This window comes from Gossypium raimondii, chromosome 10 (genome assembly GCF_025698545.1).
Source record: "Gossypium raimondii isolate GPD5lz chromosome 10, ASM2569854v1, whole genome shotgun sequence".
NCBI lineage: Eukaryota > Viridiplantae > Streptophyta > Magnoliopsida > Malvales > Malvaceae > Gossypium > Gossypium raimondii.
In genome coordinates this window covers 26,237,565-26,309,653 of record NC_068574.1, presented here as the reverse complement: position 1 = coordinate 26,309,653, position 72,089 = coordinate 26,237,565, and the positions used below count along the sequence as shown (strand labels likewise).

At 31.0% G+C, this 72,089-nt stretch overlaps 2 protein-coding genes across 3 annotated transcripts; both read right to left on the bottom strand.

The window, feature by feature from the left end:
* Positions 1 to 4,599: 4,599 nt before the first annotated feature.
* Positions 4,600 to 10,663, bottom strand: LOC105777786 (uncharacterized). 2 transcript variants are annotated; one of them, XM_052621592.1, is made up of 6 exons: positions 9,810 to 10,663; positions 8,906 to 9,346; positions 8,283 to 8,796; positions 6,706 to 7,796; positions 6,431 to 6,592; positions 4,600 to 6,315 (listed from the first exon to the last, which is right to left on the bottom strand). In XM_052621592.1, exons 1-6 carry the CDS (start codon positions 10,339 to 10,341, stop codon positions 6,278 to 6,280), a joined length of 2,778 nt encoding a protein of 925 aa, XP_052477552.1. In that variant the 5' UTR covers positions 10,342 to 10,663; the 3' UTR covers positions 4,600 to 6,277. The 2 variants fall into 2 exon arrangements, with proteins under 2 accessions (XP_052477552.1, XP_012456700.1); XM_012601246.2 differs by having other exon boundaries at positions 6,706 to 7,820; positions 9,810 to 10,662.
* A 36,365-nt stretch (positions 10,664 to 47,028) lies between these two features.
* On the bottom strand, positions 47,029 to 59,461 carry LOC128033920 (uncharacterized). Its single transcript, XM_052622421.1, has 3 exons — positions 59,319 to 59,461; positions 58,990 to 59,244; positions 47,029 to 47,052 (listed from the first exon to the last, which is right to left on the bottom strand). The coding sequence occupies exons 1-3, from the start codon at positions 59,409 to 59,411 to the stop codon at positions 47,029 to 47,031; spliced, it is 372 nt and encodes a 123-aa protein (XP_052478381.1). The 5' UTR covers positions 59,412 to 59,461.
* Between the last annotated feature and the right edge of the window lie 12,628 nt (positions 59,462 to 72,089).

Genomic DNA, 72,089 nt, shown 5'->3' with positions numbered 1-72,089 from the left:
GGTTTTTTGTTCTAGGTGTTGTGATTTGGAACCATTTGGATACTTTGAAAACAGTAGGTGACGTCGTGACGTGATACCCTCAACATCGTGACACCAACCTAAAAATTTTAAAAATGTTGCATTTTGCTCCTCATTCGACCTCGAGATATCGAAAGAGTTTTCGTAAGCTCGTTTAAATCCTGAATTTGATTAGATGTCATATTATAAATAAGTATTAGTCCTAATGAAATGTACAAACTGTGTATTTGATTTTCGAATGTTATTGTAGTTGCTCCGATAACGAATGTGACATTCCGTAGCTCAAACCTAACGATCAGGTTGGATATGGGGTGTTATAATCACATTGTGTACCAAACATCAAAATTAACATGGAGTACAAAGCATCTGAAATAAACTAAACTCATAACCAAAAAGAGAGAAAATAACCACCATAAAAATTGAAAATGGTAATAAAAGTCTAGAATTTTAATAGTAGTTCAAACTAGCATCAACCATTTATCAGTAGCGATAAGAATTTGTTGCACATCTCTTCCCCTTTTCCCAGTGGTCCTTTCACTAACAGCTTAACAACCTTTATTTCTTAGCCTTCAATCTCTAAAACTTAATATTGATGAATTCATTTCAACCCTCAAGATATCCAAATCTCTGCCTCTTGTTCAATTGCAACAAGTTGAGTTAAGGTTGTTCTATATGTTGTTATTATAGGGTTTAAAACATCCTTATCTTTCTTTAGTTTGATTCCACAATTTTCACTGATTACATAAAGCCTTTTCTTCAATTATACTTAAAAAAAGCTTCTATATTTTCATTTAGAGTCACCATGAAGCACAATTAAAACAACCCTAATTAACATAACAAAAAAGAAACAAATAACCAATAACACCTAATCAGCATCAATTCAGAGTATAGAAGCATTGGAATCAACCATAAGTAAAATCAACAGTATTGCTCCCCCTTACTCTATTAATTCCCAATTAGTTTGCATCATGTTGTTTAAAGGGAATGAGATCGAATATTACATCAATAATAGGGATTATATCTCATGGAACAACAAGGATATTTTTCATGAAATCTAGATGGAGTATGTCTGATCCTCGATAGATATTAAATTTATCAACAGAAATTGTAATCACATACTTCACACAAGCATTGATAAATTGTTAATCTTCATAACTCAAATGTGGCTTATCTTTTCTCACCCAAATAAGCTTTTTTATGGTCTCCTTGTTGTATTTATTGTTATAACAAGTTTTGCAACAACCTTGAATTTTTTCCAATCACATATCATCTTGTAACAGTGGTGCTTGATGTGTCCTTATATTCCACAATAATTACAAATAAATCTTTTTTTCCTCTTAAAAAGAACTTCTTTTGCTTTAACTAAAATTGTATGAATCATAAGTTCCTTACCTTTATTGATGTAACTAAATCCTCTATGGTCTAGTTCAAATCTCTTTGAAACTAAAATTTCATCAAGCTTCTCACTTTGGTCTCCAAATTTCTTTAAAACAACATTGGCATCAGCTAACTCCTTTTTAGTTTTTTTAGAACAACCCCTTTTTTGAACTTTACATTTTCCCTTTTAAGAATGATGACTTCTTCTCTCAATAAGTCATTCATCTGACACAATATTTCCATCTTCTTTATTATATGTTGATAGGAATATTGAATCATATGGCTCAACATCGTGATATAAAAAATCTTTTGTTCCACAATTATTGGAACAAGAGTTGGAACTTGTGGAACAAATGTAGTAAAAGCAACATAGTTGTTTAAATCTTTATTTGAATTATTAAGATCACTAAACTTTTCATCACTCCTAGCAAGTGAATTTTGCTTCTTCTTGATGGTGTTAGCACATTCAGATTGAATGTGACCAAAGCTCTTGCATTCATAGCATTGAATTTACCTTTTCCTGGGCTCAAAATTATCATAAATTACATGGATCTTCTTCTATGGTTGTTCTTTTCAACATCTAAATTCATTCTATTCTTAGAAAAAATTTTAAACGCTATGGTAAGTGAAGTCAATTGCTCCTTAATCACATTAATAGATTCCATAGTTGCAAATTGAACACAGGATCATCTTCATGTACGTCTGTAGCCAGCTCTAATACCAATTGAAGAAGGCCTAGTTTGCACTTCGTACCAAATTTTATGATCGAAATACTGTTAGAACAAATAACTTGGTTTGCAACTAAAAACCAATTTCATTCTAACTTTTATTAGAACAAAGGTTGGAACAGAACTGAATAGAATAGATTAAAAGACAAAGTAAAGCAAAGATGAAAGTAAGGAGAGATAACAAATAATATTCGTTAATGTAGTTTGGATTCTCTAATCCTACTTTACAGGAACCTCACTAAAAGAATAATTTATTCCACAGTTCGTCCAAATCAACTATCAACTAATGCCCAAACTACCCTTACACCAACAAATGTTTGCAACCGTAATATTAAACCCAAATTGTTACAAATCACTCTCCCAAAAATATCCACACATACAAACAATAAAACTTTCTCCAACAAATAATAAAAGAGTGTCACTAATTTACCCAATAAAATAGAAAAATACAAATGCTGAAGACACTAAAAAAATTATCCACCACTATCGTTATTAAGCTGCTAATATATAGGCCATGAATATAGCATGATCTCCAACCCCAAGATAAAGCTTTATCACTTTATTTAAATATTGAAATTATCTACACGAATTCTCTAATAAATAATACCATTAATTCTATCATTATCAGGTTTTACTCAACAACCTCTGATCACTTAATATAAGGATAAGCCTAGCCTCTACAAGCATTTCAATCTTCTCCACTTCGTCTCCAAGTTACATGAGTTGATGATCATGATTATTCCAAAATGTTGGCTATGAAATATCTCCTCATTTCTTGCTTTAATGAGATTTAATCAAAAGTCAAACATGTCAATACAAATACTTTGATTGTTTTGACTTTGCTTGTTCTAATTGTTATTCGAACATAAAATGGGGCAAGCAGTCAATTTCTAACAAACACCATTTTTATTTTTATTTATATTTTATAAATTTTATGCATTTTATAAAAGTTTAGAATTTGCATCAATTTTTTTGTAAATCTCTATTTCTAAAAGTTTTTGAATTTTTTATAATTTAGTTTAAAATAATAGAATGTATAAATATTAAAGAGCTATTTGTCATTATGCTAATAAAAAAGGTCACATCTGTCACCGGTTAAAACTATTTAATGACATTAAACTATTTTATGAAAAATGACATATTTATAATTGAGAGAGTAAAATAGAAATATTATTAAAATGTTGTTTATCCAAAATAATATAGAGCAATGTTGTTTGGATGCGCAAATTATTTCTGAATCAAAGTAACCGTTATTATTATCGCAAATTTTGGTGGCTTTTCTCACATGCTTTTTAGGTGTTTAAAGGATCTAACTAGATTGACTCAAGATATCTTTACCTTTTCGTTCGAGTCTGCCTCGGTCCCAAAAATTCTATTCTACTATTTCATTATTTTATAAATATTAGGATATTTTACATTAATATTTATATTTTAAGTTAGATAAAAAGAATTATTTAATGAACTATAATTCAGTATGCAACATTTTTTTTATGTGTAAATAAGAAACCATATTTTAAAATAAATATATTTCATTATAGAAAGTTGTAGATTTTAATAGCAGTAGCTCTTCAAGAGAATTTTTGTATGTTTATCTTTTTCCAAGATGTCACCAAATAAATAAATCTCGAATTTGTTTTTTTAGTTTTGTGATCTCATTTTAAGCACACTTTTCAGAGTGAATTTAGTCTGTGATCCTTAATTGTGTTAAACAGGAGGTGCATGAGCCATGATGCATAATTCCATAAAATAAATTCCATCTTAAAAACTCATTCATTATTATTAGTTTAATATCTTCTCAATGCATCCAATCAGTTGATAATTTTCATCCTGCACTTATGAAAGAAAAATAAGTAAAATAAAAACATCATTTTTTAAAACTCTACTTGCATTTCTAAACATATAATATGAGGTGAACCATGAATTCAAAATTGGCGCACCTCTTTTTGCTTAGCTTAATAGTTGAAATAAAATAAATAAATAGAATGAGAGGGCAGGCTAGGTTTCTTGGGAAGTATGAATTTTATAATTAATCAATAAATAAAGCCTACACAAGTAAATATGGTAATGATAATGAACCGAATCCTACTCCCTTGCTGAGGGAGGGTACACTATTTAGGAACTACAGCTTCACAAATCAAAATGTCCTGAACTCATCACCTATCATTAACTTGTCAGACCACTCGGGCATGGCCAACGACTGAAGATGTGCATAAAATGAGAGGATAAAAATACAGGATCAACATTACATAAACGGGAAAGCAGCATGAGAGAGACAGGGTGGATTTCTATAGGAGGGAATTGGGAATTATTAATAGATTTTGTCAAATGCAACAAGATGCTTGAGACCAAGGCTGAGTTCAGCTCTTAATCACCATATCCTGATATCCATGCTTCAACCCTAGAAAAGAAACCAAAGGAAAAAAAAAGGGGGGGGGGGGGGAAGACTTTGAAAAAAGAGAAAAAAAGAAGACAGGACGGTGGAAAAGATGAGCGAGTTATGCCTTTTCTCCTTGAGTGCAAAAAGCATATGCAATCTTCAACCAAAACAAAGTATCTTAAGAGTTTAAATTCTAAATGATTAAACTAGCACAGACCTAGCTCCAATGAGATGACCAAATAATGTCTCAAATCCCAAATAGGAACCTGATAGTGGTTAGATGAAGTTTTCCCAGTGTGACCATGAGATAAAGCAGAGTGCTAAAGGTTACAAATTGCTTCAGTTGATCAACAGAATTTTGATTGACCAGAAGCAAGTTTAAGTTACCATAGCAAAAGAATTAATATCTATCTATCTAGGAGACAAAGTGCAAGCAATTTTAACTTGCTATTTAGTAGTATTATAAAACAGAACTAGCCTAACACTGGCATAGAAGATTACCTGTGACAAACCATGAACTTAAGTGATTAACCAATCTGTCATGGGGATCAAACAGAGACATTCATCCCAAAGGAATCTGGTTACACAGGACCTTAAAGTAGCTTTCGCCAACAACTTTCCTTGGAAAGGAGGAAAAACAACAAAATGAAAACAAAACAAAACAAAACGAGGAAAGTAAAAAAGTGGGACTAGATAAAGAACCAGGTTGGTAACACAATTAAAATAAAAATAAAAAGGAAAGTTACAAAGAATTGCAGACAGCAGCAGAGAAATGCATTCATTCATATTTCTATCAATCAACGCTAAACAAATTTCAAAATTATCAATAGAAATTTAATAGCATTAGCTCTCTACCACAAAGCAACTGCATACCTTCACATAGATTAATTAAAAACCAACCCTCCAAAAATTATCATTGAACAGCTTCAGCAAGAACACCATTTATAAAACCTGCATGAGTAGGGATATAACAGGCCATCCAGACCATCTAAGGCAAAAAAGAAAAATGGAACCTATGATCAAGTTCATCAAAGAAAGGACAATAGTTGTAGAACATAAAGACTGCTAGAAGGCAGAGGTGGCTGTAAGAAAATAAGAATCAGTAACCAAAAAGGCAGATCAAAGAGGCCTACAGTAAGATCTAGCTTCCCAACATGGATCACTTATTTTCTAGACTGACAGTAACAAGCCCCTATTCTACAATCAACAGATTGGAGGACATATGACTTCAGGTACATGCACACCTGCTAGTACATGAGTTTCTAAATAATTCAATACAGAGGCAAAGTTAATGGAAACAAGGAATCGAACTTTCAAATAAACAAAAATTAAATTCACAGTTCAGAAATGGAGATAATGGTCCAACATGCATCTAGCAGTAAAAGAAGCTTGCTACAAACATTGCATGGTTGATTCCAGAAGAAAGCAGAACACAGCTTGGAATACTTTATCCATAGTAAATGACATCTCAGAGACTTCAATTACAACCTGTTCCACATTCCTGCAAAGGATCAAAAAAGAGCACAAAGGGCATACACATATGAAGAACCAAAAAATGGCTAAAAACCTGAGCACCAAAATAAACACTAAGCAATCTCTTAGAGCTGCCATTCATATAAGAGCCAAAAGCTCATTAAACTCTAAATAAGTTGATCATATCTGAACAAGCTTGGCTTGAGCTGAAACACGCCTAAACTAGAGACTCAGAAGTCAAACAGCTTGGAAAAGATTTGATCACAGAAATCCCCAAATTCCAGTTCCACATAAAGCCCACAACTCATTTCGGCTGAGGAGAAATTGAATGATTTTCTAATTCTGCAAAGGAAATCATATAGAAGTTACTATTAGTCATTTACTATACAACTCTATTGATGTTAAGTTATTTTTTGGTGAACAGTGACATTAGCATTAATTTCAAGCCACTGCTTACCACTTGATCTTTCAAGTTTGTTTGCTTCTTCTGCATCCGACCTTTTATTTGGTGAGAGTCCTTCAGCATTACCAAAGTGCAGAAAACATTTTCTCTTTGATTCCTGACCATCATTTACAGAAACCTTGGAGCCCTCTTTTGAAACCAACATTCCTTCATCCCCTGCATTTTTATATCATTCACAATGGAAGTAAGCAGCTTGATACAATCTCCAGTCTTTCCTGCTTTTATGCCAAAAAGTGAACATTTATTCACACTATCCAAATAATATCAACCTTCAGCAGACTTTGACCTAGAGCGCCTTCTTGGTCTTGAATCATTGTCTTCAGAACTTCTTGGAGAAGATCTTCTTCCTCTAGGAGGCCTATCTTCAGCAGATAAAAAATGTTTTTCCGCACAGCATTCTGATCTTTCATCCGTTTTATCAATGGAAAGTTGCTTGAATTCAGTAGACTTTGACCTAGAGCGCCTTTGGTGTTTTGATTTTTTCTCATCTGAATTTCTGGGGGACAGCTTGCTTCCTTTGGGATGCTTGCGGTCAGCAGATCTTGACCTCGATTGCCTTCTATCCCGATGGTTAGACTTCTTATCTCTACTTCTACCACTCCTCTCTTTGGCGTACTGCCTACCTACAGTAGATATAGACCGAGATCGCCTTTTATGACTATGTTTCAACTCATCATTTTTTGTTTCATCAATTTTACTGTGGGGGCGAACCTTGCCTTCCGGAGAAACTGACCAGGTCTGCCGTCTGTATTTTGATTTGTTATCATCTGAACTTGCAGAAGACCTGCTTCTTCGATGCTTACCTTCTGAAGATAATGACCTGGAGCGCCTTCTGCTGTGGTGCTTTGATTTTTCATCCTTTTTGTTATCAGAATCGACAGATTTTGACCTAGAGCGCTTTCTGCATTTTGATTTTCTTTCATCATCCTTTGGAGATGACCTTCTTCTACGATGCCTTGGCGATCTCGAACCAGGACGGGATGATCTCCTCACCTTTGGTGAACTTTCTCGGCTATGTTTTGGGGAGTCTGAATCTACAGCAAGTGATTTTCTTATTTGAGGACTCCTACTCCTATTTCTCCTCAAAATAGAAGAACGAGGATCATGTGATCTGTCCAGATCTCTTCTCCTACTCCTATCATTGTCATTTCGATCTCTATATGACAGTCTTTCACTATCATACCTTGAACGATGATGAGACTGCTCAGGTGATCTGGACCTACGGTCTCGCTGGAAACGAGGTGGAGGTGAATAAGAGTGAGACCTCCTCCTTTGCCTATAGCTGATTGGTGATCTTGACTTTGACCTTGACCGTCTTCGATAACTGAGGGGTGACTTTGATTTGGATCTTGATCTTGACCTTGCACGGGAAGTAGATGGTGACCTGTAAGTAATGATTTAGAAGAACTTCAATTTACTTTTAAGCAAAATTGAAGCCTTTAACATAGAGACAAAAAAGGGAAACACAGTGATCTCCTTTGGTTCCTATAAGTAAAAGCATCTTCTGGAAAGACATAATCAAAGATCTAACAACAAAAAGAGAATCATTACAAAAAGATACCTCTTCTACTGTTCTGCTCCTAATTAAATAGTGAATCATAAACATTATTTGTTGAAAAAAGTGCTGCTGCTGCAGTCCATCATACCACAATAAACCTAAAGGAGCAAACATAGGTGTTCTACGTATCATAACAAATAGCGAAACTCTGCTTGCATTCCTTATGTAGCTCAATAAGTAACTTCATTCTTTAACAATATTGAAGCATACGGACCTAACCAAAAAGTAAGCCTTAAGTAACAAGACATGTATGTAAGGAAGCACATTTGTCCTGATGAGGACACATACCTAGATTCACTCTTGATTTCCTTCTCTTCATTAACAAGTCCATCAGCTTTTAGCTTCTTACTTATTTCGGCAGCTCTTGCCGCAGCTAACTCTGTTGCAGACTTCATGCTTGCGGCTCGATTAGCTGCCTGCTGAGCAGTCAAGGTTTGTTGCATAAGCAAAGCCTGTTGGAATTGCATCTGTTGCATGGCAACAGCTTGCTGCATCATCATAGGCAGAGACGATGATGTCAATGATGAAATAGCTGGTTTCTGAGGAAGCGTTTTAGCCATCTCCACATTTAATGGTCGACCACCAATATCCATATTGTTTAATGCCAAAGCGGCCATTGCTTCCTCAGGTTTTGAGTATTCTATATAAGCAAAATGTTTTGAATCAGTGATTGTACACTCGACAACAGAACCACAGAAGCTAAAAAGCTGTTTCAACTGCTCAGCTGTGAGAAGTGGGCTAAGATTGCTAACTTGTAGGGTTTTCTTCAATGCATCAGCCTTCCCAGCTTTGTCAGGAGAATCTGACACGCAGCGGACAACCATTAGCTTGAGCCCAACAAAATAAATAGAACTTGGGAAATAAATTAACAAAGAAACAGACAGTTCAAAATAAGATAGTGCAAAAAGTACCAGATGAATCTTTAATTGACTGAGCTTGTGCTTGCACCTGAGCTGAATGAGCTTGAAGGGCCTGAGCAGCAACAATAGTCTGAGCTGCAGCCATTGCAGCTGCTGAAGGTGCCATAGGTACCTGACTAAGAGTTCCCATGCTGGTTGTTGCAGCCAAAGCAGTCATCAGCAAATTGTGAGGAGGATGGTTCAATTTGCAATCAGTTTTAGGACAATGGCCATTGAGGTATTCTCGACAAACTTCCCCAAGAGATGCCCCCATTCCTGGCAATATAGCACCACCTGAAGCGCCAGAAACAATGCCTGGGATCATTCCCAACAAGCCTGGGAAAGCTCCAGAAACAGAACCTGTATAGTTTGGCATGTTGGGCATGGTTTGGTTTACTAGATTTGGATATGTGGATGCAGGAGCCACCCCTAGTAGTCCTCCGGTAGACGTACCTGCATAACAAAAATTCAACATCTATGCCCTGAGCACTACAGACTGCAACCAAGAACCACGCTTAAAAGTGAAGCCAAAAGTAAGAACAGAGACTCAACAACAATTTTATATGGACAGTGAGTGAAAAGTAATGAGAAGGTGAATATCATTGGGAACTTTTCAAATTCCTAATCGTGAGCCTTCTTCACCTAGAATAACAAAACTAATATACAAAAGACTGCATTTCATATTAGAAGCAAAAAATACTCCAAAGGTTTGAATATTAAAAGATCCACGTATTATATAGACAATAAAATAGGGACAAGAAACATGCAAAGTCATGCATGGCAAGGTTTGAATATTAAAAGATCCACGTATTATATAGACAATCAAATAGGGACAAGAAACATGCAAAGTCATGCATGGCAAGTGACAGCTAAACATGCAGTTAAAACCGAATAAACATAGTTTCAACGATGTTACCTGCACTGAAGAACACCGGGAATGGGCTACCCATGATGGGTTTCCCATTGCATTCAATGTTTACCATATAGTTCCCTCTCTTAGGCACCACATAAGTTACAGAGTAAGTCCCATCTCCCATATCCTTCACAATGCCATCCTGTTCTGAGCCCCCAACACCCACACCGGGCGAAACCCTCACCTTAATCTGCGCACCCCCACTCTGTACTTTCCTTTCATCTGCATCTCTCGTTACCACCATAAACGTGGAGGCAGCACAGGCAGTGCCACCCGCTATTCCTGGCCCCGCTGCCATGCAATTAACGGGATCCACGGGACCAATTGGCTTGTTCACCAAGTCACCGGTGTCCTCGGATTCACTATCCGATGAAGCAGCCACCACATCCTTGTTACGGTTCTTATCAACATCCTTGAATGTGGCTTCGAAAGCTGCTTTAGCAGCAGCAGCTTTTTCAGCCTCAGTTTTTTGCTTGGCTTCCTCGGCTTGTTTCATCCATATAGGCTTTGAAGCGGCCGTGTTTCTATCCGCCATCAATTCAAAAACACCTAAATTGCTAGAACAATCGAATAAGCAATAATGCAAATGTCAACAACAAATAAAACAACATATTTGAGGAAAAAATCCATCAAATGTGCGCCGGTAAACCTAGCTGAAATTTCAGAACTAGAATACTATTAAAGTCCCAATTTACTAATGCAAATGAAACAAAACCTAACCAATTAGCCACGCAAAACCTCAAAATCAAAGCTAAAGGTTTTTTATTTTTTTTAGAAAAAGGAAAAGTAGGTTTGATATAACGCTTTTTCGATTTGACTGTTCATAACTTCTGGGGTCCGTTAGACTTTGTTTGGTTACCAGGAAATGGAAAGAATTTTCTTAAAAAGGAAAAACAAAAAATAGAAACGCCTAACCGGGTAATTTTGTTTGTATCAGAATTGAAACCGGGCCGTGTGGGGCCGAGTTCAGGCCGGGTCCGGTTGATGCCAAAATTTTAAATTCATTTACTAGGTTGGGATTCAAGCAATAAAATAGGTTTAAAGTTTTGTCGGTCTAGATAAAAAATGTTAAATCCAAGCTCAACCTATTTGTATTAAATTTTTTTTCTATATGAAACAAATTTAAAATATATAATACATCAAATATACTAAAAACATTAAATAATGTTAAGATAGTTACAACTTAGCAATCAAATACCTCTAAAATAGTAGCAAAATTAATAATAAAACAATAGTTATATAATATCCAAACAATAACAAAAAATAATAGCAGTATAATAGCAAAATGACAGCAAAACAACAACAAAATGATAGTAAAACAAAAGCAGAAAAAAATTAAGCTGATTCGAGCCGGGTCAAGCCAAGTCTGGACCAAAAATCTTACTTAAGGCTCGCCCCGTTTAGAAAACATGCCTTATTTTTTATCCAAACTCATTTTTCAAACCTATATTTTTACTCACTTTTCGAGCGAGTGATCCAACCCATGATCAGATCCTACTATATAATGTTCCAAGTTCAAGTCTCACTATATATTAAAGATTAAAAATCATAATGTTCTAAGTTCAAGTCTCACTATACGTTGTATTTTATTGATTTTAATATCTTTATAAAAACATGTCATAATTATATATTTGTATAAATAATGTTTTCTAGTCATTTCCCAAATCAATTTAGAAAATATCTAAAAGCCCTTTTTAGAAAGTTACCAATTTTAATGTTTACGTGTTTAATTTTAATTAATTTTTATATTATATTTAATTTCTATAATTAGTGTAAATTAATAGTCATTATTCGAATGATTAAATATAATTGAAATATATTAACTCAAATATTATTATAATAAAAATCAAATCATAATTAATGCATGGTTAACATATTCAATATATGATATAATTTAACTTCTTAAAATTAATATAAGCAGCATTCCTCGAAATAATAACTAATTAACATAATTAATTTATACTAATTATTTTGATAATTCAAATATAGTGCTAATAAAATGTAATATTCTATAAATTAAAAGCTTCACTATTTATAAATAACATAAATATAATATTTAAGTTATATTATAAAACTATATTATTTATAAAATTTTATATATGAAATATATAATTATTTATTATAACATAATGTAATTTTTTTCTTTTATATATGAAAAATATAGAATACCACTCGATGTTTTGATTTTTCTACATGATGATGTTAAGCGAAAAGCTAGAATAAGAAAACAATCTAAATATAAAATAATTTAATATAAAATTTGAATTTTTATTTCGTATTATAGAAATTTATTTAATAAAAATAATTTAATAATCTTTACACAATTGATGAAAATAAAATAGTATAAATAATAAAATATTGCTTATTGATTAAATTGAATAGTTTAAATTAAGTTTAATGACAAATTTGGTCACTAGTGTTTATATGTTTTGTCAAAATGGTCCTAATTGCATTTTTGAGCATTTTTTTCACCATAAACCTTTTTTTCGAATTGTTTTTTTTAACAGATTTGACGGATAAAACGCATCTTGTCCCAAGAATGTCAGTGGCTTTTGCGCTATTTTCCTAGAGAACAAAATCAGGTTGCTGACTATTTAACGAAGTTGGCTCTGGTGTTGCGAGTTTTTTATTCTCCCCCAACTTTCATTGAATCCGACAAGATAAGGGGTTTTACTCACCCTCAGAATAACGCTATGTAATTTAGAATTGTAATTATTTATTTCACCTAAAAAAAGTTAAATGTAAAATTTCATATGTGAAATATTTTAATGAGATGTAATTTATTACTTAAGTAACTAAATAAGATAATTATATGTGAAAATAATAAAATAAATAAATCATACGTGAAATTAAAAAATAAATCTTAATTTAAATAAAAGAAAAGTAATTATTTAAAAAATCAAAATGATGCATACGTTTATTTATTGAGAGATTTCGAAAGATAATTAATAAATCAAATCGAAAATATTGACTGTGTGTATTCATTTTGAAACTCTTTTTAGATAATTATGTTTATTTTCTTTAAATTAAGAGTTATTTTCTTAACTTCATGAATTATTTATTTATTTTATTGACTATCTAAGTAATAAATTACATCTCATTAAAATATTCCACATGTGAAATTTCACATCATCCCATTAACATTTTTAACCGTACTTTCATCAAATCATTAAAAAAAAGCAATATGAAAAAAGAATAAATGTTGATGGCTAAAAAGGCTCAAAAATACAATTAGAGTCATTTTGACAAAAACATGTAAACGTTAATGGCCGATTTATCATTAATCCTTTAAATTATAATGAAAGTGTAATTAAAGATATATTACTTTAACATTTATTATGAGTTTGAATAAAGATGAAAGAAGAACTCTATCTTAAAATTTTATGTAAATATCAAATTTCAAAAATTAAAATTATTTTGAGAATTGAGATTAGAATTTGATTTAATTTGTATATGCATAATAATAATTGATAAAATTAATTATGGTTTTAATGTATTAAAATTACACAATTATATTTTTATTATTTAATAAAACATTTATATTTTAATGAATTACTGTTAAAATATTAATTTCATTTTTAAATTTTAATATTAAAAACTATTTAAGCATTTTACATTTTATTTTTCTGATTTAAAACTAAATAATAATATTAGTAATTAAAATTAAATTCAAAGTATATAAAATATAATCAAATTAAACTTTACGAATCATAACATAATTTTAATTTTTCAATAGTTTATTTTCCTACGTGAAACAATTATTGAGATTACTAATATAATTATAAATTTAAAAATTAACAATATAATAAATTAAAGATAAGTTAAAATATAATATAATTTAAAATAAATACTAATAATATTACAAATATGTTTAAATTTTCTATATTAATCTTCTGCTTCAATTCATTATTCTTGTCATCATCTTCTATCTTGATCTTCCTCTTCAATTTATCATCATCATCTTTGATTAATGTTGAACTTTTGATGCAATTAATTACTTTGAAATTACAAATTACTTAAATAATAATAATAAATTGAAGATTCGTATAAAAATATAATTATAATACTAATTAAAAATTAGAATAAAGTAAAATTAAAATTAATGATAACATACAATTAGAAAGTGAAGTTTTCATGTTAGACAATGATAGAGAAAAGAATAAAGATGAGTTTTTTAAAAATTAGTATGATAATTATAATAAACTAAATAACTTTTTACAAAAATAATATAAAAATTAATTACGAAAATAGGTTAAGGAAAAATTATTTACAAAATTTGTTGTTTTTAATCATCCTCGCTGGTGCTACCTGACACACTGATGATAATACCACTTTAATTTATTTTTTAAATTAGTCTTAAGTTGTGTACTTTTAATTTTTTCTTCAATTTTCTATGTTAAAATCCAGCTCATTTAAAATTTAACTGACAACTTGATTAGGATTAAAATTGTGATCCCCGTGACTTTCCTTTCTTTCTTTTTCTTTTCACATTGAATGTTTGTAACATCCAGATTTTGGGCCTAGTCGAAACAGTGGTTTCGAGACCACAAATCCGATGAGGAAAAATTTATTTTTTCTATATTTTTATGACCTACAATTTCACAGAATGATTTCATGAAAATTTCGTTCAAAAATTTCGACGTTTGGGCACTCAATTTAGTGAAAAGGACTAAATTGTAAAAAGTGAAAAAGTTGAGTTCTACATGTTAGAGGTGTCCAATTGTTATGAAATTTTAAATTGGAGGTCTTTATATGGTAATTAGACCATTGGTTAAATTATGAACAAAAATGGACATGAGATAAGTGAAATAGGAAATCTTTAAGTTAGGGGCATTTTGGTAATTTGGTAATTAAAATGAATTAAAAGGGAAAAAGATGGCAAATTGTGCCCATCTTCTTCATTTGGCCGAAATTAGCAAGGGGGGAAGCCATAGTTAGGGTTTTCAAGCTTCCAAGCTCCATATTAAGTGATCCCAATCCCCGTTTTTAATGTTCTTTACGTTTTTGGAGTCCCAGTAACTTGATTTAGCTTATTCTAGCAATAATTTAACCTAGGGTTCATATTTGGAAAAATACCCATAGGTGAAATGTGTTTATTTTGATGTTTAATGGTAGAATATGAAGCTTGGAATTATGTTAAACAACTTTTGCTAAGATATTTTAAGTGAAAAAGAGTAAAGCGACATAATCGGTAAAAATACCTACTGCTCATAAGTAAGTGTTAGAGTGAGAATTTGATGTTTCCATAGAAGGGAAAATGTTCAGAATATTATAAAACATAATAATAAGAGATGAATTTTAATTTCTGAGCTTTTGGGGCAAAAGTGTAATTATGCAAAAGTTTAGGGGCAAAATAATAATTTTTCCAAAGCTCGAGTCAAGGATTGTTTTGATGAATGTGAGTATTCAATAAGATAAATTTGCTATTATAGATCAAGAAGAACGAAATTCGGAGTTAGACCGGGGAAAGAAAAAGGTTGAAGACTAAAGTGCTAGATTTGATCATATTTTGTATCGAGGTAAGTTTACGGTAAATAAATGCAATATTTTGATAATTATTATTAATGTTGTTATTTTTCAGCAATTATGTATTTATTTCATGAAAATATCTAATGTTAACTTAAGTATGAGGTGACAGAGAATCAATGATAAAATCCCCGTTGAAACATTGAGAATGTATCGGATACAAATGTCATGACATTAAGGGAATGAGATCCCATGTAAGACCATGTCTGGGACATGACATTGGCATCATTATTGAGATTATGAGAGGCCCCATGTAAGACCATGTCTGGGACATGGCGTTGGCACCGAGATGAGAGGTCCCCTGTAAGACCATGTCTAAGACATGGCATGGGCACTGATATGAGAACTCCCATGTAAGACCATATCTGAGATATGTGATTTCGAAACGTGTAAAGCTATGGCATGTATAGAGACGTAGTCATTTTGAGTGTGTTTGTATGATATGGATAATAGTTAGCTATTGAAATGGCTAATTAAGAACATGTGTGGTGTTATGAATGCTTAGGTGATAGTTTATACCTAGAGAATATGAAAGAGTAAAAATTTGCAATGAAACAGTTTTGGGACAGCAACAGTGATGTGACTCTGAAAAATCACCAAGGATAGTATAAAATGAATTAGAGAGTTAATGATATATATAATTAAAGCTTATCGAGTCTATTTTCATAGAAAAAAACAGTGTGGGTAAAGAAATTTTATATTCTGAGATATTTGAATTTTGGTTAAACAGGGTCAGAATGGTTTTTGGAGTCCCCTATTCTGACTTTAGAAAATAATTAAAAATTATAAAAAAATAATTATGAGTTATAATTTATATGTCTAGATTCATTAATGAGTCTCTTTTCTGTAGAAACAAGTTAGAACACCATATGAAAATCATACGATGAGAAATTTGAGTTTTAGTGAATAAAGGTCAGAACCATCAGGCAGTGAAACAGGGGAGACTTTAATGAATAAACTGTACTAATTGGCTAATCCAAAAATTCTGAAAATTTTATGGTAAGATAATATATGATTCTAGTTTTAGGGAAAATTTACGGATCTAAATGTCAAGTTTTGTAACTCAAGTTATAATTAAATTAGTGACTGCTGCGCAGGTGCACAACATTATGGTGAACAGTGAAATAAATTTTAAAAGCAAATTTTTATGCTCCGAACTGGTAAGTTAAATCAGATAACGCCTTGTGTTCGACTCTGGCAACGGTCTCGGGTAAGGAGTGTTACATTTTTTGGTATCAGATCCAAGGTTTAGCCGATTCTCGAAATATTCAGTATGAATAAAAGTCTAGCTATACATGCCATACTTGTATTTTGATAGTGTGACGACTCCTGACGATTTTAAAATGTTTTCTTTTATAGCTATGGATCCTGAACGAGCTGGTACAGATGATGTAGAGAGTAATACGCCCGCTCCCGCAGAAGGGACAGTGCCACAAAATGTTAGTGAAAGGCCCGTTACAGTTAGTCATGGGGAGGGGCTCGAGAAGCCTTCTTCCAAGCTATGAATGAATGGTTTGCTGAGTTCGTTCGTACGAATCCGGCTGTTAGACCTCCACCCCCTCATGATTTTTAGATCCCCCATGTAGCTCCCCCAGTTACAGGTACAGGTACAATTATAAGAGAAATGCCACTAGTTGATAAGATCAGAAAACAAGGGGATGAAGCGTTTCGGGCTACTAAAGATGATGGTGTAGAGAGAGCAGAATTTTGGCTCGAGAATACTATTAAAGTCTTTGATGAGTTATCTTGTACACCTGAGGAATGCATGAAGTGTGTTGTTTCACTTCTCAGAGATTCAGCCTATCATTGGTGGAAGACTCTTGTATCAGTTGTACCGAGTTAGAGAGTTACTTGGGATTTCTTTCAAGAGGAGTTCTGTAAAAAGTATATCAGTCAGAGGTTTATTGATTAGAAAATAAAAGAATTCCTTGAGTTAAAGCAGGGTAAGATGACTGTTACTGAGTATGAACGTGAATTTGTCAGACTCAGCAAGTATGCTCGAGAGTGTGTATCTACAGAAGCTATTATGTGCAAAAGATTTAAAGATGGGCTCAATGATGATATCCGGCTGTCAGTTGTTGTTCTAGAGATAAAAGAGTATTTTGTTTTAGTTGAGAGAGCCTGTAAGGCAGAGGAGTTGTTAAAAGAAAAAGAAAAGGGCAAAGATAAAATTGAAGTTCAAGACACGAAGAAAAGGCAGATGAGCAGATCATTTCAGTCTACATCCAAGAGGCCTAGAGAGTTCTCTATTAGATCAAATTTTTCATTCGGGTATCCTATCCGAAACAGAAGTAGAGGATTTGTGGGTTCAAGAGCTCAGACTACTACAGTTGCAAGTGTGGGTAGTACTCGACCATCTAGACCAGAGTGTGCTCAGTGTGGTAGACGTCATCTCAATGAGTGCCGAGAAAATGAAAATGCCTGTTTCAGATGTGGTGCACTAGATCATTTTATTCGGGATTGTCCTGAAATAGGTAAAAGAGGAGTAATATCGAGTGCAAGATCGAGAAATGCTCCCATTAGAGGTAGACCACAGAGGAATCTGGGAGTTGGAGCAAGTAGCAGAGGTATGTCCAGAGACTCAGCAGCTAGATCAGATGTTAGAACACCCGCAAGGACTTATGCTATTCGTGGTCGCGAAGAGGCATCCTCCACCAATGTGATTACAGGTACATTTTCTCTCTATGATACTAGTGTTATTGCTTTGATTGATCCGGGTTCTACCCATTCCTATGTTTGTATGAGATTGATGCCTAGTATGAACATGCCCATAGAATCTACCGAATTTGTGATTAAAGTATCAAATCCATTAGACCAGTATGTGTTAGTAGACAAAGTATGTAAAAATTGCCCTTTGATGATTAGAGGTTACTGTTTTCTCGCTAATCTCATGCTATTTCCATCTGATGAGTTTGATGTGATTCTTGGTATGGATTGGTTGACTGCCCATGATGTGATAGTGAATTGTGGAAAGAAATACATTGAGTTGAAATGGAAAAATGGTGATATTATTCGGGTTAATTCAAAAGAGTCAAATAATTCTCTTACCGTGATTTCTATTATGTCTACTCAGAAATGTTTGAGAAAAGGGTATGAAGCTTATCTTGCTTTTGTATTGAATACTAAAGATCTAAAGTTGAAAATTGAATCCGTGCCAGTAGTTTGTAAGTTTTCCGATGTGTATATGAAAGAATTGCCAGGTTTGCCTTCTATTAGAGAAGTTGAGTTTGGTATTGAGTTGATTCCAGGTACCACTCCTATCTCTATTTCTCCTTATAGAATGGCCCCGTTGCAATTGAAAGAATTGAAAGCTCAATTGCAGGAATTAACTGATAAAGGTTTTGTAAGACCTAGTTGTTCTCCGTGGGGTGCACCTGTGCTTTTTGTGAAAAAGAAAGACAGTTCAATGAGGTTGTGTATAGATTATCGATAGCTTAATAAAGTCACAATAAAGAATAAATATCCACTGCCTAGAAGTGATGATCTGTTTGACCAATTGAAGGGAGCCACTGTGTTCTCCAAGATAGATTTGAGATCTGGTTATTATCAGTTGCGGGTTAAAGAGTCAGATGTTTCGAAGACCGCTTTCCGGACTAGGTATGATCACTATGAGTTTCTTGTGATGCCATTTGGTTTGACTAATGCTCCTGCCATATTCATGGATTTAATGAACCGAATCTTTCGGCCGTACTTGGACAAATTTGTAGTTGTGTTTATTGATGATATTCTTATTTATTCTCCTGATGAGACCGAACATGCCGAACATTTAAGAACAGTTTTACAGATTTTGAGAGATAATAAGATTTATGCCAAGTTTAGTAAAAGTGAGTTCTGGCTTCGGGAAGTTGGATTCCTTGGACACATTGTCTCAGGTGATGGTATTAAAGTTGATCCGAGTAAAATTTCAGCAATTGTTAATTGGAAGCCTCCTAGAAATGTATCAGAGGTTAGAAGCTTTCTTGGATTAGCTGGTTATTACAGACAATTTGTAAAAGGATTTTCCATGATAGCTACCCCGTTGACAAGGTTGTTACAGAAAGATGTTAAGTTTGAATGGACTGAAAAATGTCAGCAGAGTTTTGACAAGTTAAAGGCATTGTTGACTAAAGCTCCTGTTTTAATACAGCCAGAACAAGGTAAAGAATTTTTGATTTACAGTGATGCATCCTTGAATGGATTGGGTTGTGTACTTATGCAGGAAGATATAGTAATAGCATATGCTTCCAGGCAGTTAAAGCCACATGAGAAAAATTACCCGACACACAATTTAGAGCTAGCTGCCATTATATTTGCATTGAAGATCTGGAGACATTACTTGTACGATGAGAAGTGCCGAATATTCACTGACCATAAAAGTTTGAAATATTTGATGACTCAGAAATATTTGAATTTGAGGCAAAGAAGATGGCTAGAATTGATTAAAGATTATGAGCTAGTGATCGATTATCACCCTGGTAAGGCAAACGTTGTTGCTGATGCCTTGAGTAGAAAGTCTTTAGTTACATTGAGAGCTTTGAATACTAGTTTGGATTTATCAGATGACGGTCCTATTTTAGCTGAGTTGAGAGCTAAACCAATGTTTCTTGAAGAAATCTGTAAAGCTCAGAAAGATGATAATGAGTTGCAAGCTAAAAGAGCTCAGTGCGGGTCAGGTGTAGAGTCTGATTTTCAGATTGGTTCTGATGGTTGTTTGATGTTCAGAAATCGGATATGTGTACCAAAGAATGATAAGATCTTATAAGAAGCACATAGCAGTTCTTTGTCTATTCACCTAGGTAGTACAAAGATGTATAATAATGTGAAGAAAATATACTAGTGGGCAGGAATGAAAAGAGATATTTTAGAATTTGTTTCTAGATGCTTGATCTCATCAATGTAAAGGCCAACATCGGTACCTTCGTGTTTATTGCGCTTTGTATTAGTTCTCGAGTGGAAATGGGACCGAGTTACCATGGATTTTGTAGCAGGGTTGCCGTTGACACCGAAAAAGAAAGATGCAGTATGGGTTGTGATTGATAAGTTAACGAAGTCAGCTCATTTTATTCCGGTTCGTATGGATTCTTTACTTGACAGGTTGGTTGAATTGTATGTTTCAGAGATAGTCAGACTACATGGGGTACCGTTATCGATTATCTCAGACAGAGATTTGACATTTACTTCGCGGTTTTGGAGGAAATTGCAGGAAGCTTTGGGTACAAAGTTGAACTTCAGTACAGATTTCCATCTTCAAACCGATGGTCAGTCAGAGAGAGTTATTTAGCTACTTGAAGATATGCTTAGATGTTGTGTTTTAGAATTTCAAGGCAGTTGGGAGAAATATTTGCTGTTGGTAGAGTTTGCCTATAATAATAGTTATCAGTCGAGTTTGAAGATGGCTCCTTATGAAGCTTTGTATGGACGTAAGTGTCGTACGCCTTTTTATTAGATAGAGCTTAAGGAAAATCAGATTTACAGGGTTGATTTAGTCAAAGAAACGGAAGAAAGTAAAAGTTATCGAGATTGTTTAAAAGCGACTTGGACAAATGAAGTCCTATGCAGATTTAAAAAGAAAAGAGATCGAGTATCAAGTTGGTGACAAAGTGTTTTTGAAAGTATACCCATGGAAAAAAAATTTCAGATTTGGCAAGAAAGGCAAACTAAGTCCACATTTCATTGGACCATTTGAGGTGACTGAAAGAATTGGGACCTTAGCATATCGGTTAGCTTTGTCAACTGAGTTAGAGAAGATTCATAATGTATTCCATGTGTCTATGTTACGCCATTACCGTTCCAATCCGTCACATGTGATCTCACCAACAGAGGTTGAGATTCAGCCAGACATGACTTATGTTGAAGAACCGGTAAAAATTTTAGATAAAGAGATCAAGTAACTAAGGAATAAGAGTATTGCACTTGTGAAAGTGTTATGGAATAGGCATGGGGTTGATGAGGCTACATGGGAGCCCGAAGAGGCTATTTGAAAATAGTACCCAAATCTCTTCACAGGTAAGATTTTCGGGGACAAAAATCCCTAAAAGGGGGGAGAAATGTAACATCCCGATTTTGGGCCTATTTGGAACAGTGGTTTCGGGACCACAAATCCGATGAAGAAAAATTTATTTTTACTATATTTTTATGGCCTACAACTTCACGGAATGATTCCGTGAAAATTTTGTTCAAAAATTTCGACGTTTGGGCACTCAATTTAGTGAAAAGGACTAAATTGTAAAAAGTGAAAAAGTTGAGTTCTACATGTTAGAGGTGTCCAATTGTTATGAAATTTTAAATTGGAGGTCTTTATATGGTAATTAGACCATTGGTTAAGCTATGAACAAAAATGGACATGAGATAAGTGAAATAGGAAGTTTTTAAGTTAGGGGCATTTTGGTAATTTGGTAATTAAAATGAATTAAAAGGGAAAAAGATGGCAAATTGTGCTCATCTTCTTCATTTGGCCGAAATTAGCAAGGGGGAAGCCATATTTAGGGTTTTCAAGCTTCCAATCTCCATAGTAAGTGATCCCAAGCCCCGTTTTTAATGTTCTTTACATTTTTGGAGTCTTGGTAACTTAATTTAGCTTATTCTAGCAATAATTTAACCTAGGGTTCATATTTGGAAAAATACCCATAGGTGAAATGTGTTTATTTTGATGTTTCATGGTAGAATATGAAGCTTGGAATTATGTTAAACAAATTTTGCTAAGCGATTTTAAGTGAAAATAAGTAAAATGACATAATCGGTAAAAATACCTAATGTTCATAAGTAAGTGTTAGAGTTGGAATTTGATGTTTCCATAGAAGGGAAAAATGTTCAGAATGTCATAAAACATAAGAATAAGGGATGAAGTTTAATATCCGAGCTTTTGGGGTAAAAGTGTAATTATGCAAAAGTTTAGGGGCAAAATAATAATTTTTCCAAAGCTCGAGTCAAGGATTGTTTTGATGAATGTGAGTATTAAATAAGATAAATTTGCTATTATAGATCAAGAAGAACGAAATCCGGAGTTAGATCGGGGAAAGAAAAAAGGTTGAAGACTAAAGTGCTAGATTTGATCATATTTTGTACCGAGGTAAGTTTACGGTAAATAAATGAAATATTTTGATAATTATTATTAATACTGTTATTTTTCAGCAATTATGTATTTATTTCATGAAAATATCTAATGTTGAGTTAAGTATGAGGTGACAGAGAATCAATGATAAAAGCCCCGTTGAAACATTGGGAATGTATCAGATACAAATGTCATGACATTAAGGGAATGAGATCCCATGTAAGACCATGTCTAGGACATGGCATTGGTATCATTATTGAGATTATGAGAGGTCCCATGTAAGACCATGTCTTGGACATGGCGTTGGCACCCAGATGAGAGGTCCCCCGTAAGACCATGTCTGGGACATGGCATGGGCACCGATATGAGAACTCGCATGTAAGACCATATCTGGGATATGGCATTGGCAGTACAGAAAACATCCCATGTAAGACTATGTCTGGGACATAGCTTTGACATGTATTATCAGACAAGAGACCCGAGTATCCTTAGTATTCCAAGTGATTCAATGGGCTAGTAAATAAACCATGTTACATGAAAGTTCAAATAAAAGCTTAATAATAAATTCAGGTGAGTTATAAGGATTGAGAATATCTGAGTTATCAGTTGAGAAAGAAATTTCAGCAAGGGAGGAGTAAGTTATAATCATGAGTTATTTAAGTAAGCAAGTAAGTAAAGAAACGAGTAAAGATTCTAATGTTTGATGAAATTTATGAGTATGATTATTTATGATAAATGTTGTTATTTATTTACTTGTAACTTACTAAGCTTTATGCTTACTTTCTTTATTTTCCTTATTTTTATAGTATCGCCAAGTCAGTTCGAGGATCACAAGGACGTCGGAGTTCGTCTCACACTATTTACAGACATCTTAGTATTATGTGATTTCGAAACGTGTAAAGCTATGGCATGTATAGAGACTTAGTCATTTTGAGTGTGTTTGTATGATATGTCTAATGGTTAGCTATTGAAATGACTAATTAAGAACATGTGTGGTGTTATGAATGCTTAGGTGATAGTTTATACCTAGAGAATATGAAAGAGTAAAAATTTGCAATGAAACAGTTTTGGGACAGCAACAGTGATGTGACTCTGAAAAATCACCAAGGATAGTATAAAATGAATTAGAGAGTTAATGATATATAATTAAAGCTTATCGAGTCTATTTTCATAGAAAAATTACAGTGTGGGTAAAGAAATTTTATATTCTGAGATATTTGAATTTTGGTTAGACAGGGTCAGAATGGTTTTTGGAGTCCCCTATTCTGACTTTAGAAAATAATTAAAAATTATAACAAAATAATTATAAGTTATAATTTATATGTATAGATTCATTAATGAGTCTATTTTCTGTAGAAACAAGTTAGAACACCATATGAAAATCATACAATGAGAAAATTGATTTTTAGTGAATAAAGGTCAGAACCGCCAGGCATTGAAACAGGGGAGATTTTAATGAATAAACTGTACTAATTGGCTAATCCAAAAATTCTGAAAATTTTATTGTAATATAATATATGAGTCTAGTTGTAGGGAAAATTTACGGATCTAAATGTCGAGTTTCGTAACTCGAGTTATAATTAAATTAGTGACTGCTGTGCAGGTGCACAACATTATGGTAACAGAGAAATAGATTTTAAAAGCAAATTTTTATGCTCTGAACTGGTAAGTTAAAAAAGATAACACCTCGTGCTCGACTCTGGAAACGGTCTCGGGTAAGGGGTGTTACAGTGTTTCTATTTTTAATTTTTTTTAATTTTTTCCTTTCTTCTTTGTGATTGAAAACCCAAGTTGTTGTACTCAATAACTACCGATGCCACTGCTTACGGTGGCCTTTCGTGCCAATTTCGACATAAAAAAAAAGACATCGTCCTTATCGTTGACTTTTATGGTTCAAATCTCACAGTAGCCGGCTCAAAATCTTTTAAAACAATGAGCAAAGCTTCAAACTATTCTTTCTTCGATCTCCATTTTGCATCGTCGGATCGTCACCAATCGGAGATATGTTATTCCCTGCAGTTAAACACATCACCTCATTGTTTAGATCACTGAATAGAATCACAGAGCTCCGAACCCGAACGGAGTCACGAGCTTTCACCCCTAATACCCTATAATTTTTTTTATTTTTTTTCCATTTTAGGCCACTTTTTTTAAAAGAAAATATATCGGTGTCACCTAACACCGGCGGCACCATTAAATTTTTTTTGTTTCTTGGTGTACTCGTATTTTCTTGAGTATTTTTCAAAAAAATACATATGGTGTCACCTAACACAGTGGCGGTACCAAAAAAAATTCTTTTAAAAAAAACTCATGATTGCTTGATGATTGGGGGGAAAGTGGGATTGTGTCGTCGGTGTGTTAGGCGACACCAGCGGGGACTGTTCAAAACAACTCATTTTCGTAAATAAATTTTCCCTGACCCATTTTCGTAATTTATTATTTTTATATTATTTTTGTAAAAAAGCCTAAATGTGTAATGATGAATGAATATTATAATTTTTTGGGGTGAATTACAAGAGAAGGGTGAAGTCCTAATAGTGACGAGACTAGTGTGACTCGAACCCAGGCCACACCTAGGGTCCTTAGCCCATCAGGCCAACACACGGGGTTCATGAATATTATAATTTTAATTCATCATTGATTGGCTTATTTTTCAAAAATAACCCAAAAGAATTAATTGATTACGAAAATAACCCAAGGGAAAAATTATATACGAAAATGACCTGAAATCTATTGTAGCCGCCGATGTCGCCTGACACACCGGCGGCACCACCCCGTCATTATGACCCAATCATCGGTTTTTTTTTAAATGTGGTGCTGCCATTGTGTCAAGAGACACCAGTATATTTTTTAAAAAGAAAGTTGCCTGAAATGAAAAAAAAATTATAAGGTGTTCTGTGATTCTGTTCGGTGATCCGAACGATGAGGTGGCGTGTTTAACCGCGGGGAATAATATATCTCTGACTAGAGATGATTCGATAGTGCAAAACGGAGATCGAAGAAAGGGTAGTTCGAAGCTTTGGTCATTGTTTTAGAATATTTGGAGTTTGCTACTGAGAGATCTGAACCGTAGAAGTCAACGAGAAGGAGTAAATCTACTCTTTTATGTCGAAATCAACAAGAAAGGCCATCTTAAACGGCGACATTGATGACTATTGAGTACGGTGACTAGGGTTTTCAGTTGAGAATAAAAAAGGAAAGAAATAAAATAAAAAACAAAATGGAGGACGTGAAAATAAAAAAGAAATAAATAAAAGAATAAAAGGATAATAATAAAAAGAAAAGTTATGGGAATTTTAATGGTAATTCGAACCAAAAATAGATGAATTAAAAGTACAACTCAAGAAATAATTTTAAATATAAATATTTTATTAGAATTTTTAAAGTTTGGTCACAATTTTAAAAAAATATTTAAAGGAAAAATTATTTAATGGAAATTAAAGGTTGACTATATTTATTTTAAAGTTGGTGACAATTTTTTTGTGGAAAAGAGAAATTACAAGAAATAAAAACGTCAACTAGCCTAACTCCCCAAAGGGTTTTTAGTTGGTGACAAGTTTTAAAAATATTTATTTAAAGGAAAAATATATTTAATGAGAATTTTAATGGAAATTAAATGTTGACCGCTAGCTTCCACTATATTTCTTTATAATTATTTTCCCACTTTATGATGCCTTATAAATTTTATTTTCTTTATAATTGTATTAGCACCACACATTTTCATTTTTCTAAATTTTATATTGTTATTTTTTATTAATAAGTCATTTAAACTTTTCCTTTTCGTATTTCATTTCCTGAGCTCTTCAAAAGTTTTCATATTCAGTTTCTGTTTATGTTTAGTTTTTATTTTCTGAGTTTTTCAATCCACTGATGGTGGCACTGGTAAGTTAAGAACACAAGAATCATTTATGAAACAACCATTGGTCACGGGCTCCCATTTGTTTTTCTTTTTCGATTTTTTTATTTTAATTGTTTCTTTTTAGCCTTTTTTGTTTCACTTTTTTTTTAAATTCTCACCGATGTTGCCTGACACACTGGCGACACCCATTGAGTTTTTTTCTTTACTGTGAATATTCGTGTTTTTCAATGGTATTTCAAAAAATACATATCGGTGCCGCCTGACAGAGTGGAGAAACCCAAATTTTTTTCTTTTAAAAAATCGATGATTGGGTCATAATGAGAAAGGTGCCACTAGTGTGCCAGGCGGCTACTGTAAATTTCTGGTTATTTTCATATATAATTTTTCCCTTGAGTTATTTTCGCAATTAATTAATTCTTTTGGATTATTTAAAAAAAAGCCTCACTGATTAAAATGATCTTCCATTTCTTTCCGGTGCCATTGTTATTTGACTATTGTCGAAACCATTTTTTTGATAAAATGGGGTCGACTTGGGTTTTGAAAAATGAAAACGAATGTGGGAGTCGCCACCAATCTTTTTTGATGAGGTGTGATCGGGTCACCTCGTAAAATGGTTGTTTTAATAAACGGTTTAGATTTATTAAAACAATGCTTTTGGTCTGCGAAATTCAAAAAAATAGGTTCAGGAGTCGGTTACGTACGAAGAAGGATTAGCACCCTCGTAATGCCCAAAAATTGGTACCTAGTTGATTAATTAGTGTCTTAATATCGAGAATCGAAAATTTTAAAGAGATTTAAAATACGATCCTTTGTAAAAACTTATATAAAACAAGTTACCCATTAAGACTCTCATTTCGGAGAGAGAAAATGTCACACCCAATGAGTTAGGGCATGATATTTCACCTCCTCAAAAATGAGCTTGTCGAAAAGACTTGTGCAACAAAATTTAAAAGGATATTCAATTGTTTAAGTCAGATGAAGAAATCGCAGCCCAATACATTAGGGCACAATTTCTCAATATTCTAAACATTGAATATTGCCTTTATTATTTTTTAGAAAAATCTTCATCTCGAGAAATCAACGTGTCACATCCAATGCGTTAGGACACAACGTATTGAATTCCCGATAATGAGCTTTTTATTTATGTTTTGATTAAAGAGCATTCTCGATTATTTAGATTCAACGAAAGAGTTAGAACCCAATACGTTAGGGCTTAATCCTCTCGAAGATTCCAAATACCTAGTATTGCCCTTATTTTTCAAAATTTTCTCTTTATACGAATTTGGGTATATAATGGAGTAACAATTGTGATAATGTAAATATAAATAGCATGATCAAGAACAAAATAATAATAATAATAATAATAATGAAAAGATAAAAAAATCAATCATGTATACACAATATCACATAAATAAACAAATAAAACCAAGCATTTAAAGAATATAATGATAATAATAATGGTCATGTGAATAAATAAATAAATAAACATCAAGTAAAGCAATAATAATGACAAAGAAAATAGATAAAAATTATAAAATATAAAAATATGTATATGTACATATAAGAAAAATATATATATATGTGAATTATAAAAATAAAAAAATATATAAATATACATATTTTAATATGTAAAATATATATATATATATAAGTATGTATATAAAATTATGAAACATAGAAAATATATAAAAGTATGTGTATATATATATATTTATAAAAATTAAAAATGTGTACGATATGTATATATTATAAAACGTATGTACATATACATGCGTATATATAACAAAATTTGAAATTTAAAGGCATAAAAAGTAAATAATAATGATACAAGATTAATGAAGTCACATAATAGTATTAATAATATTAAAAACTAAAATAACAAATAGAGGATTAAATAGCATCAATAATCGAAGACCAATGAATTTAAAACAAAGAGTATAAAATAAAAATATAAGGCAAAATAAAATGTAAACAAATTTGAAAATAATGAATTTGAAAATGAATAATAAGGAAAAAGAGATTTGAAATCAACAATATACAAATCAATAAATAAATTATACACAAATCAACAAAATAAGAACAAACCACAGAAAATAAGAACGCAAGAGAGAGAAATTTGAGTGAATACTCTTAAGAATTATTATTACTCCCAACTCCCATCTTTTACAATGAAGGGAGAGACCTCTATTTATAGTTGAGCCTCCCCAAATCCAACGGTACAGATCAATTACATCAACGACTAAGATTAAAGAGTATCTACAAATAAAATCTCTAAGATTACAAAGTCATATCTTCTAAGATTGCATATCATATCTAAGATTGCATATCATAACTAAGATTGCATATCCTTGAAGATTATGTTTCCATAAGTTTGTAGATGGACCTTCAACCTTTTCAAGTAATGGGCCATTCCGATCGGGCCAAATGATATAATTTTGTACTGGACTTGGACTTTGTTTTATTATTTTGGGTTTATTATTTTTTTGTGAGCCCGGGCTAAATTGGCCTATTACAATTATGACTTCAAATTTTCTCTTTTGAGAATGCATTATTTTAATATTCTATTTGTTTTTAGACAATTCAAACTTATCAATGCTAATAAGTAATAACCTCCCTTTGTTGAATGCTAATTACCTCCCTTTGTTGAATGTTATTTATAATGATAGATTTTAATTTCAATTGATATATAATTGTAACATTAATTAAAAATATAATTAGTTTAAAATAATATTTATTATTAATATCTCAACGGTGTAGTTCAAACCAATAAAAATTTAATATACAAAAAAATATTATTGATATAATTTTATCTATGTTATCAATATCTTATTAAGTGGATGCCCATCATAATCAAGATAAAGTTTTGATGTACTTTAAATTTTAATAGTTATTAGAATTGAATCTCTACTTCTTTTATACTTCTTATGCTTATAAATAAAGACTTTGATGAAGTATTGTAATCATCCCTTTGATCAATAAAGTACATTCTCTAATACTTTTATATTTTCTTTGTTCTTTATTCTCTCTATCTCTTTTTATTTTATAACACGTTACCAGCAAGATCTTGCTCAAAGTGATAGTTCCTTTTATCGACGATCAAATTTATCCTCCATGATTTCCAATATCTTTGACGACAAGATGCAAAATTTTTACAGAAAGTTTCTTTTATTTAACGTTTCATATCGATTATTATTTTCATTCTTCTTTCATTATATGTTATCATTGTTTTGATTAACTTATTTTACTTTTTGTTCTTAAGGATGGTGAAAGATTTGATAACATTATCTATATGAAATCGAGAAATAGGATCTACTCTTAAAGTTTACTTTTTGATATTTGCTTGGGGATGATCTCTTTTGTTCATTACAAAGGATGTTTATAATCATTACTTCTCATCCATGGTAATGTAAATAAATTTAATCAACTTCTTTTGAAATTTGATTTGATTTTCATTAAAAGTTCAATTTATATAATTCACTATCCATATCTCTATGAATTTATAAAATCCTTCATGCATTTAGTTATTGGGTGGAGATAAATATTTTTTTTCATTTTAATAGAATTGATTGGTTTAATTTTGATTTTGATTAAGATATATGATTATTATGGAATGTGAGTAAAAATACTTACTTGTCATGAACTTTGAGATATTCACCTTATGCGTGATAATTTCATATCATTGTAAAATTTGAAATGAAATTATGTATAAGAGGTGGATGTTAGAAAATGTTTATGTTTAAACCCTTATATTTGTAAAGTTATTTTAATCGACACTATAATATTTTGTATTTTGTTGTGTTATGGTATATAAAAAATATTATCTAACCACAATAATTTATTAGTCAAATGAATTTATTATTTGTTATGTTTAATATATGTTTTATTTATACCTATTTATTTTATTTTATATGAATAAAGAAAATTTTAGAAGATCGAAATTTTTTATCATTCATGTTAAAAAGAATTGCAAAACTATATATTATTTAAAATAAATTAAGCATTCTATAAGATTATATAATAAAATGATTATATGTTCTGAAGAGCTAATATTGCATCAAACTGTAAAAGCTCTTTAAGAGTTAATATTTTACCTCATTGTTATGCAAAATTTTGTAAAATATAATATTAATTTTCAGATCAAGAAGATATATGTTGAATAAAACCTTCACGTGTTTTACATTAAAACTATATATAGAAATAACATGAGATACTCATGTATTTGTATTATATATATTCCTCGAAGGAATACATTACACTATATGATTGAAATATCTAATGTGCTCCTACAGTAGCAATATTGTGAAAATGACTTTAAAAGTATTTTCGAACGATCTCATACATTCTAGTGGCTAAGCAAAATAATAAGTCACTAATGAAAAACTATGAAATTATTCCCATTAGTTTTGCTTCATTCCCTGAAGTGAATGTAGCAATATATAACAATTATGAAAAATGAAAATATAAAGATCATGATTGTTGTTGTAATTGACGATGTGGCTGGATACGTACTATTATCAAGGTGGTTATAACAGTGGTACTTCTAACCACTAGAAAAAGAATAATAATGAAAAACAAAAAATTATGGTCAAAATATTTGAAGATTTTGGCATATTCCCAAGTGAATATTGCAAATAATATTTCTTTTATTGAGTTAATAACAATATGAACTTCACATTGATGTAGACATTTCGAAGTAAATGTCACAATATTGCTTATATGTGAATTCAAAATAAAAGAATGACGATAAAATTATTAATTGTCAAAATTTATATTTACATTATTAGTACAATTGAAAAGATGATTAAGTAAACCATAAGTTTACTTGATACAAATACATTTACTATTTGGCGTGACCAGTTAGACCATCCTGGATTATATATGATGCGAAAATTAATTGAGAATTCATATAGACATTTATTAAAGAACCAGAAGATTATTTAATTTAAAGAATTTTCATGTGTTGCTTGTTCTCAATGATAATTGATTATTACAAACTCACTGGTTAAAGTTGAGATTTAATGTTTTGCATTTCTGAAATGAATATGGGCACATTCATCCACATGGTGGATGATTTTTACATTATATGATTTTGGTAGATGCATCTATAAAATAATCACATATGTTATCAACTCGCAAACTATCGTTTGAGAAATTGTTTGTTTAAATAATTAATTTTAGTTATGCAATTAAAACAATTCATCTTGCTTATGTTGGTGATTTTATGTCCCAAGCTTTCAATAATTATTGTATGTCAATCGGGATAAAAGTTGAACATCTTGTAGTTCATGTTCACACATAAAATGATATAGTTGAATCATTTATCAAATGCCTCCAACTAATAGTTAAATCATTACTTATGAGAACAAAACTTCCTATTTCAGTATGAGATTGTATTGATTTACATGTTGTACGCATCAAGCCAATAAATTATAAATACTCCCCATTCCAATTGATTTTAGGTCAAGAGCCAAATATTTCCCATCTTACAATTTTTGGATGTGCGGTATATGTTCCAACTGCTCCACCACAACGCATAAAGATGGGTCATCATAAGAGATTGGGAATGCTTATTTATATGAGTCTTCTTATAATATTTTTGAGCTATTAATTTGAGATTTAGTTATGACATGAGTTGTCAGTTTCCCCAACATTAGGGGGAGAGAATAAAAACCTGGATTAATAAAGTACTTGAAATGAATTATCAATGTCTAAGATCTTCGTACAAAGCAATGTGAACCAGAAGTTCAACAGATAATTCATTTTACAAATCAACTACCAGATTCATTAAATCTCACATACTAGCTGAAAATGCTCCAATACGAATTGATGTCCTAATAGGGAAAACTGTTAGTTTAAAAGAAAGTAATCCATGCCTAAAGCGTGGAAGACCGGTCGATTTCAAAGATAAAAATCCTCGAAAAGAAAATGAGCAAACATTCAAGATAGTCATATAGTGGAGGCGGGGGTTCTTGAAGAGACCCATGGCATAACTAATTATAAAACTCAAGAAGATATTTAGGTACCTAAAAGTGAAAATGAAAATGATGAAAATAAAGAGATCTCGATAAGTTATGTCAATACGAAAAAAAAATGGAACCGAAAAAAATGTAGTTGTCAACAATAATTTTGCTTATAATATTGCTATTGAAATAATAAAAGAAAATTAGAATACTGAGCCTAAATCTATTGAGGAATGTAAAAATAGAAAAGATTGGTCAAAATGGAAAGATGTAATTGAAGCAAAATTGAATTCACTTTCTAAACGTGAAGTTTTTGGACCTGTAGTCCAAATACCTAAAAGTGTAAAGCCGGTAGGATATAAATGGGTATTTTTGCAAAAAAAATAAAACAAATAAAGTCGTAAGATATAAAGCACGACTTGTAGGACAAGGATTTTCGCAAAGTCCCAACATTGATTATGAAGAGACATATTCTCATGTGGTGGAAGCAATCATGTTTAGATATCTTGTTAATCTGGCAGTACGTAAAAACTTGACGTGCATCTAATGAATGTTGTTACAGCCTATTTATATGGTACACTTGATAGTGAAATTTATATCAAAATCCCTAAAGAATTTAAAATCCAAGAAAAGTATAGAGTTTTTCAGAAAAATTGCTCGATTAGATTAAATAAAAGTTTAGATGGATTAAAACAATATGGATGTATGTGGTACAATCATCTTAGTGAATACTTGTTAAAGAAGGTTACAAAATGATCCAATTTGTCCATGTGTCTTTATAAAAGGTTTGAATCATATTTTGTGATAATTGTTGTTTATGTTGATGATCTAAATATTATTGAAACTCTTGAAGAGCTTCAAAATACAATAAATTATTTTAATGAAAGAATTTGAGATGAAATATCTTGGAAAAATAAAGTTTTGTCTTGGCTTACAAATCGAGCATTTAAAAGATGTAATTCATGTTCATTAATCAACTTATACGAAAAATATATTAAAGAAATTTTACATGGATAAAGCACACCCATTGAGTACTCCGATGGTTGTACGATTATTAGATGTGAACAAAGATCAATTTCATCCTTTCGAGAATGATGAAGAGTTTATTGGTCCTGAAGTACCATATCTAATTACCAAAGGGCATATCTAATTACCAAAGGGGCATTGATGTATCTTGCAAACAACACAAGACCTGATAGAGTTTTCACTATAAACTTGTTAGCAAGATTTAGTTCTTCCCTAGCATGTAGACATTGGAATGAAATTAAACATGTATTTAGATATATTAGAGAGACCATTAATATAGGGTTATTTTATTCAAATGATTCAAAATCCCTATTAGTCGGCTATGTTGATGCTGGATACTTATCAGATCCACATAAAGGTTAATCTCAAATAGGATATTTATTTACATGTGGGGGTACTGCCATATCATGGTGTTCAACAAAGCAAACATTACCCGCCGCTTCTTTAAATCATATACAAATGATTGCAATGTGTGAGGCAAGTCGAGAGTGTGTTTGGCTAAGGTTATTGGCCCAACATATCCAGAAGATATGTAATTTGCCTTTATAAGAAAATATGCCAACTATCTTATATGAAGATAATACAACATGTATAGCTCAATTGAAGGGTGGTTACATCAAAGGTGATAGAATGAAACATATTTCACCAAAATTATTCTTCACCCATGATCTTGAGAAAAGAGGTGATATAAATGTTCAACAAATTCATTCTAGTTGATAATTTAGTAGATCTGTTTACTAAGGCATTGCCAACTTCAACATTTGAAAGACTACTACGCAAGATTGGAATGCGTCAACTCAAAGATGTAATGTAATGTTGCCATTAGGGGGAGTCTAAAACAAGTTGTACTCTTTCCTTTAACCAAGGTTTTGTCCCATTGGGTTTTCCTGGTAAAGTTTTTTAATGAGGTAACTTATAATAGAAGATTGTGTACTCTTTTTCCTTCATTAGGTTTTTATCCCATTGGGTTTTTCCTAATAAGATTTTAATGAGGCACATTATCTACCAATGGACATCCAAGAGGGAGTGTTTTGGATATCTTATTAAGTGGATGTCCATCATGATCAAGATAAAGTTTTGATGTACTTTAAATTCTAATAGTTATTAGAATTAGATCTTTACTTCTTTTATACTTCTTATGCCTATAAATAGAGACTCTAATGAAGCATTGTAATAATCCCTTTAATCAATAAAGTACATTCTCTATTACTTTTATATTTTCTTTGTTCTTTATTCTCTCCATCTCTCTTTATTTTATAACAATCTATTAATTTTTATAGGAGATTTTATCTATTATTATTAATTATATAGTTAAAATGAATAAAAACTATATTATGAAAAAAGCTTATGTATTTAAGTCATATTAGTAATTAAATTAACATTAAAGGGGAAAGCAAATGATTGAGAAGTAACTACACAGTTCCTTAATGGGAAACATAATGATGATCTTATAAAATTTTATAATGTTTATTGGGTTCTAGAGATGAGAGGGGGGGAGGGGTATAAAAGGGGGAGAATCAGAGTTGTCTAGGGCACGAAGACCCTTTTATTCTAATATTCACTACCTTTCTTCCATTTCTTTTCTAAGGTTTTTTCTAAGTAGTAGAAAAAGGATTAAGAGAACAGTCTGCATGTGAGTGGAAATGAATGTTTTAGCTCGAGTAATGGAGACTTAGACAAACTACTAGTAGCTAAGGAGAAAAATTGAACAACAAGGGAGAAACTAAGAAGGGGAAGGTGATATTGGCTTCCAGAAATGCTTGTTGGTGAGTTCCTAAACCCAAACCTTCAGTTTTCATTTTGTAGGTTTAGTGTAGTGATTTGGACCGTGGTTTCTTTGAAAAATGTTGTTGCATGTTCGACTGAAGTCATGATGTTGCTATGTTGTGAGATCTTTGTTGCATAATGATGTGTGTTAAGATTTGGTATGCATATGCATATCTGGTTGCTAGCATAAGCTTGTGGTATTGATGAGATTTTTACTGGATAAATTGCTACTGATTATGTTGTCTTGTGAACGATCCACTGGTTGTAAGGTGTATTAGAGGCTGTGGTGAAATGTTTGGTATGCTCTTTTTTATGTTAGTAATTCATAGGTTTACCTAATTGTATGAATTTTTGAATGCTTGCTATATGTTGTTTTCATGAAAATGAATGTTATGCGGAGTATGGAAGGATGAAATGATGGATGAAAGAATAAGGAGATGTCACGTTGTGCACTTTGTGCCACCTATAATTTGGCTTTGCAGAGGTTCGGTTGGAGGATAGAGAGAATGTATATACATGTTATTCGGCTTTGCTGAGGTTCAGTTGGATTGTACAGAGACATATGCTCACGAGTATGTGATGACCCTACGAAGGTTCTTTTCAAGTATGAAACTCTGCGGAGTCTAAGGCTTTGGGCCTCAAGTATGTATGCAAGCTCTATTACCATTGGGATACGCAAGTCATGACAGTCCACTGGATTTATCCTTATGTTTCAAGATATGATGGTCCATTGGACCTGACTTCAAATTCCCATGCTAAGGCTGTATGTTAGACTCTGCCACATAAAAATCCACAGAACTTTTTTTCAATAAACTTGCAAATCAGAATCAACATGGAACAAATTCTCATGTCATAGCCACCAAGTGCGAAATTTTCATATAAGAATCCGTATCTATGAACCTTCAAGCAAGACTCCACAAGGACTATTCCATGTATGAGTCCGTAAGGACTATTCCATGTATGAGTCTGTAAGGACTATTTCAAGTATTAGTCCACAAAGACCACCATTAAATCAGGGTCCGCAAGGAAGGTTACCAAGCACGAGTCAATGAGATTTCTCAACAAGAATGAATCCATACGCATGTTTCTGCCAAGCATGAATCTGCGTATCTAAGTCCGCAGAACTTATCCTCAAATTTACAAATTAAGACAATCCATAGGACATTTCTTTACAAGCATGTGTATGTGAAAACTATCTCCTAAGCACGTGTACAAGTACAAATCCACAACAACTGTCTTCAAGCATATGTTTGCAAGATGTGAACCCGCATGTCTAAGTCCGCCAAAATTTTACCACAGGTTCAAGTTCATAAAGTATGAAATTATACATAAAATCTTATTAATCATGAATTTTTGAAAATAAATTTTCAAGATTGAATTCACTGGGATTAATCTTTATGATTAAATTTGCAATGTAAACATATGTCAAAACTCTCCACATGTGACTTATCTGCAAGATAAAATCACAAGAAATCCTTAAGTGTGAATTTATTTCTCCTAGTTAAAAACACGTGTATATTTGGAGTAAATGGTAGAATGTAAACTATGTTGGATCTAGTGCCCTAAGTGTAGTATTTTCGTCTAAGTACACTTGTAATTTTTTCGAACAGATTGGTTAGTAAAACAAATTCATTGATTACATTAATATACTTTATATAATTTTCCTCTCATGGTTTTTGCACGCAAAGAAAAATGGAAGCAAATGTTTCTCTTTGGTTGTCTAACTGTTTAACTAATACTAAATGGTACTACGTGGTTGGGTCGTAGTATGGAAAGATAGCTTGTATTAGTAGACGAATCTAAACATATCATTAGTCTAATCAGAAATGAGCAAACCGATTAAAACACTAATATGTCATCTATCAAGTCTAATTGGGGAGATGCCTTGTCTTGAGCATCGGAGCGGATGACTCCTAGAATATAGAGACAGATGTGATTGAGTGGACAGACAGTACATTGGACAGGACCCAAGCAGGATAGATCCTAAATCCGTTTATGGATTTATTCACTTCTGATGTTCATAGTGTGGCATACCTAAATCCTGAGTGGATGGCAGACTATGTATGCGTGACTCATACGTTTTGATTAAGTAAAAGCCTGAGTTCAAATAGATAAGGAACCGAAAGCTGGTGTGTTGGGTGTACGACTTCTGCAGTATGTAGCGTCATTTACAATAATGGGATTCATAGCTCGAGACATGGGTAAATGATATTTTCTAATAGGTATTACATGGTTGATGAAAAGTAAACGTGGCCACGAGTCATTTGTTTTTATGATGGATAACTTGATCCCTATTTGATAGTGATTGGAAGATGTAATGGTTACTATGAGATACAATAGGATCATATTGGGAGAACGAATAGTATCCCAAAGAGATCAAGGATATCCTAGAAGGGTAACACACTTATGACAAGGTCATTAGACGAGCACTGAGTAGTTGCTTTCGTAATGGTATGTCGTTGGGGAGAGCTTAGTCACGATACTATAGTGGAAGGACTTCGTGACTAAATGAGTTTATAATTAATAGGTGAGAAGCTAGAACTTAATTATAAATTATTTAAGCCTCAACTACATATGTCCAATCGGTCCCTCCGCCAGCTCATTGAAACCAGAAATGAATTACGTGTTTGAATTGAAATGAATAGAATGAATTGGAAAAGAGAAATGGGGAACATTCAGGAATGATTATGGTTTTCTCCGAAATAGAGAAATAAAATAATTTGGAAGCGAATATAGGTTTCCAAAAATGGAAATAAAAATGGAAATGGAAATGATCCATTTGCAATCCTATATGGATTACTTAAAAAATGATCAAAAGAATGAGTTTATGTTTTTGGACTGTTTTGAAACCCTAATATGAAAATAAACAATTCAATCATAGTGAACATGTTGAGTTATGAAATATTGAACATATTTTTTCAAAATTTTACTAGGGGCAAAATTGTCAAAATTTTATCAAGGGTAAAATCATCAAAATACTATTGAGGGTAAAATAGGGATGAGAAAATTATGTTATATATAAATATTAAATTTTGTTTTGAGAAATCAAAAAACTAAATCGGGTTGGATCACATTACAGAGTACTGGGTAAAAAAGACCCAAGAAGTACTCATAATTGGACCCGATGTGAGAGAAGCCCAAAAACCCTCATGGACATGAAAGGGGCAGCAACCCTAATAGGAATACTAGGGTGTGATGTCCAGCCTAATCCTATTCTAAGTAGGATGTTGTTTTTCTATTTGTAATAAAGCACTACAACTCAACAAGTGTTTTACCTTCCATTCCTATAAATAGATGGCAGTAGTAGATCTATTAACACAACTTTGAGAGATTGTTATTCTGCCAAAAAATAGAGAAATTTTATTCTCAAATATTACATGTATTTTTTCGGAATAACAATTCTACCGATTTCTATTAAGAAGAGAGAATTTTCATTTTCACCCCAAAATGAAGGAAAACTTTTTCTAGTTTTATGTTTCGATTCAATTTGTTCAAGCCTACATTAGAAGTAGTTCATGGTTCGAGAATAATGGATAAGATCGTTTGGTTGAAAGCTGAGAAGCCAAAAACACATGTACAAATTCAGTTAAGGTTTATTGCTATAAAATCACAAACCGGGTTGATTTTCAAAATTTTAATTTTTCGTTGTGCAAGAAAATCATTTTCAAAACTAGATTTTTCCAACAAACTCAGGGTTAAAATTTCTTATTTAATATAAATTTAGGAAGTGGCATGAGTCTAAGGCAACAAGAACGCATTATAATATTGACCGACATTTGGTTAATTTGCCCATGATTATGAAACTCCTTTAAATTCCTCTTTATGGATAGGTGGATTGTGTAGTTTAGTTCACAAGCAAATAGGAATTGCATGGTAACATAATAAGTTGGTTTCAATCTATAAATAGAAACCCCTATTACCTGAGCATTCAGCTAAACAGTTGAGTGTTGCATTCGCAATTCTCATTTTTTGAAAATTTTATAGTTTAGTCCTAGTGTGTCCTCGGACAAAATTTAGTTTTTGTAAGCTCTCCTAAGATTCGATAATACTTGTATATTGTAATGAATATATAATTTGTTTAAAAATTAATCATTAACTCGTATAAATGACTGTCAATGACTGTTGTTGCTCTCATGATGAATGTGATATATCGTAACCCAGATCCGGTGATCTGGTCGGGTAAGAATATCAATTTATGACTAAAGAGACTTTCAATGGATGTTTCCCATTAAAGTCCCATATCAAGTTTGTACCACCCCTTACCCACCCGAAGATTAGTACAATTAGGAAATGCTACATCGACACTTTCAAGGTTAAACTAACATTGTTCTTCTATAAATGTTTCGCAACATAATAATGTTCTTTAAAATAAATTGGAAAAATGTAGAACAATTCAAATATGATTAGAAATATTTTTTGGTCATTGAATACATGTTAGAACATATCCAAAACATAAAACAAGTTTTCGGAGTTATTTGGCTTAAATCGGATTATTCGGGTTGAGAAAGATAGGAGTTCTATAATAACTTAAAACTTAAAACAATTTAAATAAAAAAATAGAAATAATATTAAAACATTTCAAAGGCTTTAAACTTTTTATAGGTGATAAGAGATGTTCGGGTTTAAGTACGAGCTTTGAGAAGCTTAGAACAACCAAAACAATGCAGGGGAGCTCATCTAAGGGGCTAGATATTTGTACATAAGCTTGGTATTGTAGCATTTTAACTACTGTCCAGTCATGTTTCGATACTTATAAGTTAGGTGTTAGACCCTGGGTTCCTTGGGGGAAAAAATCAGTCTAAAACCATTATATTTCACCCCCAAACACTATCCAATCATTCCAACAAATTTCGAACACATTCATATGGGATTTGCAACCATCATTAAACAAATAAGTAACCTCAAAGTAAGTTAAATCCAAGGTATAACTTACAAATTATCAAATTGAATACATTCTTCTTTTAAAATCGTAAAACATCATAAATACGTTCATTGAAAAGTAGGACCGAACCCAAATGAGATGGCGGTTGAGTGATAAAAAACATACTTGAGAGAGTTTAAGTGGCTACTGATACGATTTTATAGTATTGCAAATCATAACAAACAATTTGTGCAAAAAAAAATTAGTTATGCTAATCTAGGGACTAAATTGCAAAGAGTATGAAACTAAGAAATTAACCAAATAAATGACTAGTGGTGGTTGGTTGATTTTGATATGGTTCACCTGTTCTCAAACAAGGGACTTAAATTGCTTAAATTACAAAGTGGCTCTATTTTATCTTTTGATCTCAATTTTACCGACTTAGACAAATTAGTTTCGATTTATCTCTCGATCTCACTGGTTAATCTGGGACTAATGAACGGGTGCACAACAAGATTAGCTTTTGGTTACACTTGCCTAGATATTCCCTTAGGGGCGTCACTTCCTAAGTTTTTAGGTCTGTAGCACCCCATACCTGGCCTAGTCGCCAAGCCCAAATACGGGATGCCACACCACCGTCTTATGTTATATACAACAAGTAAAAGTTTATTCTAAAAGAAACGTCTTTCATATTATCATCCGTATAAGTTTTATGTCAATTATACTAGCTAGTTATCATTGTCACGTGCTAAACTTACATTAAATAGTCTTATAAACATATTAAAACATGCATGAACTCCATTAAGAAAAATTCCCAAACCAGGTCCGTAGGTATTGATACTGACACTAAGATATCGATATTTTCTTTAAGTGGTATTGACTCCACTTGGAAAAACGATACCAAACTTGCATTTTGTTTCTCGATTAAAAATCAAAGTCTCGATAATTATCGATACCTATCGTGAAATATCGATACTTCGACCCCGAGTATTGATACTCCAGCAAAGGTATCGATCCCAAACCTCTATTCTGAATACCTGCACATTTTAAAACACAGAGGTATCGATTTTAAAACCCGATTATCGATACCTCTTTCCCGGACCTAAAAAATGCAACATATATGAGTAATTAATCCGTTCCAATTTAGTTCCTAAACATCTTACATCAATTACTTCGACAAATAATTATTCAACGTCTAAATTAGCAGTTCAATATCGCAAAATCGTGTTCGAGCAAATAGCCTCAATCCATTCTCAAGTTCATGAACCCAAGCATAACAATAACATGTAATTCTTATACACTGAACCAAAAGCCAGCATAATGTTTAGAAGTTAACATGGCTATAAACTAGTCTACCACATTGCTTCATTTCCCAAAACATAAATAAATATAGAAAACCTATGAAATAATGCAAAAGTCTTGCTTGGATCACCTAGTGAATGCCTAGAACAACTACCATGCAAACAGTTCATCAAGCATTAACGAAACAACCATATAGCACAACCTTAACAGTTCCAACTTTAGTGTCATAATATTTTTGCTTGTGTATTATTTTCTAGTTCTTTTACATGGTGAACATATTCACTTTTAAGTATATAGCATATTTCACATATAGTCACTTAGCATACAAGCATATATCACCATACTCATATAATCTCATGACGTTTAAGCATATATCATAATACTCTAAAATCACATAACATTCAAGAATATATCACAATATTCAAAAACATGTTTAGGGATAACTTGCATAATGGTCACATACTCATTTAGGCATACATTGCGTTACACATATATACATTTTAAGATAATTTGACACTTGCGCTATGAAACATAAAAGTGAGCTCTATCATCACTCATAGGATTCACGGATCTCCAACACACCAAACATAGACTCATAGAGTCAAACATGTCCCAAAAGTGAAGCATAAAGCTAACACTCTTCTTATTTCCCCTCATATGTCCTGTTGAATAGAGCTTAGCTCACATTCTCTTATCCCTTCAACATGTCCTAGGGCCTCAACGCCTAAAATCACTATACATATAGGTGAGTACTCACAATCCTATGGCATGTCAACTATATCCAACGATTCCAAGATCACAAGGCCAAAATATCTGAAGTCAAACACATATCACTTACCGATTATTCGTGCATAATAACTGTATATTTGCGTCTTTAACAAAACACTGTTACTAACATTTAACATTTACATAACATGTACATATTTCCATTTTCACAATAGTTATCATAACCACATATCACATGTTATAACATATCATCTCAATTCACATATTCACAAACACATAAGCACTTTATTCAGAAGATAACATAGGTATGAGAAATCTTACACTAGAAATTTAGAGTAGGGGTTTAGGCTACTACTAAATCCCCAAATAATGCATTGAATCATGTCTACGAGTAATTATTCCAAACACTCACCAATTATGCTTTCGTTGAAAAGCCAAAAATTTAAACTAGCTTTTCCTTGCCTTTATCTCTACTCGTAGAAGGTTCTATCGAATCCGAAACTTCAACACAACAAATTCACACAACAATACATCCAAAAATCAGCCAATGACTTATTACAAGCATACAAAACATAAGCCTAAACTAAGTTCTCTTGTAACCAAAACTTATAACATAGCAAACTTTAAATTCGAATATCTCGATCTATACTTAATGTTTTCACCTAAAACCAATTCCGTTCATCTTATAATTCTCTTACAACTAATTCCAAACCTTTAAACTACAATAAAGTACTCGATCCATAGTATTGACTTTTTCGACATGTTTTATGGCTATTTTTCAAAAATCCATTAAAACTCAAGAATTCTTTAACGAAATGTCAAAGTAAAGTTAGAAACCTTCTAATCATGTTAAAACAAGTTGAAAAATACTTTGGAACCACGTTTTTATGCAAAATCCTGAAATCCATTGTTAAATACCTGATTTCAGCTTTTATTTAAAACATGTGTTTCAATGGCTACAAATTCAGTTGAAGGGACTAGATATCATTTAAAACTCATAGAAATGGCTACCTTCGATGGAAGAAAAATGAGCTTTGACGCAAATCCAAAAAACCCACGTTTGGAGAAGATGATGTAGATGATGAAGTTTTTGGGTGATTTTCTTGGTTTTCATAGAGATTTATAGCTTACACAACACCAAAACAGGCTTTTAGTGGTATTTTTTTAGGCCAGCGCCGCTGGAAGCGTCGCAAAAAATGCTGTTATTGACAATGTCGCTAACGTTTGCTGCGTTTTTAAAAATAAACGCCGCTATAGATCATGACTTATAGCGGTGCTTTTCCCACAAATGCCACTATAGATCATGACTTTTAGTGGCGCTTTTCCCACAAACGCCTCTATAGATCACGACTTTTAGCGACGCTTTTCCCACAAACGCCGTTATAGAACATGACTTTTAGCGGCGCTTTTCCCACAAATTCTACTGTAGAACATGACCTTTAGCGACGCTTTACCACCAAACACCGCTAAAGAACATGATCTTTAGCGGCGCTTTACCCACAAACGCCGCTAAAAGTACTGTTCTTTAGCGGCATTTATGGAAAAATGCCACTAATTTTGGCAAATTTGTAACATCCGATTTTCATCCATATACAATCCTTCCTGTAACATAAAATCCAACCAAAAACGGCATATTTAAATGATACTTCAAATTCAATGAAAGATATATGATATAAATTGATAACTGAATTATAATTCAAAATATTCTTACAATAATATTAAAATTAACAATGTTAAAAATATTCTTACAATAACTAAAGCACACTAAAATGTTTACACAATCACCTCCCGAAAACAAAAAAGAAGAACCACAAGACAAAAAAGAAAATACACAAATCCGAAACAACAATTTTGGCAATCACTTTTTCAGAGTAATACCAAAAATAACCCCGGTTTCAACAGAAATGACACAAGATTTAGAAGTCTCCTTGATTTGTCTTCGGTTTCAAATCTTAACGCAAATAGAAGAATAGAAATGCACTTGGGTTCATCATATTTTTCACATGACAAATCAAAACCCAATGTTCACAACTCAAACTACACAAAACACCAAAAATCTTGCAAGCAATGACTAGATCACCTAAATGTCCTTCTCTTGCAATAGGGTTTCCAAATTATCCCGACAAATGAATGTCTTTGTCAAGGCGGGGAAGAGAAAACATTGAATAGATTCAACCTTTTAAAAGTTAAAGGCTAAACTGCCACTTTTACCAGAATATTTTTCTCTCTTTTCACAAATAAATAAACCGCCACCGCAATACAAGTCGCAGACCTTCAATATTTACAAAAAGGAGTTAAAATATGAAAAATAAAATATACCCATTTGCAAATAGGAAGTAAGGAATTGAGAGAACCAAATCTTTCTATCCTTCCCAGAATTCAAATCTTTCAATAACATGACAATAGAAGGAGAAAACCAAATCTAATTCAAAAGAGTACTCCACATAAGCAGACCTAATCTTTCAATCCTTCCCAGAATTCCTCATCTTTAGAGTAAATATTTCGGGAAAAGTTTACATACTTGAGAAATAGAAAAACAAAATTATGCACCCAAAAAATTGAAAAAAAAACATTATAAGAAAATAGCAATAAAGTGGATAGAATTAGGGATTCAGCAAGAGACTTCACATCAAATTGCTCAAATAAATGTAAATCTGCTAATTTGGCAATCAGTTCCGCCCGGCCTTTTACCACCTGCAATGTACAATAATTTTCTTTTCCATTTCAAATTTCTCAGGAACCAAAAAAACCATTACCATTTCCATAACTGCAAACCCTCAACTATTACCATAGATAACTTCTTGAATCGCTAAAGAATATCCAAAAAAGATGGAAATGTAATGAAATGGAAAGTAAATTTTCAACAACAATAATAATAAAAGCTTACCTCTGAAATTTTTATGGCTTCTATGAGCTTCTGTAACTCGCTGCTTTGGAACTTGAGTTCTCCATCGCTTGTCTTTCCTTTTCTTTTCTTTTTCAAACCACATTCACAAAAGAAATCATTCAATGTTAAAAATAAACTCAATTTATGTCATTAATCCCTGTACTATGCATAAATTGCAAATTTAATTTAACTACTTTTAAAATTTTGAATTCCAAAAAACATATGTTAAATTCTATTCTTTTCAAGATCTTATACAACAAACATATATTATCACATATCAACTTGTTATTTTCATATAATACTTGTAAAAGAACCACGAATTTACCGACTATCCTTTGAGTTAAAATTAAAATTTTAAAATTAAAAAATAAAACTAAAATAATCAAACTGAAGCACTTGGATTAAATCGAAAAAATATAGAAACTAAAATTGACCAAATTATAATACAAAACTAAATCCATAAATTTGATATCCATAAATTTGATATGATACAAAGATTAATAGCGAATTTAACCATAAAACAATTACAATACCATGTCAAAATTCATAACAGTTTAATTATAGTTAATTTGAAGGATTAAATTCCACCATTCAACAAGCATATAACACAACATGAGTAAATGGTAGTATCAAGCAACACATAAATGCATAGTCATAATAACAAACTAAAGAGGCATTGCAAGTGTCTTTTTGTTAGATTCAGTCATGCAAAATCGAACTAAACTAAAACCATGATACGAAAAATGACCTGTTTTTACTTGGACGGAGGCCGTCCTTGCAGGGTAGTTCATGTTGCTGTTGAGTAAAAATAACATGGATGTCAACTTATCTCCGATAATAACTTTTTGAGGCCATCTTTTGTGAGAGGAATGTACCTGTCCATCTGAATACCTTTTGGTCTTAACTAGCTCATGATCTTTGAACTCAGTCAAGTGGGAGTTTAGCGTTACCTGGCTGCTTACGAGGAACCGCTCTCGAGGGATGGAGTACAGATTATCTATTGCCATTCCTAAGGTTAAAAGATACAGTTTAAATCGTAAGACGTAAAATGACAGAACGAGAGTACAAGACTCCAAATCCGAAACAAGTCATTTACCTTCATCATTGGGATGAGACAATTGATATTCAGCGAGGATCCGGAACACACTTTGACCGTTCGGGGTTAAACTCTGTAAAATGATCAAAGCTATTTTGGCACTCATTTACTCTTGCTGTAAAGCGAGAATCAAAGGTAAAAGAGCCCTCGACCTTATGCGGTGCAAACGTAGGAACATGATACCAGTACCAATTAAATTGTGCATGAACCATCTTCTTGTCCCACACTAAAATCGAAACCAATCAGAATTGAGTCAATTACATGAAAATCATAACCTCTCTAGAATGCTAAATAACATCCTTTGAAAAATAACATAAGAGTACTACCCAAGACACGACCAAATTCCATTGGTTGCCTAATTGAGTCTAAAAAGAGGACATGCCATTTATTGGGTTTGTTTCAACCTGGCATTAAAGGAGAGCCCTTCAAGCAAGAACTCGAGGTCCGAGATTAGTTCAAAGACTATAACAAAACATCATACATCATACATTAAGACTAATAAACATCATACATTAATCCAAATCCATACATTAGAAGACCAAAGCCACATCTGCAAATAAATAAAAGCAAAACATACACACAATAAGTACTGGAAAATTAAGCGAATACTAACTTTCAAGGTAACACTTTGGAATAAAAACAAATAGGTAAAGGTCTAATTATCAATTTTATCCCCTTAACTTACAAAACCTGATAAGTTAGTCCAATTGGATAACATTAGTAAACCTTACTATTAAATTACTAGCTTGAATATCAAAACTTCAATATTTAATATGTAAGGAATTATCAAAATCAACATTTCAATAATTTATATGCAAGAAATTATCAAAATCAATCTTACAATAGTTTATGTGAAACAAATTAGCACAAATCAACTATTCATAGTTCATATATTTACCCGCAATAGGACTAAATCTTCAATTTCTATAACGATTTATATGCAACAAATTAGCAAAAATCAATGGTTCAAGTTCATGTATTTACCAAAAATCAGACTAATTTTTCAATATTTATAACAACTTATATGCAACAAATTAGCAAAAATAAATGGTTCAAGTTCATGCATTTACCAACAACTAGACTAAATTTTCAATTTTTATAACAACTTATGTGCAACAAATTAGAAAAAATCAACAGTTCAAGCTCATGCATTCACCAACAACCAGACCAAATTTTCAACTTTTATAAAGTAGAAGGATCAAGTTCCTGCAATTTTAAAACAATAAAATTTAAAAGAATAAAAAAACAAAAGCTTTTTTCGAGATGGGGATTCAATGAGGAAAATACTGTTAAATCAACGACGTTGATATCATCGAGTTTGACGATTTCTTCCTTAATCGCCCATTTCGTTTGCTAAGAAATAGTTTCCTGAGAATCCAAATTCCTCTTCCTTCACCGTGTTAAAATCCATTTTCTGAAGATTATTCGTTCAAACAAAAAATATTTGCAAAGATAATCGAAAAGGAAAATGAAAATGAAAATAAAATCGAGAGTTTAAGCCCCCCCCCCCAAAAAAAAGCAAAATTAACCTGCTAGTTCGAGACCTGTACCACTTGGCCTGCTAGTTCGAGACCTCCTTCTGCTACAACCCTTTCAGGAGATGCAGAGGGTTGCCGATTTGGGGAAATTTGGGGGAAAATAAAGGGAATCGGGGTAGGGGAGAAATGGTTTGGGAAAATAAAATGGGGAAAAAAGAAGAAGAGATTTCTGGAGATGGGGGGAATCGATTTTGGGAAAAAGAAGGGGAAAAATAGAATATTTCATTTGAAATTTTGGGATAAAAAAATATAAACACAAAACGACGTCATTTTGCAAAAATATTAGTGGCGTTTGGAAGAAAAACACCACTATTGCTCTTTTTTTGCGGCGTCCGCTATTTCTTACCTTTTGCGGCGTTTTTTCATAAACGCCGCTAACGCTTTACTTTTTTACAATTTTTATATTAAATTATTGTATCTTTCATATAAATTTTAAATAAATAATTTTTTAAATTTTAAGTAATATTTAAAATAATTAGATAAAATTATAATTTTTAGTTTTGTATTTCATTTTTATTTGTTATAATTTGGTCCTATCCAAAATAGATAGTTACTTATCCATATCAATCATTACTTTTTATTTATTTATCAATATTTTTTAAATATATCAAATGGTTTAGATTAAATATTTTTAAATATAAAAGCATTAATTGATTGTATAAAATTTCATCATTTAACAAATTTCAAGTAAACCTTAAATCCTAAACCATTTAATATATATAAAGTTTATATGTTATCTCTTAAATAATTTAAACTATAATCATAATGTTAATATAATAAAATTAATATTATCTCTTTTACAATTATATAAGAAATTATTTAATATATGAATTAAAAACACTAATTAATCTAAACCCTAAACCCTAACCCTAACCCTATCCCTATCTTTTAAACCCTAAATCATAAACCCTAACCCTTAAGTACCCTAACCCCAAAACCTTAAACCTTAAATCCTAAACCATTTCATATATATAAATTAAAAACACTAATTTTCTAAACCTAACAAATTTCAAGTAAACCTTAAATCCTAAACCATTTAATATATATAAAGTTTATATGTTATCTCTTAAATAATTTAAACTATAATCATAATGTTAATATAATAAAATTAATATTATCTCTTTTACAATTATATAAGACATTATTTAATATATAAATTAAAAAACACTAATTAATCTAAATCCTAAACCTCTAACTCCTATCCCTTATCCCTTAAACCTTAAATCATAAACCCTTAACCCTTAAGTACCCCTAACCCCAAAACCTTAAACCTTAAATCCTAAACCATTTCATATATATAAATTAAAAACACTAATTTTCTAAACCTAACAAATTTCAAGTAAACCTTAAATCCTAAACCATTTAATATATATAAAGTTTATATGTTATCTCTTAAATAATTTAAACTATAATCATAATGTTAATATAATAAAATTAATATTATCTCTTTTACAATTATATAAGACATTATTTAATATATAAATTAAAAAACACTAATTAATCTAAACCCTAAACCTCTAACCCCTATCCCTTATCCCCTATCCCTTAAACCCTAAATCATAAACCCCTAACCCTTAAGTACCCCTAACCCCAAAACCTTAAACCTTAAATCCTAAACCATTTAATATATATAAATTAAAAACACTAATTAATCTAAACCTAACAAATTTCAAGTAAACCTTAAATCCCAAACCATTTAATATATATAAAGTTTATATGTTATCTCTTAAATAATTTAAACTATAATCATAATGTTAATATAATAAAATTAATATTATCTCTTTTACAATTATATAAGAAATTATTTAATATATAAATTAAAAAACACTAATTAATCTAAACCCTAAACCCTAACCCTAACCCTAACCCTATCCCTATCCCTTAAACCCTAAATCGTAAACTCCTAACCCTTAAGTACCTCTAACCCTAAAACCTTAAACCTTAAATCCTAAACCATTTAATATATATAAAGTTTATATGTTATCTCTTAAATAATTTAAACTATAATCATAATGTTAATATAATAAAATTAATATTATCTCTTTTAAAATTATATAAGAAATTATTTAGTATATAAATTAAAAACACTAATTAATCTAAACCCTAACCCTATCCCTATCCCTATCCCTTAACCCTAAATCATAAACCCTAACCCTTAAGTACCCCTAACCCCAAAACCTTAAACCTTAAATCCTAAACCATTTAATATATATAAATTAAAAACACTAATTAATCTAAACCTAACAAATTTCAAGTAAACCTTAAATCCTAAACCATTTAATATATATAAAGTTTATATGTTATCTCTTAAATAATTTAAACTATAATCATAATGTTAATATAATAAAATTAATATTATCTCTTTTACAATTATATAAGAAATTATTTAATATATAAATTAAAAAACACTAATTAATCTAAACCCTAACCCTAACCCTATCCCTATCCTTTAAACCCTAAATCATAAACCCCTAACCCTTAAGTACCCCTAACCCCAAAACCTTAAACCTTAAATCCTAAACCATTTAATATATATAAATTAAAAAACACTAATTAATCTAAACCTAACAAATTTCAAGTAAACCTTAAATCCTAAATCATTTAATAAATATAAATTAAAAACACTAATTAATCTAAACCTAACAAATTTCAAGTAAACCTTAAATCCTAAACCATTTAATATATATAAAGTTTATATGTTATCTCTTAAATAATTTAAACTATAATCATAATGTTAATATAATAAAATTAATATTATCCCTTTTACAATTATATAAGAAATTATTTAATATATAAATTAAAAAACACTAATTAATCTAAACCCTAAACCCCTAACCCCTAACCCCTAACCCTTATCCCTTATCCCTTAAACCCTAAATCATAAACCCCTAACCCTTAAGTACCCCTAACCCCAAAATCTTAAACCTGAAATCCTAAATCATTTAATATATATAAATTAAAAAACACTAATTAATCTAAACCTAACAAATTTCAAGTAAACCTTAAATCCTAAACCATTTAATATATATAAAGTTTATATGTTATCTCTTAAATAATGTATACTATAATCATAATGTTAATATAATAAAATTAATATTATCTCTTTTACAATTATATAAGAATTTATTTAATATATAAATTAAAAAACACGAATTAATCTAAACCCTAAACCCCTAACCCCTATCCCATATCCCTTAAACTCTAAATCATAAACCCCTAACCCTTAAGTACCCCTAACCCCAAAACCTTAAACCTTAAATCCTAATCCATTTAATATATATAAATTAAAAAACACTAATTAATCTAAACCTAACAAATTTCAAGTAAACCTTAAATCCTAAACCATTTAATGTATATAAAGCTTATATGTTATCTCTTAAATAATTTAAACTGTAATCATAATGTTAATATAATAAAATTAATATTATCTCTTTTACAATTATATAAGAATTTATTTAATATATAAATTAAAAAACACTAATTAATCTAAACCCTAAACCCTTAACCCCTAACCCTTATCCCATATCCCTTAAACCCAAAATCATAAACCCCTAACCCTTAAGTACCCCTAACCCCAAAACCTTAAACCTTAAATCCTAATCCATTTAATATATATAAATTAAAAAACACTAATTAATCTAAACATAACAAATTTCAAGTAAACCTAAAATCCTAAAGCATTTAATATATATAAAGTTTATATGTTATCTCTTAAAGAATTTAAACTATAATCATAATGTTAATATAATAAAATTAATATTATCTCTTTTACAATTATATAAGAAATTATTTAATATATGAATTAAAAAACACTAATTAATCTAAACCCTAAACCCTATCCCTATCCCTAACCCCTATCCCTATCCTTTAAACCCTAAATCATAAACCCCTAACCCTTAAGTACCCTAACCCCAAAACCTTAAACCTTAAATCCTAAACCATTTAATATATATAAATTAAAAACACGATAAATCTAAACCTAACAAATTTCAAGTAAACCTTAAATCCTAAACCATTTAATATATATAAAGTTTATATGTTATCTCTTAAATAATTTAAACTATAATCATAATGTTAATATAATAAAATTAATATTATCTCTTTTAGAATTATATAAGAAATTATTTAATATATAAATTAAAAAACACTAATTAATCTAAACCCTAAACCTCTAACCCCTAACCCCTATCCCTTATCCCTTAAACCCTAAATCAGAAACCCCTAACCCTTAAGTACCCCTAACCCCAAAACTTTAAACCTTAAATCCTAAACCATTTAATATATATAAATTAAAAAACACTGATAAATCTAAACCTAACAAATTTCAAGTAAACCTTAAATCCTAAACCATTTAATATATATAAAGTTTATATGTTATCTCTTAAATAATTTAAACTATAATCATAATGGTAATATAATAAAATTAATTTTATCTCCTTTACAATTATATAAGAATTTATTTAATATATAAATTAAAAAATACTAATTAATCTAAACCCTAAACCCTTAACCCCTAACCCCTATCCTATATCCCTTAAACTCTAAATCATAAACCCCTAACCTTTAAGTACCCCTAACCCCAAAACCTTAAACCTTAAATCCTAAACCATTTAATATATATAAATTAAAAAACACTAATTAATCTAAACCTAACAAATTGCAAGGAAACCTTAAATCCTAAACCATTTAATATATATAAAGTTTATATGTTATCTCTTAAATAATTTAAACTATAATCATAATGTTAAAATAATAAAATTAATATTATCTCTTTTACAATTATATAAGAAATTATTTAATATATGAATTAAAAAACACTAATTAATCTAAACCCTAAACCCCTAACCCCTATCCCCTATCCTTTAAACCCTAAATCATAAACCCCTAACCCTTAAGTACCCCTAACCCCAAAACCTTAAACCTTAAATCCTAAACCATTTAATATATATAAATTAAAAAAAAACACTAATTAATCTAAACCAAACAAATTTCAAGTAAACCTTAAATCCTAAACCATTTAATATATATAAAGTTTATATGTTATCTCTTAAATAATTTAAACTATAATCATAATGTTAATATAATAAAATTAATATTATCTCTTTTACAATTATATAAGAAATTATTTAATATATAAATTAAAAACACTAATTAATCTAAACCCTAAACCCTAACCCTTATCACATATCCTTTAAACCCTAAATCATAAATCCCTAACCCTTAAGTACCCTAACCCCAAAACATTAAACCTTAAATCCTAAACCATTTAATATATATAAATTAAAAACACTAATTAATCTAAACCTAACAAATTTCAAGTAAACCTTAAATCCTAAACCATTTAATATATATAAAGTTTATATGTTATCTCTTAAATAATTTAAACTATAATCATAATGTTAATATAATAAAATTAATATTATCTCTTTTACAATTATATAAGAAATTATTTAATATATAAATTAAAAAATACTAATTAATCTAAACCCTAAACCCCTAACCCCTAACCCATATCCCATATCCCTTAAACCCTAAATCATAAACCCCTAACCCTTAAGTACCCCTAACCCCAAAACCTTAAACCTTAAATCCTAAACCATTTAATATATATAAATTAAAAACACTAATTAATCTAAACCTAACAAATTTCAAGTAAACCTTAAATCCTAAACCATTTAACATATATAAAGTTTATATGTTATCTCTTAAATAATTTAAACTATAATCATAATGTTGATATAATAAAATTAATATTATCTCTTTTACAATTATATAAGAATTTATTTAATATATAAATTAAAAAACACTAATTAATCTAAACCCTAAACCCCTAACCCCTATCCCCTATCCCTTAAACCCTAAATCATAAACCCATAACCCTTAAGTACCCCTAACCCCAAAACCTTAAACCTGAAATCCTAAACCATTTAATATATATAAATTAAAAAACACTAATTAATCTAAACCTAACAAATTTCAAGTAAACCTTAAATCCTAAACCATTTAATATATATAAAGTTTATATGTTATCTCTTAAATAATTTAAACTATAATCATAATGTTAATATAATAAAATTAATATTATCTCTTTTACAATTATATAAGAAATTATTTAATATATAAATTAAAAAACACTAATTAATCTAAACCCTAAACCCCTAACCCCTATCCCCTATCCCTTAAACCCTAAATCATAAACCCCTAACCCTTAAGTACCCATAACCCCAAAACCTTAAACCCCAACCCTTAAACCATAAACCATAATCCATAAACCTTAAGATAGTAACTCCTAAACCTTAAACCCTAAACTATAATGATAAGTAATTCAACATTTTAAATTTAATACTATCTCTTTTACGATTATATAAGAAATTATTTAATATATAAATTAAAAAAATCAGTAATGTACCCAAAAAACTTTACAATTATTTTAAATAATAGTATTTTTAATTTTTCCATTTTTAACAAATATTTCAAAAACGCTGCTAAAGCCCCGAAAATTAGTGGCGCTTTTTCAAAAACGCCGCTAAAGCCTCTAAAGGTCAGAAAACGACGCCGTTGGGATTAGGTCTTTTGTGGCATTTTTTGGGAAAACGCCGCTAATGGTCATTTTCAGCGGCGAGTTCCAAAAAACGCCGTAAATGCTCGATCTTTAAGGGTGTTTTCCATAAAGTGTCGCTAATGCTCGATTTTTTGCGGCGTTTTTTGTCCAAACGCCGCTAAAAATGCCGCTAAAAACCTATTTTGCTGTAGTGTTAAAAGGTGATAGAAATCAAAAGGAATTAAGATTTGGAGTTCAAAATTGATTGAAATAGCAAGAGAGAATCAATGGATGAAAAAAACAAATTTTGGGTAGTTTTTACGTTATATAACTTGGTGAAGAGGTGTTATTTAGCTTGGATTTTAAAATCTGGTTAAATTGGTTCATAAAGACACACAATTTTGACTCTTTTGCAAATCAGTCCTATTTTCAAAATCGAAGGTATTTAAAACTCATTTCCAGAAATTGATTTGATTTTCTAAAATTCATAATTAAAAAAATTATCGGTCTACCATGTCACAAAATTCTAAACACTTTAAGGCTAAAATTCCTAAAATACCAATAAAACTCCTATACCCTATTTTGGGGTGTAACAATGTCTAATTGATTTAGTCCTATTTTTTGCAATTTAGTCTTTGGTCCAAAAATCAGTTTACCCACATATCTTCAACCAACCCTCTTTTGGGTTTAGCTACTCGTGCTGAAAAGAAAGAGGATGAACATGAAAATGAAAAACAAAACAACCATTAAAGTAAAGTTTAAGAAAAGTATAAAAGTTGAGATTATTATGCAAGAAAACTTAAAAGAATATGAATCTAAAAGCATTCAACAAGAAAATACAAAGCAATAAACATAAAAGGAACTAACTTTAATAAAGTACAAGGACTGAAAGTGTAAATAAACCTAAGCTACAATGATAACTAACTTAACTAACATTAAGAACGACAAGAACAAGAAGTAAATGTAGAAAAGTAAACTCTAAACTTAGAAAGAAGAAAAGAAAATGAAAACCTAAAAAAAGTGTAGAAAAACTAAGAGAAAACCTAGAGAAAACTAAACCTAAAACTAAGCTAATGTGTGTCTCTCTCCTCCTCAACTAATTTTTGTTGTTTTAGGTTGTCTTCTGATGAGTTTTCGTTGCTAAAAATGCCCCTACATGGGCCTTGGGTGATTGGTGGATCGGGTGGACAAAGACTACCCTTTTTGTCCAAGTGTCCCCTTGACAATGTCATTGTTGCGATACCCAGAAGAGGATATCGCGATACCTCGGGCAATGTCTAGCCAAGAGGTATTCTTGGAAGAATGGATATTCCGATACCATTGAAGGGTTTCTCTAGTCTTCCATACTGTTGGAGATATCGCGATACCGTTTCCTTGGGTGCCATTCTTGCTCGTTTTCAACCTACAACACGTCCCTACACTACTCAATACATGTTAGGCCCCCAATGAAACTATTGGCCAAATTGAGTCACAAAATGTGAAAAAAATGAGACATTTTCACTTATTAACTTAAAATCTAAAAATAACAAAAAGCTATGCAAAAGATGTTATTTTGCTCGAGAATAAGCTCATTAAGTATGCCGAGAAAGCCTAGTTTGCCACATCAATTTGTGGCAGATTAGCCATATGTTAAGGATATTTCATTCCTATCTCTTATTAGTATATCATTAATACTCAAGCCAGTTAGAATTAGATCGTGTCTTTTATTTCAATACACAATCAAGGTGGTTCCAATTATGATCCTCTTGCTCTTAAAATGAGCTTTCGCTTTTAGTATTATAAATACACCATTTATATTTGAATCTTTCAACTTTTCCATAATTTGGTCACTTAGCTCTAGTGGTTTCTTTATTTTAATTTATGTCTAAGTTGACCAATGTTAAATTTTCATTTTATTATCTCATTAGCAAAGAGTTTTAACACTTTGTTTACCTCAAATTCTTTACTTATTAACTCACCTTTAGTACTCATCATTTTATTCCACATATAGCAATTCATGTTCATAATCAAATCTTATTTTCAGAATTTTGATTTGTGGCAACCCAATCGATCACCCTGACATTGCACTAGAAATGCATCCATCCTATTTTTCGAGCGGATTAAGAAAAACATATAAAATTATCAATACACCACACATTTCACATTCAATTTCTAATTTAATCAACTTTTTCATTTATTAAATTTAATCCCTAAACCCAAAACTAACATAACTTTCAAGTCTAAGCTCAATTTTTCATGCTGATTTCACTATATTCCTTATTGTACCTCCTATTTCTCATTTCTACCACAAATTTTGAAAATTGTGCATTTTATTCCTATTGAACAAAATCATCAATTCACTTTACAATTTAGTCTTTTTTTTTCAATTCTAAACTTAAAATATATCAAATTGACACCTAAAAATTTAACTATTCAACAATGGTAACATCCTCAATATTTAACAGTACCAAAAAATAAAACTTGGGTCAACTAGCTTAAACTCTTGGGATTTCAAAAACATGAAAATTACAAGAAAATGACTAAATTGCACTTACCAATTGAAAGTTGAAAACCTTAGAAACTTAGGGCCGAATGTTTCTCTTCTTTTTTTTCTCCCATTTTGGTTTTTACGTGTAAAGATGGATGAAATGTTTTGGTTTTTCCCACTAACTATTTTTTTATCACTAATGGTTTTATTTTAATTATTTACTTAATATAATTTATAGCATTTGTTTTTAATAGTTAACCTTTATGTTACTGTCCATTAATAATAAGATAATGGTTTAATTACCTCATGAGTCCCTTAGCCAAGTTCTTCATCATAATTTATTGACAATTGAACTTTTGACACTTCTACGATTCAGTTCATGTACTCTAATTAAGCATTAATTTGACAAAATCACTTGACTAAAATTCAATTCACTTCAAATATAACCTCCGTAAATATTTAATAAAATATTCAAGAGTCCGATTTACAAAAATGAGGTTTCAAAACCACACTTTTCAACACCACTGACTTTCGGGTCGTTACATTGTGTATATATTGTTGTCAAAAGATCGACATTTGGGCTTGATTCTGGTGCTACCATAAAATTTTTTTTTACTTGTTTAGAATAATTATTTATTTTATTTCATTTTTGGAATATTAGAATTAACATGTTTTTGTTGGAAAGTTTCAAACTTAAGAGACTTAACTTTCTAGAAAAAATGTTAATAGAAAAATATACCTTTTGCTAAAAGGTATATACCAATGGACACATTTTGGTGTGTAACCTTTTAGTGCCAATACAAATCTAAGACTCCTTACCCGACCCGATCACCGGGTCCGAGCTACAGGATGTTACATTTGTTGCTGGAGCAACTACAGTTGATTTCTAATACGATTTAACCATTTTAGAATGTTAATAAGTATAAAACATATTGAAAAAGTGTTGTACAATTTTTTCTGGGTCTTATACAAGCTTACGAAAGCACTATTGCTAACCCGAGTTCAATTGAGGACTTAATTGAAAAGTTTTCAAATTTTGTTGGTTGACGTCGTAACATCATGGCTACCACGTTGCGACCTCATCAATTACAGCACGTTTGGTTTGCTGTATTGGAATAGAGGCGTAATAGCAAATCAATTGTTTGGTTGAATGTAATGGAATAGAGGCGTAATAGTATTCTTGTGTTTGGTTGAATGGAATAGAGGTGTAATAGCATAATGGAAAAAACTAAAATGACTAGAATACCCTTAGCATAAATTTGTTTGGGTAAATGATTATTGTTATTGTTATTTAAATTTTAATAAGATTATTAATATCAATAATAAATAATTTAATCATATTTAAACATAATTATTGTTAAATATATTATAATTAAAATATATAATTTAAAAATTCTTAATAATCAATATTCTTATATGAATTTACTCAAATCATAATATATGATACTATAAAATATAAATTAACATAATTATTATTAAATATATTATAATTAAAATATATAATTTAATAAAATTCTTAATAATTAATATTTTTATATGAATTTACTCAAATCATAATATATGATACTATAAAAGATAATTTAACATAATTATTATTAAACATATTTTAATTAAAATATATAATTTAATAAAATTCTTAATAATTAATATTCTTATATGAATTTACTCAAATCATAATATATCATACTGTAAAAGATAATTTGAAATAATTATTATTAAATATATTTTAATTAAAATATATAATTTAATAAAATTCCTAATAATTAATATTCTTATATGAATTTACTCAAATCATAATATATGATACTATAAAACATAATTTGAAATAATTAATATTAAATATATTTTAATTAAAATATATGATTTAATAAAATTTAAAATAATTATAACTAATAAATTTTCTTATATGAATTTGTATAATTTAAAATAATTATTATTACATATAATTTAATAATAATATATAATTTCATAAAATTCTTGATAATAAATTTTCTTATATGAATTTATACAATTTAAAATAATTAATATTAAATATAATTTAATAATGATATATAATTTCATAAAATTCTTAATAATAAAATGTTCTTATATGAATTTACTAAAATCAAAATATAACTTGAGAATTATATTTTGCATAAACATAATTAACTTATATTAAGAAAAGGTTAGATGAAAATGAAATTCTACATCATAATCCATATGTTGTATAGTTTTACAACATCAAAAAGTTTGAACATTGGCTTTTAATGGTCAGAAAGAAATCTTCTGACCCATTCCAATCGCGCAACAGAAGGTAAACTAAAGAAAACGATCATTTGAGTTGGATGATCTGGAATTTTACTCAAAGCTCAATACCGCTGATCGTCGGTTAAACCTTCAATTTTCTCATAAGGTTGAATATAAATTTGAAGCTTTCTCTTCCATCTTTTGATATTCTTCTGACTTCTGCTGAACCACCACCTCGGAGGCAATACTCCTACTCATTTGATCGCCAACGGCCTTGATGTTTTCGGCCAATAAAGTGGCAACCTCATCAAATGAAGAAGACATATCACGAGCATCAGATTTCTTCTTTCTCTTGTTTGAAGATGAGGAACCCCCTTGGTCTCTATCTCGTTGCGGCTCCGCAGCGGAAACATCCATGTCATCCAAAGAGATGTCACTTGATCATAGAATGAGTTTCTTTCTTCATCCATACCTGTAGTATGTACACCCTCAGCATTTATTTCTTCAAGAACATCAGCAGCTGTTTGAGCATCTTTCCCAGTTGCTCGATCTCTTGCATATATGGTAGTAAGCTGGTCGTAGTAAGGGAAAGTACGATGTCTGAATTGAGCGGCTTCTTTGTGACTCTAAAAAAATGAGGAAATCATATTAGTTATAAGTTTGGTAAAAATAAGATAATAAAGACTTGAAATAATCTTACCTTTAAATAGGAGTCCCAAACCGCATCTTCAGCAACAACGAGCTGCCTATGCTCGTCCCAACCAAAACCGCTATTGTTTTGGCCATTAAGCATGTCATAGACGATTGACCACTCCCTTTTTAGTAACCTAATCCTCGATTCAATATTAGGTCTCGCCTTCAACATTGCATTTGGTAAAACCTTTGTAGCATTCTCTCCAACTCGTTTAAATAACCGCTTTGAACCCGTATCGCATTAAATGTTCCAATATTGTGCAGTCCACCATGCAGGAAACCAATGCTGCATCTTCTTCTGGAACCCATTTTCTTTTGGTTCCTCGAGAAGCTTGTGAAGAAGCATTTGATTCTGGAACACCTGACATAATTATCTTAAGAACAAAAAAAAACAAATTATATTAATTACTATTTTAATATCATGAATCAAAAGGTGAACACTTTATAAAATTATAATTAAATTCAATATCAAGAATCGAAAGCTCCATACCACAAAAAATTTAAAATTATAACACATGCTGAATGAGAAGAAATTAAATTATAATTCAACAAGTTTAGTACAATACAAAAATCAATACAAAAGTTTCACAAAAGTTTCACAAACTAATTTCTAGATGCTTGCCATTAATCGAACATTTGGTTGGCTAGTTCCATCCTCCAAGTAGCCCAAGCATCCGATGGATGAATATTTGTGATATTCGGTTCATCGTCATCCACCACATTACTTGGTAATCCTTCTCCCACCTCCGCTTCAATGGGATCAATACTCATATGGGTTCGAATAAAATTATGGAGCAAACAACATGCAATATCAAAGTCCTTTAACTATCCACTTTACCATGAGGAACTTTTAGTCCATGTCTTCTACTAATGGCATCACGAAGAACCCGTCCATCGGCAACTGAACCTTCCCAACCAGGAAGAACATAAACAAATTGCATCTCAGTGTACAAACACCTAGCATATTTGTTGCTATGTCACCTTTTCGCGTTCGATATCTAGGTTTATCAACTGTTGGAACCCTAAACTTGATGTGGGTTCCATCAAGAGCACCTAAGCAGTTCTATATCACATGATATAAAACCTTGAGTTAGAATACTAATTTAAATCTAAATAAACTAAATGTTGTACAAGCTATATATAAAACTCAGTCCAATACCTTAAACCATTTCCCCATTGTGTCAGAAGAACCGGCTGTAATTGGCTCCGGCTTTTTAAATAACACATCTTGTAAGCGTATGACAGCATTTAAAACACTATGAAATGCTCTGATAACAGTTTCCCCGGACCTCCTAAAGTGATGCTTGATAACTCGATTTTTCAAGTGATGGGAGATGATATGTAAAAACATTGCTACTTGTTCATCAACAAGTATGAACCTTGACGACTTCAATCCCCCTATCGATTCTAACATCTCACATAGTTTAAAAAAGGCAGTTCTATTCATCCTAACTTGTTCAATACAGGTCTCGTCACTAGCATATACAAGGCTTTTCACATAATCACGTTTTGCATAAAAATCTAAGGTATAGGACCTAATCCTTGGTCTATGTAGGCTAAGGCTGGCACCCATTCTAAATAAGAACCAAATCGCAATTCTACAGATTTCCAACCATATTGTCAATGCAATACCAATTCTTTTACGCCTCACACTTTGTGCAATTAAAGGCAGACGAGCCATTACTGCAACATATTAAAATTAGAACACAGTATCAAAGAACTGAAGTTGCAATTACACACTTTAATTTCATTTCTTTATCAATCACCCAAAAAAGTATCTATTAAATGATATTTAAATACATTTTAAATATATTAAAATTTAAAGGTATATGTAGTTTTGCATAAAATTAATTGTTGGTATTTGTTAGATTATAACTAAACTCATTATAATTTAAAATTATAAAGCATGTTCAAAGTTTGAACATTGATTAGTATATTTATTGATGATTAGTTTAATTAAGGTGACCTAATTTTAAAACAAATAAAATAAAGAATGAGGATTTGGTTTACTAAAGAATGAAATTGAAGTTTTAAAACTTTTATAACATTTTAAATTTAAATTTCATTTTATAAAATATATATAACTTTTATCTCATTTACATGTATTAATAATTATTAAAAGTAGTATTGTATTTGCAATTATGATTGGAAAAGATTGAAATGTAGTATTGTATTTACATGTACAAATAATGGTGATTTAAGCCCATTATTTAAAAAAACATACATATCTTCTAAATGCGCTATTTTTCACACACATACCATGCTATATAACTACTAATTAGAATTTAAAATCTTATTTAAAGAAAATTAATTCTTTTATTACTTGATAAAGCTTTTGTAACATTAAATCGAATCCAAAATATTACTTAAATATATCAAATTTCTTATTATTATATTTGTTGGAATTAGTCAGTTGGAATTATTAAATCAAAAATGAACGATTGGTGTCTATCAAAATCGCTCTTTTTCTTTTTTCTTTTCTTTTATTATTATTTCACTTCTTTCATTTTGCTTCGTACAGTAATGCATTTTGTTGTTTTTGGTATTCGTTTTGTTGTTTTACATAGCCTTGCCTGTGTTTCATCAATTCATCTATCATCTGTTTCCATTTTTCTTTTGTATCAAATTTCATTTTCAAACTCATTTTATTGTTATTTGAATAATATCAATTAAAGGCTGAACATAATTATATATTAGTATCAAATGAGCAACAAAAGCTGAACTTGATTTTTTTTCCGGATAAACGTTGCTTTTTTTATTTACCAACAAAACCATACAAACATGCAATAACCATAACCATACAAACAAAAGTTGTAATGAGCAATACAAACATACAAACAAAACCATACAAAGGAAACAACAAAAGCTGATACAGCAATACAAACATGCAATCGGGGAAAACATACAAAACCATGAATACCAATGGAAAACTAACTCAGAATGAGCAAATCGGGACGATCGCGATGAAGAAGTGTTGGAACAAAGAACTCAGAATGAGATAAGGAAATCGATTAAGTCAAATTTATTGTCTTCAACTGAAATTATATCAGCATGCAAGCAAATATTTTTACTAGTTTATATTAAATAAAAATTAAATTGATTCAGTCTGTATTATAGTGATTTATCCTGAAACCTGAAAAACAACGAATCGATTTAATAAAACCATATGGAAGCCGCGTCGATTTGGCTTTCGGTCTTTTTGCTCAGCTTGCTCGAGGGAAAACATTGCTCCCGAAAGATCCATCGACCAACAACAACTGTTTTTTTTACTGTTTTGTTTTACAAGTATGAGGCATCGTGAGACACCCACACGAAAGAAAAAGAGAGAGAGTTAAATCAACGCCAATCAAAACAGGCATATTGGTTTATGGTACTTCACATCCACAACCAAATTCACTACTATAAACAACATTATTTTTATCTATTAATTTAACACGTCTTAAAATTTTGGTCCTACAAAAAATACATGTCTTATTGCTCCAAAACCAGAATTGGGGGGGTCATCACTTCATCACACCACACAATCTTCAATGCATCCTATTTGCAAAATCATAGTTGCTCAACCAAACTACTCTTATGGGATTCACCCAAACTAACTGTGCTTGCCTACTTCAGTTCAGATATTACAGGTTGGCTTGCCACATGTTAACGGTGTTAAAGTCAAACCATAACAATACACGCACTGATACTTTTAAGTACCAAAATAAGCATTTTAAAAGTTTAGGTGCTACATTAAACATTCAGCTGAAATACATCTACCATTTATGCCATTATCCCTTAAATATATTACCAAATTAACTTCGGGATAGGGGAATCGTATCTGCTATAATCAGCATATAACAAGTACTGGAATTGAAGATTGAATCTCATGCAGGACGAAACAATTGCTCAACCAATAAGGAGAAGCAGGAAACTGATAAACTGATAAAGTTGTAATGGGAATATAAGAAAAGAGATTGTGTGTATTGAAATTCAAAATCAAAATTAGATGTCACCTCTTAAAATCGAGTCCATGAAAAGAGTGAAAAAAGGTGAAAGTTCAAACATTTAACTATAATTTGTTTATGGTTTAAGCCTATGCTTGGTTCTACTATCTTTTTCAGTGTTTCAAACCACATACCAAACATAATACAGTTGGTGAATCCGGTTGAAGAATACAAACAATGGCCTCTGCTGTTTTGCGATATGTCAAGGAGTTTTCGACTGTCAGTACACCAAATATAAATCCTAAAACTATGTCGTGATGTTGAAAAGCACACTTTTTGACATAAAATGCATGAACATGGACTGCTCCTTAAGTTCCTACTGTTTTATTTCCATGTAATCTCTCTTTACTTCTGTGTTAGCCCATCTCATATAATCCTTTTCTCATATTTCAAGATCAAAAGTAAAGGCCACACCGATGCTTCCCATGCAATGAAAATGATGATTTATAACCCTCTCTAATCATGCTTCAGAAATACCAACATGACATGAAACACAAATCAGCATGCAAAACAGAGACCGAGAGAAAAAATGAAAAGGCAGACAAATCAGCATGCAAAGCAGCCACAATCCAAGGCAAAGACAGAAAACTAAAATGAAAAGTTCAAGATTCATACCTCACGCCGAGACCGAGAAAAAAAATGAAGGAGTGGATTTCAAACGTGCTGCAACAAATGAAAGGGAAAAAATGACCGAGAGAGAGAATCGGTAAAGGCAGACGAGGAGAAATGATGAGGACAGAAAAAGGAGAGGGTCAGGTAGGGAGGGAGGGTAAAACAGAGACTTGGGAAGGGAAGCCGGACGTAATAGGGTAATCCTTGATTTGGGAAGGGAATAGAAAAGCAGAGAATTTTGGGATTAGGTCGGTATTGTAATACACACGTAATACCTATTACAGCGAACCAAATGCCGAAATAGGTCGGTAATGTAATAGGCGCGTAATCGGGGCGTAATGGATTACCTATTACACTGAACCAAACACACTGTTAGTGAGTTACGTTGCGACTTTAGAAATCTTAACGTCACGATGCCACTCAGTATTGAACTAAGTCACGACATTGAGGACTTGTGGTTGCGACGTTACCCTAGTTTATGCAAAAATCACATTGGTTAACAATTTAATGCTTCCTACCAAACACATTTACACATTAATGAGTTCTTTCTAAGATCAACACAACATCATTTCTTGCCAATCTATACCAAACACAGCAAATGAACATTTGGACTCAAACACCCAATATGGCATAAACACATTATTAACATTTAAGCATATCCAAGCCATATATCAACTTTGACATACAAATTTACTTTATCTTTCCAACCTAAAAAAAAAGGCCTAAGTAAACTTTGAACTCAAGAAAAAAATTGGTATTGGCATAATCAAGTTAGGCACAAACTAAGCCATATACCAAGTTTAACTCGCAAACACAACCTTAGCTACAATTAGAACTTTGGCACACACATTAGGTTGATCGTTTACATAACATAATAACCCTATATACATGCCACATGTCGACCCAATCTTTATTTGGCAAAATCATTTTGATATAACAAACACTATGTTTTGAATAAAACTCATTTTAAAAAACACTTGGCAAAAATTGCACTTCAAATCATATCTAAAATACAAAAATTTTAAAACAATACTTCAAACATTTTCAAACAAGTTAAAAATTCCCAAGGCCAAAAAGTATCGATCTTTTCAAGTATTAATAAATTTCTAAAAATCAATACCAAAATAGGCTACTGACTTGCAAATGAGTTGCCAAGTATCGATAAATTTTAAAATGGTATCAACTTTGGTACACATTTATGGATACATTTTTTAGTATCAATACGAAATTTGCATTCTACAATTTTGAGATATTCATTAAGAATCAATCAGATATCGATACATTTTATTTGGTATCGATAATTTCCTCCTAGTATCGATTTTTTCGGATTAACAGTCATCGAATCAAGGCATTAAATGTTAAAATTATCAATAATTTTCTAAAAAGTATCGATAACTTTTATTGCAGGTGAATTAAATGATTTGGTATTTTCATTTCAATGGCTCTAGTAACTTCCACAACAACCACAACGATTGGAAATCAATTAAAGGGTATAAATATCATCTTTTAAAGGTCTTAAAATAACAAGAGAGAGAATCATAGCTAAAAAGATCAATCAAAAAACCTTTGTGCTTAATTTTTCTATACTTTTCTTACATACACTTGTGAGCTTCATTGCTATTCTTTCAGCTCAAGTGTTCTTATTTGTAATTGTGCTTAATTGGCAAACACTTTGATCTTGTAAAGTTTATTTCTTTGTTTACTTATTTGTATTTTTTTAGAGGGTTTATGTCTTAAGGTTTGGGTAGAAACCTTAAAGCAGTTTGTAAGGTTACACCTTGTTCTCAAAGGTTGTCAATTAGTGGATTTGGGAAAATTCTTAGTTGTGGAAAGCTAAGGTAATGGAGTAGGCAAATGGGGCCGAACCATTATATATTTTCGTGTTCATTGTCTCCATTTATTTTCATTGCTTCCACCAAAATTTTAAAAGGCAAATTCACCCCTCTTTGCAATTGTGAGTTGTTTAATCGAGCTAACAATTGGTATCAGAGCTAGTATCTTTTATATGATTTAACAACCAAAGGGGAGATCCTTGAGGAAGTTAAATAATCAACAACTCAATCCAAACAATGACCTTTACTTCTGAGTCAATTTTTCTTGGAGAATCCCAATCTATCTCCAAGCCTCCAAACTTTAATAGTGCAACTATTCTTATTGAAAGAAAATGATGGTGTTGTTCATCCAAGCAAATGATCTTACCATATGGGACATCATCATGGATGGTCCTTCCATACCACTTAAACAAGAATGAGAGCTTTTAGTTCCAAAGAGTTAGAAGGAATGGAACGATTAAGATATGAGAAGTATTGAACTTAATGCCAAGGCAATGCACACTCTATTTTGTACACTTGGTTCGGACGAGTATAGTAGAGTGTCATCATGCTCAAACACCATGGAAATTTGGCACAAGTGGAAAGCCACTCATGAAGGAACAAGTCAAATGAAGAAATCTAAAATCGAAATTCTCACTCCCAATTATGAAACCTTTAAGATAAAGTCAGAAGAGGATATTAAGACGATGTATAATCCTTTCACCATCATCATCAATGATCTAAAGTCTTATGGGAAGATTTATCCAAATAAAGAGGTGGTAAGGAAGATGCTCTGAAGCTTACCTAAATCTTGGGAAGCTAAAGTGACTGCAATTGAAGAAACAAAGAATTTTGGAAACATTAACTTTAAATGAGCTCAGCGGTTTTTTACTTACACATGAGATGAGACTCAACGAAGGGGCTGAAAAAGAAAAAGGTTGGCATTGCTATTAAATCCACTAAAAATGAAGATAGTGAATCAAGTGAAGAGGTGGATGAAGACAAAGAGATGACCATGTTTGCTAGAAGATTCAAGAGGTTCATGAAATCCAATAAAGGAATAAGATTCCAAAATAATGAGGGATTGAAACTTGAATCTACCAAGGAGAAAGATAATATTATTTGTTATGAGTGCAAGAAATTAGGACATATCAAGTTTGATTGTCCTCAATGGAAGAAGAAGGGATTAAACAAACAAAAGCTTAAGGCTAACTTGGCTACTTTGAGTGATTAAGATCCAGAAGTAGCCAATCGTTGCCTTATGGCCATTGATGACTCTAAGGTAACTTCTAACTTGTCTAGTTCAATTTCTTATTCATTTGATGAGTTACAAGATGTCTATGATGGGTTGGATTTTGAATTTGAAGTCATGGTTTCAAAGCATAAGAAAAATATTTCAAATTTGAAAAATGAGAATGACTTAGTTTCCAAAACTGATCATGAACTTGAAGAGAAAGTAAAAAAAATGCAAGAAATTATTAATGATTTTGAGAAGAAGAATTTAGACTTGCATAATTTACTCTCAAAAGATCATGAAGATCATGAAAAGCAGCTTAAGTTGTTTAAGAGTGAAAAAGCTCACTCTAACAAAGTTTTTCCAACAAGGTTTGAAAAAGAAGAAAATTCCAAACAAAAATTTGTTAAAGATAGTTTAATTACTATAAACGTAAAGGTCATTTTAAAACTTATAAGGGAAAATTAGTTAAAAGTATATGGGTCCTTAAATGACTCATTACTACTAAAGATAAGAATATCTTTTTCTAAATGGATACCTAAAGCGACTAAAATCTTAGAAATTAATGCTTATGAATCCAAAAGAGTTTGGGTACCAAAAATTAAAAAAAATTAATTATATATTTGTAGGAAAAGGACCATTACTTTAAGGTGGGCAATTCAAGCAAAAACTCATGGTACCTTGATAGTCGATGCTCAAGGAACATGATCAATGACGGGCAATTTTATCAAATTGAAGCCAAAAAGTGGAGGAGAAATTACATTTGGTGACAACTCTAAAGGACTTATTGAAGGAATTTGCTCTATTGGTAAAAACTCTTCAATCTTTATTGAAAATGTCTTGTATGTAAACGATCTTAAGCATAATCTATTAAGTATTAGTGAATTATGTGATAAATGTATCAACGTCATCTTTGAATAAAATGGATGTAAAGTAATTCAAATTGTGTCTAATAAGATTATGCTTGTAAAACATAGGATAGGAAATATTTACATTGTGCATTTAGATGATATGCATGACTCAAACATATTCCTTATTACTCAAAATGAAAATAATTCTTTATTTTGATATTGAAAATTTCGACATGCTAGCATGAGCATATTGCATAAATTAGCCAAAAATGACTTAGTAAGAGGTTTTCCAAAAATTGATTTTGATTTAGATAAAGTTTGTGATGCATGTGTTAAAGGAAAACATAAGAGCGTTTCTTTTAAACTTATAATTGATGTATCTACTAGTAAAGTTCTTCAATTATTTCACATTGATCTTTTTTGACCAACTAGGACTACTAGCTTGGGAGGAAAACAATATGTTTTTGTGCTTGTTGATGATTACTCTAGATTTACTTGGATTCTTTTCTTAAGTACTAAAGATGAAGCTTTGGAAAAATTCATCACATTTTCAAAAAATTAATCAAAATGAAAAAGGTTACACTATCAATAGTGTTAGAAGTGACCATGGAACCAAATTTCAAAATCTTGGTTTTGAAAATTTTCGCAACTCAAATGGGATTAGCCATAACTTTTCAGCACCTAGAACCCCTCAACAAAATGGAGTTCTTGAAAGGAAAAATAGATCTTTAGAAGAAATGGTTAGAACCATGCTTTGTGAAAAAAATTTACCAAAATATTTTTAGGCGAAAGCCACAAAAACCGCTTGCTATATTGTTAATAGAGTAATAATTAGGCATATTTTAAAGAGAACTCCATATGAACTTTTCAAAAACAAAAAACCTAACATTAGCTATTTTTATCTTTTTGGATGCGAGTTCTTTGTTTTAAATAATGGCAAAGACAATCTTGGTGCATTTGATGCAAAAAGTGGAGGAATTTTTTTGGTTATTTTTTAAATTCTAAAGTTTATAGAGTCTTTAATAAAACTTTAGTAGTTGAAGAATCAATACATGTTGTTTTAGATTATGCTAACCCTCTTCCTAAAAAGGATACTTGTGTTGGTGATGATGATGTAAGAATATTAAATAATGATGATAAGCCTGATTATTCATCAAATGACAAGTTTCAAAAATAAACACAAAAAGCTCTAAAGGAGCTTACCATAGAGGAAAGAGAATTCAATCATCCAAGAGAGTACAACTATGTAAATGATGGTAAGACTTTTCGAGATCCATAAAAAAGGGAAAGTACAAGGTCTTATCTTAGAAATACATGTAATTATGTTGGATTTATCTCACGCATTGAACCTAAAAATATCAAAGAAACATTAAATGATGAATATTGGATACTGGCTATACAAGAGGAATCAAACCAGCTTGAGAGAAGCAATGTATGGACCCATGTAGAAAGACCTTGTGAAAAATCTACTATAGGTACTAAGTGGATTTTTAGGAATAATCTAGATGATAGCGGTAACATAGTGAGGAACAAGGCTAGGCTTATTGTTCAAGGACACACTAAAGAGGAAGGAATAGACTATGAAGAAATGTATGCTCCTGTAACTAGAATAGAAGCCATTAGAATGCTTTTAGCTTTTGAATGCTTTAATGATTTTAAATCATATAAAATGGATGTGAAAAGTGTTTTTCTAAATGATTTTATAAATGAAGAAGTGTATGTTGAACAAGCACTTGATTTTGAGGATCCAAAATTCTCAAACCATGTTTTCAAACTTTCAAAAGCTTTATATGGTTTGAAACAAGCTCTTAGAGCTTGTTTTGAAATACTATCAAAATTTTCTTGTTGAAAAAGGTTTTTGTAAAGGGAAGGTTGATACAACACTTTTTATCAAAAGAAAATAGAAAGATTTTTTAGTGGTACAAATTTATGTTGATGACATTATCTTTGGTGCTACTAATGATTTTCTTTATGAAGAGTTTCCAAAGCTAATGCAAAGTGAATTTTAGAGGAGCATGATAGGAGAACTAAACTTATTTTTAGGTTTCTAAATCAAGTAAAGGAAAGATGACATCTTAATCAATCAAGCTAAGTACACAAAGGAAATGCTTAAGAAGTTTGAGATGGACAATCTCAAACCACAAGCTACACCCATGAGCTCTTCTCAAAGTTTGACAAAGATGAAGAAGGTAAATATGCATATATAAAATTATATAGGTCAATTATTGGTTCATTGCTTTATCTTACCACAAGTAGACTCGACATTATGTTTAGTGTTTACTTGTGGGCTAGATATAAATCTTGTCCTAAGGAATCTCACTTACAAGCCGTTAACAGAATTTCTAGGTGCCTTAGAGACACTCCTAATTTAGGACTTTGGTATTCTAGACTTTCATCCTTTAACTTTCATGCTTTCTCAGATATAGATTTTGGAGGTTGAAAACTAGATAGGAAAAGCACCTCCGATACTTGTAAATTCTTAGGCAACATGTTAATTTCATGGTTTTCACATAAATAAAATACTATTACATTGTCCACCACCGAAGAAAAATATATTTCCGTCGGTAGTTGTTGTGCTCAAATTTTATAGATGAAACAACAAGGACTATGGAATTGATATAGATACTATTCCTATCAAGTGTGACAATACTAGTTTTATTTGTCTCACTAAAAATCTCATCCAACATTCTAGAACTAAGCACATTGAAATAAGACATCATTTTATTAGAGATCATATCTAAAGAGGTGATCTTGTGCTAGAGTATCTAGACACTTGGCATCAATTAGCTGATATTTTTACAAAACCTTTAGATAAAGAAAGATTTTGGACACTTAGGAGAGAACTAGGTATTACTACATTGCCTTGATTTTGTGTTCAAATAAATTTATGCACTTAGTTGTTTTCAAAATATTTTATGACTTGAAATTGTTTAAAAAGTATGAACAAATTATTTCAATGTCTCTCATCTACAATTAGTTAGGAGGAGTTGATATTATATGTCTAGTCTATTTTGACTTATTAAGTCTAATTTACATGATTGTTGAATGCCTTTGAATATGCTAAATTAGAATTCATTACATGTTAATATTCAATTTTTACCTACCTTATAATGCTTTATGTTTCAAATGCATCATACTTAAATTTGACATTTTAAGCATATGAAATCATTAAAATTTGCTAAAGAGTCATTTTAGGTTAGTTTAGAACATATGATAACTTATAAATCAAGTTGGGAAAATTCTTCTACACCTTGGAAGACAGATTGGGCATTTGGTATCGATACCTATTTAAAACTATCAATTTTTTTTAAAAAAAAATATTGGTACCTATTGGGATTTAAAGATTCTGCCCTTGTCTCCTTATTTCAAAACACACAAAATCTCCAATTTTCTTTACCCTATTTTTAAAAGCTCTCAACCCTAACTTTACAAAACTTCAAATTGTCCATATTTTAGTTAAAATCTTAAATCAAAACAACCAACATTGTCATTTTATATAAGGATTCAACAAGTTTGTTTTCAATTTCCATCATTTCGAAGAAATTTTGAGGTAATTTTTTTATTTGTTTCAAATTTACTTCAATATTTTTTAAATTATTATTTGGAAATTATGCTTTTGGGATGATTTAGAATCTATATATTGTGTTCTTGTGCAGGGGTTGCCTAGTTTTGCCTACATTCTTGAAAATTTTGTTTTAACCTTTTGCTCAGAAAGTGTTTTTAGAAATTCCCAAACGAAATTTCGTAGTGAACTTAGTGTGTTTTAGAGCTTTAGATTATCATTATGACTGTTAAGAAACGACCTCGCTCTAATCGCTCATATGTTGCTGCCCCTAGTGGGTCTAATTCATCTTTTGGCAAATGTTTTCATTTTCTGGGAGAACGACAACATTTTGAATAAAAACTTCGCCATTAGACTTGTTAAAACTTCTAGAATTCTAGACCTTGATTGCTTAGAAATGTTTAATTTTCGTTATCTTCCTATTTTACATAAGTGGCAATGGCTTGACTTCTTTAATATTCGTTCACCAACTTACGAAAACCTTGTCTGAGATTGTACCATCAAGCTCGAACATGATGAGTATTTTGAAAATGTTATTGCTATCAACTCTTATCTTATGAATACACAAATTTGCCTGATCTTAGAAGATTTCGAAAATCTTTTATCCTTACCTCTCGGTGGTGTGTCAAATGAAAAAGGTCTGTTTAATCCCATGTCTATGTTCCATTCAACCTTTTTGTAAATTTAGATATGCATGATCGATTCTTTCATCTTATCATTTC

Bases quoted from the DNA above. Each gene is read 5' to 3' on its own strand.
- LOC105777786 (XM_012601246.2), bottom strand. From the start codon at position 10,341: ATGGCGGATAGAAACACGGCCGCTTCAAAGCCTATATGGATGAAACAA. The intron at 9,347-9,809 runs GTAACATCGTTG...TTTGTTATGCAG, and splicing joins CCCGGTGTTCTTCAGTGCAG to GTACGTCTACCGGAGGACTA. The intron at 6,593-6,705 runs GTTGATATTATT...ATAAAAATGCAG, and splicing joins TAGGTCAAAGTCTGCTGAAG to GGGATGAAGGAATGTTGGTT.
- LOC128033920 (XM_052622421.1), bottom strand. From the start codon at position 59,411: ATGCTTAATGGCCAAAACAATAGCGGTTTTGGTTGGGACGAGCATAGG. The intron at 59,245-59,318 runs GTAAGATTATTT...TCATTTTTTTAG, and splicing joins TTTGGGACTCCTATTTAAAG to AGTCACAAAGAAGCCGCTCA. The intron at 47,053-58,989 runs GTTCCTCATCTT...TTAAAATTGCAG, and splicing joins ACGAGATAGAGACCAAGGGG to GAACTTGATCCTTCTACTTT.